General features: G+C 35.3%; 2 protein-coding genes and 3 long non-coding RNA genes across 9 annotated transcripts; 4 read left to right on the top strand and 1 right to left on the bottom strand.

Annotated features, from left to right (window-relative positions):
• Window positions 1-15,564: 15,564 nt before the first annotated feature.
• On the top strand, window positions 15,565-23,107 carry LOC131004404 (lysine-specific demethylase JMJ25-like). Of its 2 annotated transcripts, XM_057931084.1 has the most exons (13): window positions 15,565-16,828; window positions 16,958-17,070; window positions 17,393-17,492; window positions 17,583-17,736; window positions 18,002-18,065; window positions 18,146-18,881; window positions 19,193-19,537; window positions 19,878-20,453; window positions 21,363-21,435; window positions 21,531-21,616; window positions 22,103-22,222; window positions 22,498-22,628; window positions 22,893-23,107. In XM_057931084.1, the coding sequence occupies exons 1-13, from the start codon at window positions 15,956-15,958 to the stop codon at window positions 22,894-22,896; spliced, it is 3,375 nt and encodes a 1,124-aa protein (XP_057787067.1). In that variant the 5' UTR covers window positions 15,565-15,955; the 3' UTR covers window positions 22,897-23,107. The 2 variants fall into 2 exon arrangements, with proteins under 2 accessions (XP_057787067.1, XP_057787068.1); XM_057931085.1 differs by lacking the exons at window positions 21,363-21,435; window positions 21,531-21,616.
• Window positions 23,108-23,949: 842 nt separating this feature from the next.
• On the top strand, window positions 23,950-26,909 carry LOC131004403 (uncharacterized). Its single transcript, XR_009094997.1, has 2 exons — window positions 23,950-26,441; window positions 26,562-26,909. It is a non-coding gene; the product is annotated as an uncharacterized LOC131004403 (long non-coding RNA).
• Window positions 26,910-28,480: 1,571 nt separating this feature from the next.
• LOC131004402 (uncharacterized) lies at window positions 28,481-31,973 on the top strand. Its single transcript, XR_009094996.1, has 2 exons — window positions 28,481-31,255; window positions 31,770-31,973. It is a non-coding gene; the product is annotated as an uncharacterized LOC131004402 (long non-coding RNA).
• Window positions 31,974-39,564: 7,591 nt separating this feature from the next.
• Window positions 39,565-42,685, top strand: LOC131004400 (uncharacterized). 2 transcript variants are annotated; one of them, XR_009094994.1, is made up of 3 exons: window positions 39,565-39,781; window positions 41,883-41,942; window positions 42,457-42,685. It is a non-coding gene; the product is annotated as an uncharacterized LOC131004400 (long non-coding RNA). The 2 variants fall into 2 exon arrangements; XR_009094995.1 differs by having other exon boundaries at window positions 39,565-41,942.
• An 11,821-nt stretch (window positions 42,686-54,506) lies between these two features.
• On the bottom strand, window positions 54,507-60,870 carry LOC131004399 (protein arginine N-methyltransferase 1.6). Of its 3 annotated transcripts, none has more exons than XM_057931081.1 (14): window positions 60,440-60,870; window positions 59,753-59,987; window positions 59,006-59,131; window positions 58,605-58,769; window positions 58,386-58,504; window positions 58,174-58,277; window positions 57,688-57,959; window positions 57,030-57,266; window positions 56,805-56,878; window positions 55,643-55,736; window positions 55,412-55,561; window positions 55,268-55,342; window positions 55,081-55,177; window positions 54,507-54,961 (listed from the first exon to the last, which is right to left on the bottom strand). In XM_057931081.1, exons 1-14 carry the CDS (start codon window positions 60,757-60,759, stop codon window positions 54,810-54,812), a joined length of 2,220 nt encoding a protein of 739 aa, XP_057787064.1. In that variant the 5' UTR covers window positions 60,760-60,870; the 3' UTR covers window positions 54,507-54,809. The 3 variants fall into 3 exon arrangements, with proteins under 3 accessions (XP_057787064.1, XP_057787065.1, XP_057787066.1); XM_057931082.1 differs by having other exon boundaries at window positions 59,753-59,982; window positions 60,440-60,697; XM_057931083.1 differs by lacking the exon at window positions 54,507-54,961 and having other exon boundaries at window positions 55,423-55,561.
• Between the last annotated feature and the right edge of the window lie 2,902 nt (window positions 60,871-63,772).

Below are 63,772 nucleotides of genomic sequence, written 5' to 3'. Positions count from 1 at the left end.
TTTAGAAACTAGTATAAATATGGGATCTATTTTCAAACCCTAAAAGAGACGGACACACTAATTAATTAGGGTTTTAGAGAGCAGAGAGGGCCAGAAACGTGTGGAGTCAGATTTTCGCAGGAAATCAAGTTCTGACAGTTTCAGGAGAACGGCCATAACTTCCTCTACAGAACTCCGATTCAAGCGAAACAGGCGGCCACGGAAATCTCTCTCGAAGACGAAGAAGTCGTATTTCTGGGCAAAATACGATTTGAGGACGTTTGAGGCTTCAAACGAAAGCTTGAAGCTGACTGGTCTGTTCAGCTGCGATTTTGACGAATTCTTCTGGTGTGGCGCTATTAAGACCTTCATTCCGGATTTGATTTATTTAGCTTCAACTTTAAGGTGAGGGATTATATGCTTGTTGTTATATTCATGTATGTTTGAATATGCTTTTAGTTCATGTTTGATTATACTTGTTCAGCCATGTAGAAATACATGTTCAGAATATCATGTTCAAGTACATGATCAGAAACGCAGAATATCATGTTCAAGTACATGATCAGAAATTCAGAATATCATGTTCAAGTACATGATCATAAATTCTTTCAGAATATGTGTATGACAATGTGAATTATTTGCATGTTTATGTGTACGTGAATATTTGCATGGTTTCTCATTGAGTATATTTTCAATATGCTCACCCCTTATCTTTTCAGTTTTGCAGTTTCAGAGTCGAAATGGCCATGGAAGTGGAGAATGACTAGTGATAAGGATTTTACATTGAACAGTTTAGTAGGATTTGTTAAGTTTTAGTTTATCGTTTTTTTTTTTTTAAAAAATTTTATGATACTACTTTAGTTTTGGCAAGTTGATTTAAATTGGTTTAAACTTTTATAATTCAAGAAATTTTATTTTATCTATTAATTTTTCAAAGATTTTATATTAAAAAGTTTATGAAAATTGGGGTGTTACATTAAAATTAGCTTTGTCCTTGACGATGATTGGAGATTGATCGATCATAATATATGGGGGTTGCTGGGGTTTATGTTCAACCAAAGCCTAATTATTTATGACAGAATCATGATCCAGTGGAACAAGAAACGGATATACCCAGCTCTAAATATTAATAATCTATAGATAATTCAACAACTCAGCTCTTTTCTTGCATGATAAAACCTAAATTAATTTCAGCAACTTAATTAAAGGGTAAATATCATATTAAACCTTAAATTATACCCGCTTTATCAAAAATAACCTGAAACTTTCAAAATGCTCTCAAAACCCTCAAAGTATCAGGAGTTTATCAAATATATCCCGCATCTATTTTCCGGTCATCAGAAATATGACGTGGCTCGTCTGATGCCACAGTGTAATTTAAATTCTATTTTTTTTAAATCCATGTCATTTTTTTATTCTATTTTTTTAATCCATGTCATTCTTTTATTCTCATTTTTTTATTCTCTTTTTTACGGTTTTACCAAACTCACCCACACACCCAGTACGGAGCTCATCTCCTTCCCTTCTCTCGGTTCTGCCGCCGCCGCCTAAGGCCGGCGAATGCTCGGCGCGAACCGGCGCCGTCCGCCTCCACGCCGGCGTCTCTCTGCTTGAGCCGACGCCCCTTCTTCTTCTCCATCGCTGAAACACACCCACACACATCTCTCGTCTCTCTCGCTCTCGATCGCTGTCACGCCGCGCTACCACGCCTGGAACCACCGTCACCCCGACGTCGCCGCTGCTGAAGCAACGCCGCCGCCCGGATCTGCTGCTGCTTTGCCCGGATCTGCTGCTGCTTCGCCCGGAGTCGAGGTCGCCGCTGCTGAAGCAACGCCGCGCCGCCTGGATCTGCTGCTGCTTCGCCCGGAGTCGAGGTCGCCGCTGCTGAAGCAACGCCGCGCCGCCCGGATCTGCTGCTGCTTCGCTCGGAGTCGAGGTCGCCGCTGCTGAAGCAACGCCGCGCCGCCCGGATCTGCTGCTGCTTCGCCCGGATCTGCTGCTACTTCGCCCGGAGTCGAGGTCGCCGCTGCTGAAGCAACGCCGCCGCCCGGATCTGCTGCTGCTTCGCCCGGAGTCGAGGTCGCCGCTGCTGAAGCAACGCCGCCGCCCGGATCTGCTGCTGCTTCGCCCGGAGTCGAGGTCGCCGCTGCTGAAGCAACGCCGTCGCCCGGATCTGCTGCTGCTTCGCCCGGAGTCGAGGTGGCCGCTGCTGAAGCAACGCCGCCGCCCGGATCTGCTGCTGCTTCGCCCGGAGTCGAGGTCGCCGCCCCCTGAAACCCCGCGTGGGGCTGCTACCGTTTCGCCATTTCGATTGATTAGAATAAAAGAGAATATAAAAGAATGACATGGATTAAGAAAAGAGAATAAAAAAATGACATGGATTTAAAAAAATAGAATTTAAATTACACTGTGGCATCCGGCGAGCCACGTCATATTTCTGGTGACCGGAAAAGAGATGCAGGATATATTTGATAAAATCCTGATACTTTGAGGGTTTTGAGAGCATTTCGAAAGTTTCAGGGTATTTTTGATAAAGCGGGTATAGTTTAAGGTTTAATATGATATTTACCCTTAATTAAAAATGCGTTGTACAATGTGCATGCATATTGTCTTTCTTTTTCTTTTCTTTTTTATTTTTTCCTTTTTGAGCGATGTACAACTTGCATCTATTTATGGACACTAGTGTATTATAGCAACCTGCCCATAGATTGGTCTATTAATTAACGTGTTAATTGACGCTATGTGTTTTGCCACTTGTTTATAATTGCGTGAATAAGAATATCACATAGATATTAATATATATTATATACATGCCCCCAAACTCACAAGTCATATGTTCAGAGATAAATATAGTTCTTAATATATATATAGGGGAAGACTAAAATAAAAACGCTTCTTAAAATATAAATTAGGAACCATTTTCAGCCCTTAGATCATCAAGATCTACGGTTGATTCATCACCTTGTTGGATAAATTCATGGTCCTGAGTTCGAATCCTAAAGGTAGCAAAAAATTAATTTTCGCAATTCATGCCTTTATACAGTTTATTCATGCGCGTTATACATAAAATTCATGCATTTTTGCTGGTTCGTAATTCTTAAAATAAGGGTGGTTTATTGAATAACCGCCCCTATATATATAGTTCTTATATTTATAGACGAGCATTCAATATCTCTATTTTGGTGTCTTTGCATACCTCAGCGTGGGAAGGTTACGCTTAGTTCTTGAATAATTTAATAATTTAAGAATTATTTGTTAGATTAAATTCAATAATTATATGAATAAATGTATAATTAATATATATGATATATATATATAGGGAAAAGTTCTATTGAGAAGTCTAAATATATTGAGAAGTGAGAATAAATCTGGAGCATTGATTTATCAAATCCAACGGATGTTGATGCATCTCAATTTATGCATGTGTTTAAAGTCAAAAGGATGTAATAGTAATATACTAATTTTTTGTAACCGATGGCTTCTATAATTACGGTAATCACATATATTCATTTGGATTTGGAAAGATATATGCATATCTATATTTTCATTATTTCTGACTATTTTTTTCTTTTTTGTAATTATACTTTCACATACTAGTTTTTCATCAGTTTCAACGATTTTTTATTTTTATTTTTTGCTTCACAACAGTGGACTCAACACCAAGCCACAACACTAAATAATTTTTTTGAAATATTGGATTGAACGTAATGCATAATTTAGCTGAACATAATGCCTAATTTGTTGAACATAATAGACAATATTCATTTTATCTTTCATTTTTCTTTTTTGTTTTCTCTTTCTTTTTATTATCAAATGCAAATCATATGTAAGTATTAATTCTATTGTTGTTGTCGATCCTTTCATTAGTATGGATTCTACATGTTTCTTTTTCGTTTTTTGTTTTTTTGTTTTTTTTTATTTAATGTTTTAGGGTTTAAGGTGGATTCTAGTTGAATAATGTGCTTAATAATGTTGAATATTGATTAATTGTAGGTTTCACTGACATATTAAATATTTTTCAAAATTTAGAATCATTGATCACATTAATAATTTTGATGAACAAATCAATAATATTGTTGAACAAACTATTTTGTAAAATTTAGAATTATTGAACATATCAATAATTTTTAATATAAATTTGACATTATTTAAATGAACTTGCCCTGATTCTGCTCAAAATTAGTACAAATTATAAGACCATTGATGTTAAGTTTAGAAATTTATTTTTTGCCCGCTATAATGTACTTCACACTTAATTTATTGAACTTTTCGCCCTCTGTAATGAACACCTTACAAAAAATAATTAACATCTTCAAAATTGTAATGAACTTACAGGAATTACTAACTGAACATTAGGTTCATAAGAACAATTACTTAACAAACAATTATTAAAACTAAAGATCTCCTTCGTCTCACCCATTTTTCTGCTGCTGCTTGAAACTACAGATCGTCTCAAAAATCTTTAAACATCCTACTGGAACAGCAATTTTCAGATCTCTAAAACCAATTATTTTCAAGGCTTTTACTAGCTAATAATTTGTAGCGACAATAGAAAACTCTGAATATCATCTTCAGGGGAACCGAAAGTTCATTTTGGAGGAGAAAATTTGAAGAGAGATGCAGGAACAATACCATTAACTAATGAGAAAATCCTTCAGATCTGCGTTGGCAAGATATGTTATTTCACCCTTTATTTACTAGAAAGCCTATCTTTCAAGATATGCACAGACTTGTGTTGGCAAGAAGAGCACTATGACAGCGAAACACACACCTCGCCCACTGGTACATCATGTGTTCTTTCCATTCATTCTTTATTTTCTAAGGCAAAAAATAGGTAGATTAGAACGAAAAACTGTTCTTATAAGTATCAAAATCGGAGGGTCAAAAAAATATGACAAGAAAAGGGAAGTGAAATCGGTAAATTAATAATTCAACAATCCATTAAAGATAAATTATACATTGAATAGACCCATCCCCTTCTCAACTTTGGCCTGCATTTCACGAAGCGTAGCCGCTTCCTCTGCAATCTCCTCCAATCGTTTCTTTCTTAAACAAATTCAGAAGATTAGATAACAATGAAAAGAAAAATGGTGTAGGCAAAATACTCAAATATTTTCTCGTTCGAATCGCCATTTCAATGGAAAGAGAGAAATTTGTGGGATTTGATTTTACTCCAGCTTATCACAGCAAACAAAATGACGAACCGACCCTTATCGCACTTAAACTAAAAATTAATTCTTAATATGATAATTAATAAATCAGTATCATGAATTGATCTGGGCCGTTCGAAATGTTCAAATCAAAGGAGGTGATTTATTCTTTCTTCTCTATATAAGGGGGCTTCTCTATTGAAGCTAACCCTATATATATATATATATATATATATATATATATATATATATATATGGTAAATGTTTATTTATTGTTTGATGAGGAGTCAAATAGTAATAAATAGTAGTAATAGTTGATTGGTTATTTCCTAACTATTTGTGTTTGTTTGAAAGCACCCCTTTATGAACGGACACGATCAACTATAGATAGGAGTCTAGTCTCCAAGAAACAGACATCGATCATTATCAGAATTTACTATTCACCATCAAAATTATGCGTGATAGATAAATCTACATTCTCGGAAGGTCAAATACGTGGACAAAACTTCACATGTGATTTAATTCTTACATTGTTCTTAAGTTTCTTAGTTTTTGTTTTTAATTTTATTTTGTTTAGTCATAATTAATAGATTTAATGAAATAATTAATTAGGTGGTCATATTTTATGAAGTCTTATATTTTTATATTATAGTAAAAACAATTTATTAGCCACTTTTTTTTATATATAAATTACATTAGTAAATAAAGAAATTTTAAAAATCGCGTGATGGAGGACTCAAACCCAGGACCTCAGGTCTTGATCATTAACCTCCTAGAGTTAGGTCAACACACGCACACAATCACTTTTTTTTTTGATAAAATTAGATTAGTAAATAAAGAAATTTTAAAGATCGCGCTACAGAGACTTGAACCCAGGATCTCAAGTTTTGAATATTAACCTCCTACCGTAGACCAACACACGCACACAACCGCTCTTTTTTTTTGATAAATTAACAATTTAAATAAAGAAATTTAAAGGTCGCACCACAGAAAACTCAAATTCAAGACCTTTGGCCTTAGACATTAACATCTTACCGCGCGCTTTGTCAACACACGCACACTAACACACAACCACTCTTGTTATTGATAGTGATTGAATAGAGCCAAATAGAGTGTGTGCGTGTGTACAAAATATAATACATACAGGACTAGGTACATGATTTATTATTATTATTATTGGTTATTATTTAATTTTATCTTCATACTTCATAGCAAACTATGTTTGTACGTTTCATTGTGTCGTTAAACTATACACTTTGGACAAATCTTGGTCTTTAGAATTGATCATATGATCGGCCACCCACTAAATTAATTGAAATTTTACACATCTGCATTTAATAATTTGCTGCAAAAACTTTCAAACAAATCCAACCTTATTCAATATGTTTCTGTAACAGAAGTATATATGTTTTGGAAGTTCCCCCTTCCCCGTGCGGTAAGATTTGAGCAGTCAAATTTATTCTTTGTAAAAAACCAGGTTTAGAGTAAAAACTTCAATTCTCATCCTTAATTACCCAAGTCTTCAAAAATTATGAGCTTTAATTATACAATAAAATAATTATTGTTCATGAAGGGGATATTTTTTAAGGGGGCTAACCCCATATATATATATATATATATATATATATATATATATATATATAAAGCTAGTTCCTTGCTTAGTAAGATGGATTGAAACTTAGAATGTGCCTTTAATAATTACTCCCTCCATCCATGAAAAAACTTCATAGGAGGGAGTGGCATGTTAAGTGTATTGAGAGTGAGAAAAAAGTTGTTGAGTGTATTGAAAGTGGTGAAAAAATGTTATAATTAATATTGAGAGTTGTAAAAAAGTGAAAGTAAGAGTAATTATAAGTGGTGGGGTATAGTCCAAAAATAGGTAGGAAATTTTTTTGTGGACGTCCCAAAAAAGAAGATAAGAAGTTCTTTCATGGATGAAGGAAGTAATTTATATTGTTTTTAAACTAATTTTGCTTTATTCATATCCCATAAAATGGTAAGATTGAAGAAATTCTAATAATAATGATCAATCATATATTTTAATAGCATAACACTAAAATAGATTAATTGAAAACTTAGGTTTCGTAGAACATTAACATAGTTGAAAATAACATGTTAAGAAAAAATGTGAGAAGCATGTCGGTACATATATAGTATGGGGTTGTATAAATATAAATAAATACTCTATATAAGAGAGAGAGAGAGAGAGGTGAGGGCACGTAGTTGCACCCAAGTAAGAGTGGGCAAGGGATAATCAGACGCTAGTTTTGTTGACTCGGCACCATTACCACAACTTGCTCTTTACATGTAATACACACAACACAACATTACACATACTATATAGTATTATTCATGAGGTTGAAAATTAAAAGTTATATTATTATTATGTTGCTCCATGTGGATTGGCCATCAACCACCGATTTTCTGATTAAATTTGGAGTTTGGAGTTTCTCTGTGGTGTCAATATAGGTGGAATTTTTTTGAACAAGTCTCATTTCAGTCTCTAGCTTCTGTTGAAAGATTTTATGTGTTACGAGTCGTCTCTAATTTTTTGGAAAAATGATGAAATACACACCTCTAAATTGTTTCCCTTAAGGATTAAGTCAAATTTTCAAATGTTTTTAAGTACAAATAGGTTCTTAGTTAGAGTTATGATTGTTGACATACATGCCACTCCATTTATTTTGAATTTGATAAATTCCATCTTAAATAGTCTAAATTCATACTATTCATATTGACATTTAAAATCTAATAATTTAGTCACTTTAAGCTACGATATCAAGGTAGAGTTTTTGGATGTAAGATTATTGTTTAATTTAATCCATAATAAAAATAAAAACTCTATAGTGTTGACAATAAATAATTTAATATGAACAAAATGTATAAAATTATTATAAAAAAATAAAGATATTCAATTTACTAATAATAATTGAGTTCGATTCTTTTATGTGAAACAAAATTAATATAGAGCATGCAAATGGAGAAAGTACTAATACAAATAAATCGATCGATGAAAAATCATAGCTAGCTAGTTCTTACCGTTAATGCTTCAAGATGAAATTTTCAAAAGAAAAATTAGCGTAACATTTATTTGGAGTGATAATAGCAGGGAGGGATATGTATGTCATTGTCAACACTTGCAACAGTAATGCGCACGCAAACTTTTTTTTATATACATGACTAGGGCTGTCAAAATGGGCCGAAAATGGCCCGGCCCGCCCGTAGTTTTGGCCGGGCTGGGCTAGGATTTTCAAGGCCCAAAAAAAATCGGGCCTCCCTGGCCCGGCCCATGCGGCCCGCGGGCTAAAAAGCCCGCCGGGCTTTCGGGCCTAAATCGGCCAGTCAATATAGAAGGTGAAAATTTTGAAAATTTATATCTCCTCCCAAATTCCAATGGACCCAACCCAATCTAAAACCATTTCTTCAATTGACGACAATGACGAGTTGTTATTTGATTCCAGTTGATTTGATTACTGTATTAATTAATTTGTGAATAAATCGTTTTCAGTTTTTGTTGTTTTTGCAATTAGTTTTTGTTTTTTACTTGTATTCATATTGTTTACATTTAGTTTTAGTCATATTTGTTTACATTTAATTTTAGTCAATTACGTAATTTAGATGTAGATTGTTTAAGGCCCTTTTTGTTTCATCGAATTTGTCTTCAATTTTTTTCTTTAAATTTGATTTAATTTATTAATTTTTGGAACTATATATATATATATATATATATATTAATTTATCAATTTTTGGCCCGTTTTGGCCCGGCGGCCCGTGTAGGGCCGGGCTGGGCTTCAATGTTCAAGGCCCGCTGAAATTTTGGGCCGGCCCGACCCGGCCCAAAAAATTGCTTAGGCCCGCTGGGTTGGGCTGGGCCGGCCCGGCCCACAAGGTTTGACAGCTCTATACATGACTTGCTTCTAATTTAATAAATTTATCAGTTAATATTGTTTGGTTAAAAAACCCTACAAACTTCCAAAATAATACTCCCTCTGTCCACGAAATGAGTACCCATATTTCCTTTTTCGTCCGTCCACGAAATGAGTACCCATTTCCCTTTTTGGCAAGTGTACCCCACACATCTCTTTAATTAATACACTCAAAAAGTAGGACCCTTAAACTATTTACACTACACTCCATACATTTCTTAAAATCCGTGCCGTCCACAAATGGGTACTCATTTCGTGGACGGAGGGAGTATATATATAGGGTTGAGTTCAATAGAGAATTATCTTTTTATTCATTACGAACAAATCTATTCATTTTACCAACAGATCAACATAAGTAATGAACAGTCGTATTTGGTAAAAATAAAGAAAAACTTGCCACCAGCAGGATTCGAACCCTTGGCAAATTGTTGTTCATGTGGTACATTGATCTGTTCATTAAAATTATAGATCTATTCGTTTTTATTTTACAAATTCTCTATTCTCCACAATATTTAGCTTCTCTGTTGAACCTCTCTCTCTCTCTCTATATATATATATATGTGTGTGTGTGTGTGTGTGTGTGTGTGTATTTTTAATATTTTAATTTGTAGAAAGAAAAACGCCGATACTAAAAAGGATTAATTGCATATAAATTACCGAACTTTCAACAAATTCTCATTTTGCACATGAACTTTAAAATATTTATTAAAATTACTCAATTATTAATTTCTTGTCATTTTACATATTTGTCCATTTTCCGACCAAACTTGAGCCTAAAATGACATCGTTTTCATCCAACTATACATTACAACGTCAGTTCTATTTTTTCACACGGTCATATTTATGCCGCGCAAGCATATTCATGTTAATTGAGTATATTTATGTCATGTCACCAGAATGAAAATTTGATAAATATGCAGAATGAGAGAAAATTGAGTAATTTTAATAAAAATTTTAAAGTTCGTATGTAAAATAAGAATTTGTTGAAAGTTAAGTGACTAAGATGAGGGTAAAAAGGAGAAAGAAATAATTGGTGAATAATGATGAGTAAAGAATGAAAGGTCCAACGGCACTACCAGGGGCGGAGCCAGGGGGGCTAGAGCCCCCCCCCCCCCCAAATTTTGAAAAAAAAATAAAAAAATTATTTTTTATAATATGTCTGAAAATATTGTTATTATTATTATATTTGTACTTTAGTAAAAAAATGTCTAAAATGTATTGAATGCCCCCAAAATTTTTTTAGTAAATGTTGAACTATATTATCTATGAAAATGTTGTTATTATTATTATTATTATTATATTTGTATTTAAGTAAAAACTGTCTAAATGTATTGAATGCCCCCAAAAAAAATTTAGCTAATGTTTTGAACTATATTATCTATGAAAATGTTGTTATTATTATTATTATTATTATTATTATTATATTTGTATTTTAGTAAAAAATGTCTAAATGTATTGAATGCCCCCAAAATTTTTTTTAGTAAATGTTTTGAACTATATTATCTATGAAAATGTTGTTATTATTATTATTATTATATTTGTATTTTAGTAAAAAATGTCTAAAATGTATTGAATGCCCCAAAAAAAAATTTTAGTAAATGTTTTGAACTATATTATCTATAAAAATGTTGTTATTATTATGATTATATTTTTATTTTAGTAAAAAATGTCTAAAATGTATTAAATGCCCCCAAAAAAAAAATTCGGGGGCAGTTCAGCCCCCCCAAAAAAAATCCTGGCTCCGCCCCTGGGCACTACCACTTGTCAATTTTCATACATTAAATGGGTTGGTATATTGCACTTACATACTTAGATTTTGTCCTTAAAATTTTTCCGTTCTTTGGTCACGAGATGTTATATACTCGGTCCTTTTTTTTGGCCATTTTTCTTTATTGCGAGATAGGAACATTTATATTAACTAGAGTTGTCAATATGGATGTGTAGGGCCAACACAAATACATATATTTTTTAATCTTTTTATTTCCCCAACCTTTTATTTTATCTTACTATTTCCCTAATCTTTTATCTATATATGACAAATGACTTGACGTCCCTTGATTTCTTAAATTTTTCGGCGTGCATGTCTCATGAATATAAATATATGATCATTAACTTGTATCACACATTTAGAAATATATGTGAGTATAAAAGTATTCAGTGAAAATATGCCAAAACCTATATATACATACTTATCATTTTTTTTATCAAGTCAAATCATTTTGTAAAACATGAGAGTTTTCCTTCGAACCCGTACTTATTAAACATTTCTCGTTTTCATAGATAGTTTGCATACATTTATATTATTAATAATCGTATTAGTGGCATCACGTGATGAAGAAGGTCTCCCTCAACGAAAATGTGGTTGACTAACTCGCTTGATAACTCATGATCATGAGGTTTAATTCCGACGAAAATTAATTATAGCATCACATTTTAGGGATGACAGACGTATTTCTATTTATCTGCTTTGAGAGAACCACTATGCTGCCTATTTGCTCATCAGAAAAATTGAGGTGACTCAATAAATAGCTAACTATGAAAAAAATTAAGAAGAGTTTCTATGGTTACTTGCGTTTATGTATGGTTGGAGGATATACAGAAATAGCGATTTAATATGGCTATAAAAATAAATCACAACTAATTTGGGTCTACGAATTATAGTGTAAAATAATAAATTTATAATTATTTTATTTTTATTTTTTTTATATGGAGGGCAACACTAAATAAAATAGGAGACATGAATGTAATTACCCTCTAATTAAAGGCTCTACCTATTGAATTGATTGAACTCAGCCCATCTCCTATTTAATTGGGTCCATTTTTAAATTTAACTAGGTGACCCAACTATCAGCCCTCATCTATTAAATTAATTGGGCTCATCAACTTAAAACCCAACCCATCTTTTAAATTAGTTGTGTGCTTAATTTGTAAAGAAAGTCTCCATATGTTGTCAATAAATAAAAGCTGTATATCCATTAGATTAGGAAGGAGCGGCTAATGAAGATGAAATTGGACACTACTAGGAAGACATAAAAGTAAGATGAAACGCAAATTTGAAATCACATAAAAGATCAAAATAAAAAGTCATATATGAAGTTAGAAGTCAAAATTCAAAGACATTTAGCAGACTTGAAGGTTGACCGGATCTGATTAGTGTTGAAAGATGAAAGCACATATAATTTAAATTGTATTTTTACTATTATTCGAGCTTTCAAAATCGAACTAAATGGGCATCTCAGTAATATGCTATGCTTTTTTTTTTTCCTCCGAGGACTGCTGTTCCCCAAACTTTGTACTACAATTCTGCACGTAATTGATTTTGGTTTCTGTGCACATAGGAATATGACAGTCATCGTATCGTATATACATAAAAACTAAATTGCTAAAGCAAAATCGCATTTGATGCTTTTTAAGTTATCTGAAACTCACTCTACGCTTCCCATTTGATGCTTTTTAAATTAAATTATGATAATATATACTCCGCAAAAATTAATTTATTTTTATAATTTCAAGGGTGTTTATAGCTTGAACTTTCAACAAATTTGAGTTTATAGCTTCAACTTTAATTTATATTTTGTATAACATGATCTTTAGGAAATTATTTAATTATAGTCACAATTGCACCAAAATTATGTTCGTAACTTATTATTTATAATAACTACAACTAAAATGATGATCAATTACCACGAAACTAGAGCCTAATGTATTCTACACGAAAAGAGGTTTCCAACGATATGTAGCACATCTTCATCGAACCATCGGTGTAATTAGAATCACACCTAAAAATTAGTGCAAGATGCGATTCCGACTTCACCGATGGTTGTATGGGGTGAATCCGACAATTACGGAAGTGACGTCAGTCACGTCAGGATCGGCGAGCACTAGCAACCTGAGACCACAAGTAACGTTAGAGCCCTCCGAAGAGCACCGGTGGGGGTGTCGATGGAAGGGCCTCCGACGCTCAAGTCAGTGAACGGATATAAGTAATAAATGTAAATAACGTAACTGAAATAAATAAATGATAAAGAGAAGACAGTAGTAAGCAATGTATCCGGAAGACCGGGGTGTCCAGGAGGTTGAATTATAGCTAGTGAGCGATGTGGAATGAAGGGCGACGGACGTCCGGGCTAGCGGGGCGATCGGAACCCTAGAGTGTTGTGAGCGTGGAGGCGGAACAGAAAAGCGGAGATAGCGTGAATAACAGAAAGTGTGCGGGTGCTAGAGTGGATACGAGTGATCTCCCCTCTTCAATTTCATTAGTGAGTTAGGATATATAGGTGACGGACCTACGGGGAGGCGGCTAGGGTTAGGGTTTTGCTAGAATACCCGTTGCAACCCTAGCAGTTCCGACTTCTTAGGAAACGATCTCCCGCGACTCTCGTCCGACTTGATCGCCAAGCAACTGCCGCCTTTAGGATTTTCTTGGGCGAATTTATGTATCTCCCGCATATAGGCTTGACTTTGGGCTTTGTGCTATGAGTGTCGTATGGACCGTTTTATCGGACTAGCCCGTTGGGCCGCATAGTTATTGTTAATTAGGCTTATACGAATTTTGGCCATTACAATGGTCAGAAACGATGGGCGACCTATCGTTGAAAATCTTCTTTAGTGTATACATTAGAATTTGATTTCGTGGCAATCGATTATCGTTTCATTTGTAATTTCGATAAAGAAAAGCTATTGTCATAATTTTGATGTGATTTTGGGTATAATTAAACAATTTCTCAAAGTTCGGCTATATAAAAAGTAGAGTTATTGCCAAAAAATACCTAAAATTTGCAAATTTTTTTTGTTTATATCACGATCTTTATTTTTTGCAAAAAAATACATGACTTCAAAATTGATTATGAATCGTCCCACAACGGACAATTTTGCCCAAATCTAATATGACGTCGCAATGAGAAATAGCAAGTTGTGGGACTATTCAAATTGGATTTGGGCAAAATTGACCTATTCCACCCTATAATTGACATGCAGCTTTGGGCTAAATTACCCGCCGCAGGATGATTTAGAATTAATCTTAAATTTAATGTATTTTTTGACAAAAAAATAAAGGTCATGATATAAACCTGAAAGTTGGCAAACTTTGAGTATTTTCCGGCAATAACCCTAAAAAATAAATCAAAGTTTAGGCTATAAATTGAAACTTGTTGAAAGTTAAAGCTATAAACTATAATTAACCCTAATTTAGAATGGTCATAAAAATTAATTTCTTTTATTTTTGGACATTTTTTACTATATGATGAGTCCCTTTATTCACTTACAATATAGTAATTAATTATTATTGTTAACACTACCTTTACTCACACAATACTAGATTATTTTTATTTAAATTTTTACAATATCTTTCTAGGAATATTTTTTATGAACGAAAAGAGTATATTTTATGTAATCATCCTTATCATAATACTATGTCTACCTTGTTACAAATGTCTCATTTTTCATAATAGATGTCACATTACAAATGTCTCATTCATTTTTTGATAATATATTCTCACTTTATATATAATATTTAAATAATTTTCATCAATCCACTTTATCTACTTTTTACACATTTCTTAGGGGGGGGGTATTCGTTCATGATTTTAATAGATTTCTGCAGACTTTAAAATATGGGTGTATTCGTTTAAGACTTTTAAAAGTCTATGAAAATCTATAGGTATTCGTTCAAGACTTTTAAAATTCTATAAAAATCCCGAGCTATTCGTTTCAGACTTTTAAAAATCTATGAAAATTTAGAGGTATTTAAAAATTTATGAATTTTAAAATTGGACTAATTTTCATTGATTTCATTAAAAAAATACACATGAGCAAATTCTACCTCAGACCACGAGATTTCGGAAATCTTCATATTTCAGCGCTGGCTGGGTTCCAGCGACCGTGACTCAAAGAAGCCAGCGGTCGCTGGGCCCGTTTAAAGCTTTATAAATTGTTAGCACCATATTCAATTTTTTTCACCACACAAATTTTTATACCGCACAGCGGCCGCTGGAACCTAGCGATCACTGGGTTCTGTCCCAGCGCTCAATTAATTCCAACGAGTGCTAGGATGGTAGATTTCAAATCCATAAAAATCACGTCAAATTCTCGTTAAAATTCCTACAAAATTCGTTCAAAATCTATTTAGAATTCCAAAATATATGAACAATCTGTGTGAAATCTGTAGATTTTTAAAATCTCTAAATTTTAAAAATCTATTAAAATTCTAAACGAATACACTCCCCCTTAATCTCGGTACCTAAAAATAATGGGACATTTGTAGTACAATGTAAGATAACATGCATGCAAGCTACTATGCGCTTCATTGGTTTTCATTGTGTTTCAACAATTATATCTCTCAAATGCAGTGATACATCAGATCAGAATCATCGACAATGGAAGCAGCAGAAGATTGTATGGTCTTCTATAAACAGTGGCTTCATTTATTAAAATTAAGGATCCAATTTATTTATGGTAAAAGAATTTATTCCGAATAAAGAATATTGCACGATCTGTGAAGAGCTCATGAAACTGGGATTGCTTGTATTTGTAGAAGCACAATTAATTGAGTGTAGACTTATAGCATTTGATTTGAATTTGAATGGAGAGAGAGAGAGGTGCCCTAGGCCCCTAACTTTCCGAATCCACAGAGCATAGAAACCCACCCTACGCATCTGTGTGCTCGTACGAACCCAAAAATGGCGGGACTTTTCAAGACTTTTGGGAGCTTTTTTATCTTAATTTAGTAAATTATTATAATTGCGCACTATCGCTGTCCTCTCCCGCCCGTTCAACTTCTATTTAGGTCTCTGTATCTCCCCTAATTTCACTTTTATTTAGGAGGGAAAGCTTACTACTCGTTGGTTTCTGTGAAATCTCGTGTGATCGTCTCTTGATAGGTCTTTTTGCTGATATTGTAATATGGAAAGTGGGGAAGTGAAAGCTGAGCCTCTGGTTTTAATGTCGATAGATGAAGAAATTCTGGTCCAAAATAACTGTGAAATCGATGTGCCAAAAGAGGAGAAATCGGTGCTTGAGGGTTCAGTTACAAAAAAATTGAAGCGCGACGAAAATAACAATCAAGGTTGTGGTGAAAGTAATGGTCTCGGCACGAAAACTGCAGAATCAGAGGGAAAGAAGGGAACTCTCCGGATATACGGTAGGATTAAGAGAGAGAAAGGGTCGGAGAATGGGCAAGTGGATGTGGATATGAGAGAGAATGGGGGAGACGGCGAAGGATCGAAAGATTCGGTGCAAGAAAGTGGTGGGGCTGCAACGGCAGTTGAGGAAGGGAAGGTGATGGAAGAAGGTACAAATAGTTTGGGGGTTGTGTTGAAAGAAAACGGCGTTTCTTCTGATGCTGAGTGCAGTAGAGGGAAAGAAGTGGGAGAAGAGGACAATATTAGAGGTGAAAAAGAAGAGGGGAATGCTTTAGAGAAGGGAAAGAGCAAGGTAGAGACGGAAGAGCGGCGCTCTAGGGTTAGACAGTCCAGGATAATGGCTATTGAGAGAATGAGCACGTTGTTGAATAACTTAGACGATGAAGATGAGGGGGTACCGGATATACGAAAGAAGAAGCCTCGCAAAAGGATGAATAACAATGGAACTTCACTTAAAGATAATGAACTCGGAGTTGAAATAGTCAAAGTGGAGGCTGAAATAGCCAAAGTGGAGGTTGAGAAGGCTAATCAAAGAAGGAGGAGTTCACGTAATAAAGGCGCAGTGGAGGGTAAAGGAAAAGAGCTAAATGAGACTGTAATAAAGACCAGAGTTGGACTGAAAAGGGATGATAATGTAGGCAGAATTTGGGAAGTTCTTAAGTTGATTTCCCTTCAGTTGTGATTAATCTGTGTATAACTTGTTTTAGTTACAAGATTACATTTTGAACAGTCATTTCATGTTAACTTGTTGCATTTTTTACAGGGATTTTTGGAATCAAATATGTGTCACCAATGCCAGAGAAATGACAAAGGAGAGGTTGTCCGGTGCACTAAATGCAAGACTAAGCGGTATTGTGAACCATGTATAAAGACCTGGTATGCTAATGTTAATCTTATACAAGCACATACTGGTCCTTGCTGTTATTATTTTCCACTTAAGATTGCATCATTACAAAACAAGTTTACACCTATCGTTCTTTTTCAGTGTCAAAACTTGTTAATAAGCTGTATGAGTGTCAAATTGGAAAGCAAAGTCTTGTGTTATGTCGCACTACTATAGCTATATGACACAATTCTTTCGGAATATTAGCTTTTTGGCAGGCCATTTGGGGAAGATGGACAGCAGACTAAATTGGTTTGCTAAGAGGACTTAAACTTGCATTCTGCAATCTTCATTTGCCTTTGTTTCTGATGATAGGTACCCTGACATGTCTGCAGAAGCTTTTGCAGAGGCTTGTCCTGTTTGTCAACTGAACTGCAATTGCAAATCATGTTTACGCATGGAAGTTCCTGTGGAAGTTTGTTTCTAACTTGCTGTCTGCTTTTTGCCTCTTTTATTCATTCTTTTGTTATCTTTCTTATGCTTCAAATGCGCTTTCTGCTTGTAGACTGCTGCCAAGATTAAGGAGAAGTCAAACTTCAAAATTGGAGAGGATCAGAAGATTCAGTACTCTAAGTACATGATAAAAGTTCTCCTACCTTTTCTTGAACAGATTAACAAAGAACAAGTGATAGAGAGGGAACTTGAGGCTAAGATTCAAGGTTTTCCATTTTATATCTTTTTCTTCCTTGAGTTGTTTTAGATAATGCTGCTACTTTTTGTGGAAGAAAATTCCCTTTCCTGATGTATGTTGCATGCTTGTTGTATGAGCACTTAGAGATATTTGATGCTCTTTTAGAAGATTGGTGAGTTTTGTAAATTATATTGACAGGATATGCTCCAATTTGATATTGCTTCATTACATCATAGAGAGTTAAATCAAGCTTGTAGTGGCTTATACTAGATTTAACATTATTGGGTTTGCAGGAAAGTCAGTTTCAGACACTGAAATCATTGGAGCAGCGATGGATGCAGCTGAGCGCATTTATTGGTATGTTTTGGGAAGAACTTTTAATCATCTTATAGTTTCTGATAATTTCTAATGGGTTCAATTTGTCCATGATGGTGCAGTGACAACTGTCGAACTTCTATCGTTGACTACCATAGAAGCTGTCCTCAGTGTTCCTATGATCTTTGCCTTAACTGTTGTCGAGAACTTAGGAATGGGCACTTGCAGGGAGGTGAAAAAGGACCATCTTTTAAATATGTTGACTATGGGTTTGATTATCTGCATGGTGGTACAAAGAAGAATTCTTTGAAGAATGTTAAAAAGGAGAATACTTCGAAGAATGTTGGGGAGGATAAGTTGGAGGATAATCCGTATTCTCCATCTCAATGGAAATCTAAGGAAAATGGTGTTATTTCGTGTCCCCCGCAAACCAAGGGAGGTTGTGGTGAAAAAAATTTGGAATTAAAATGCTTGTTACCAGATGACTATGTTTCAAAATTGCTTGTGGAAGCAATAGAAATATGTGATGGACACAAAATTGAATATGCGCCTGAATGTCTTGAGAAAAGTTGTTCCTGTTTCATGAGCCAAAAGATATGTAAAGCGGCCTCTCGAGAAGATTCTAGTGACAACTCCTTGTACTGTCCATCAGCTGTAGACATTGAGCATGGGGATCTGAAACATTTCCAGTGGCATTGGTCAAAGGGTGAGCCAGTAATAGTTAGTAATGTACTTGAAACTACCCTTGGCTTGAGTTGGGAACCTATGGTTATGTGGCGTGCCTTCCGACAGGTTAAAAACCTTGACCACGATGCACGTTACGATGTGGCTGCTATTACTTGCCTCGATTGGTGTGAGGTATGTTTATGTCTGCTGCTGCAATTTAATCTTTTGGAACAATATGTGCTGTTGTTTGATATTAATGCAGTGTTTGGTTTGTAAACTATTACATCAACCAGCATGTGCTACTTCTATCAGTTCCCTAGTCTATCTTGATTTCATTTCAGTTTTAGCATGCTATGTAATTTTCTAATGAACCTTGTCTATCTGTTTGGTGAGCTGGTAGTCCTCAGCATTGCTTCTGAATGAGATAAAAAGTTATAAACTTTGTGCTTTCTTGATATCTAATCGTGTAACTTGTGATTTTTCTCATTATTGGTGATTTGTAGGTGGATGTGAATGCTAAACAATTTTTCAACTGGTATTCCGAAGCATATTCTACTGAAGCACAATTTGACAAAATGGGGTGGCCTCAAATACTAAAATTGAAAGACTGGCCTCCATCCACTTTATTTGAGCAGCTGTTGCCTCGCCATGGCTTTGAATTTATCAGCTGCTTGCCCTTTAAAGAGTATACACATCCTCAAGATGGACACTTAAATCTTGAAACTAAGCTTCCTCCAGGCTCTATAAAACCTGATATGGGGCCAAAAACCTATATAGCTTATGGATTCAACGAGGAGCTAGGCCGTGGAGATTCTGTAACAAAGCTTCATTGTGATATGTCTGATGCGGTATGTGGTCACTTTTCTAATTTCAGTTGCTTGCATTTTCAGATTATATATGTGATCTTAGGCCTGTAGCTTATTCTCCATTCTCCATTTTGCCTACTTGAGCAATGGTATATCTGAGGAAATAGTTTTCTTTCCATTTGCCTGCTACTCTTGTGATTGACATTAAAGGCATGAATTAATGTTATTATGAGTTACAGTGATAGCAAAACAGATTAAATACTGGGTCTGCTCAAGAAGTTTGTTGTTATGTCAAATACTTGATATCTGAATGAATACCTAATTTCATATTGTGCTAAGCTGTGGCCTACACCTGTGCTTATTCTAGTTCCATTCACATTAGGTTAATGTCTTGACACATATAAAAGGAGTTACAATTGAACCTGATGATCTCAAGAATATTGAAGAAGTCAAAGTTAAGCATGCTGCCCAAGATGAATTAGAGATTTATGGAGCTGTTCGGATGGAAACTGGGGAAGAAGTGAAAGCCTTGATAGAGTCTGATCTTGCCCATATGAACAATGCTGACTTGGATGTTGAGCTAGGAGTTTCAAACATTGTCGAAAACAGCACCAATGATGACAAAGAGAAAAACCCTAAGGAGGTATTAGAGACTAAAGTTTTGAATGCTGACAACGACTGCAAGGAAAGCAAAAATAAAGAGAAATGTGAAGAGAGAGTGTTGCTGACAAAGGATCCTCATGTTGTACGACAAGTTCACATCTATGAAAATGATCAAATACAACTCTCTGGAGGAAAAGTGGATGTTGGCCTCAATATGTGTAATGGCAGTCTTGATGATGCAGATAGTGGAGCCCTTTGGGACATCTTTAGGCAACAAGATGTTCCTAAATTAGAGGAGTATCTCAAAAGGCACTTCAATGAGTTCAGGCATATCTATGGTAATCTGCTTCCAGAGGTAATTTCAAAAAATCACCTTCTTTCCTCATTTTCTGTGATAAAAGTTTGAGGTGATAGAAATAATTATACCCTTTTCATAAATGTACTGATTTAGTTCTGTTTGATGTTACTCGACAAGTTTGATAATTTTGAAAATATTTGTGAGGGCAATATTTAACGGTTGTTGATGTTACAAAAATGAAAGAAGTTAAGTTCATTGAGGGTGACTGTTATTTTGGATGGATGAAAGAAGTCAATGCAACTCATTGTTGTCTTGACAACATTCTCTTCTTTCCCATGTACTAAGAAGCAGTATGTAACACGTTCTGATTGGCAGTATGTAACACGTTCTGAGTGTTTTCAGGATGCAGTTCCCTCCACAGTTCAAATACCATCATTCAGTAGTGATGCCTTTTATTTATGTAACTTGTTTATGCTCTTATGTATCTAGTTCTCCACTTTATCCTCTCTCTTGCATTTTTATCTGATATTTCGAGTATATTCAATGGAGGAATTTGTGCTTTCTGTTGTTTTCTGGCATTATGTCTTAAGAACATCATTATGGGACCTAATTCTGTTGTCATTGCTTGTGTGAGATCCTTTCTTCTTTGGAAGAAGCTATGCTATCGTTTTTGTTTTATCAGTTGAATACTTTGGCAAATTGTTGCTTCATTGCTTGTCGCCTGAGTATGCCACTACAATTATGTTAAAAATCTCATGAATTCAGCATGTTAATTACTTGAGGTGGTAAGATCAAACAATTGCATGTATATCGTGTGGCAAGTGGACTCCAAATTCATGGTAATGTATAATGTGATAGGTTTCTCTTTAATAGTATATCGTGTGACAAGTGGACTCCAATTAATCTCTTTTAAGAATCGTATGGACCTCTACACAAAATTCAGTTGTGATTGTTTCTTACTTTCAGGTTATTCATCCAATTCATGACCAAACTATTTACTTGACTTCGGAGCACAAAAATCGACTTAAGGAGGAATATGGTTTACCTTTTTTATTTTTCAACTTCTTTGCCTCTCTGTGGTAAATCACCTTAAATTGAGGTTTCCTTTGTGTGTTTTGTTTGTGTGCTTGGTAGGAATTGAGCCATGGACATTTGTACAGAGGTTAGGAGATGCAGTCGTTATACCAGCGGGCTGCCCGCATCAAGTTCGAAATTTGAAGGTACTGTAGTTATCTTTGGTATATTATTTCTTCTGTTGTTGCAGTCTGTATGGTAGTTGAGAAGTCATTAAATGTTTTTTTGTGACTTTTAAGAAGATAGTTGCAGGTCACTTTTGTTTGGCCAATGCGATTGACTATAGTGTCTTGTTATTATTGTAGCTGCCATATCTTTCCTTTTACTGATGAGCTGTCCAGGTTGGAGGTTGTCTATATTATGGCACATCTTTACTCCGGTGCTCATAAAATTATAGTTTTCTACTTGGGTTGAAAGTTGAAACACTCGTTGCATGATTGCTTCTCGTAATCTTTTTTAATATATGTGATGCTTTCTTAGTTTCTTATGTCAATATTAAGTTTGTGCATAGGATTTTTTGGTGTAATTCTTATAGTGTGTGCCTGTGCAGAAGTGTACTTGAATGTTTGGTGAAATGTTCCTATTCTGGAACTTCCTAACATGAAGTCTGTTTCATGTTTTATCTTGTGCAGTCTTGCACTAAAGTCGCACTTGATTTTGTGTCGCCTGAAAATATTCCTTCGTGCTTCCAACTGACAGAGGAGTTTCGTCTGCTGCCCTTGGATCATAGGGCTAAAGAAGACAAGCTTGAGGTTTGATTTTTCTTTTATTTCCTGAATTTGTTTAGCTACCTATTTCAGGTTATCCTGTTTTCGGATGTCACTACATGCAAACTAAAATTTTAATACATGCACATCTGCTGCAAGATAATTCGTTGAAGTAATCGCATACATCTGTTATGATCATAGTTGTATGCTGATTGGTTTTCAAGTTATTGATGAAAAGCTACTCTCTCTTGTTCGTTCTCCTTAAATTTAGATTTAAATCCTCATCTGATGCCTTCTTGCAATGGTATTTCTTTGGGAAGGTGAAGAAAATGTTAATTCATGCAATGAGGAGTGCTGTGAATGATGTAAAGGAAGTCAATTCCCCACAACCCCCAAAGGGAAACAAGAAATCCAGTACTGGAAAGGGAACAAAACGTCGCAAAGTAAATTCGTAATAGTTTTTCTCCTTCACCATGTTTATTTTTTCAATTTCAATTTCAAAGAATTTTTGGACTACTTAGAAGTGATTTTTGGCAGATGCTTTGCTTTATACTCTGTTTTGGTTATGTCTCATCTTTTTGTTTCTAGTTTAGACCAATCAAAGGTAGAAGTCCTGTCACTAAATTAGTAAATTTTAAGTAAAAAGTTTTTTTTAAAGAATTCTGTAACGGTTGATATTATGTTGCTTTTGTTGATTTTCATATTGTTGTTTTAGGTGATTAAAGCTCTTAGTTGGACAAGTTACAGTTGAACATCCTTTTGTGTGGCGGAGGAAGACCCTTTTTTGGACTCAACGGTCATCTAATATATGCTAAGTTTCACTATTAACTTGGTATCTTCTATGTTAGATTTTCTGATGGAGTCTTCTGTACTTAAAATGATTGGTGGCGTTTTGGTAATTACTCGTTTGGTTTAGTAATTTTTTTTGTATATCGGTGGCTATGCTCTTTTGCTCTACTCGTATATCGGCTACAAGTGTCAAACAGGTTTTCATTGACCTAATTTTGGGCTGGGCATGGCCATTACATTTCGGGCCCAACTTGATTTTGGGCTGGGCTTGGCCTGACCTTGCCTGAAATGCCATTTGGCCTGCCAAAAATATACCCGAAAAACCTTGATGGGATTTTGGCATGTTTGACACTTTGACATCTCTAGTTTAAGTGTTTATCAAACTATGCTTTATCCATTTGTGCATAAACATGTAGATGTGAACTATTCAATCTTGTGTAAAAGATTGAAACCATTGTGTATATTACCTAGGTGTATTATATGATGTAATAAATGTTTTTTTATTTTTTAAATGAACTTGTTTCCTATTGTGTATATATAGAGAGAGAAATGATCAAGTGAGAATGTCATCTTTCGTGAAAATGAAAATTGATATGAATAAGTTTTTTGTAATACAATATATTTATATGAATAACTTGATCTTATCTAATTTAATGGACATGATTTATTCATGCCATGTTTAATGGATTTTTTTGTTGAACATATGGAGGGTCGAAACCCAGAATCCCCAAAAATATTGTATATGTTCATGAATGTTCAACAACAAAATTCGGTGAACATGATGTGAATAAATCATGTCTGTTAGATTAGATAAGATCAACAGATGAGATTACTTCTCTCTTCTTTCTTACATTTAGGCATTTTTCATTGAACCTAACCATATATATATATATATATATATATATATATATATATATATATATATATAATACATGAACAAGAAAGAATTAGGTTGTCAACAATTATAATATATAATAATATGTGTTAAATTTAGCTGTTCAAGACCTGATTATCTTTTGTTTATGTATTTTATGTGTTTGTTCATGATTTTTAGTTCTCACAAGATGTGGCTCTTTTTTTTGGTATAATGAAGATGTGGCTCTTAGGTAAAAGGTTGGGTGAGAACAAGGGCGGACGTAGGTGGAGTCGAGGGAAGGCAATTGCCACCCCTTAATTTTGAATGTGAAATATCTATTATACCCCCGCTAATGATTTATTTACAAACATATCTTTATATTATTAAACAAGTAATTCCTATTCTTCTCCAAGACTCCAACCGTTCCCTACACTCTTCCTCCTCAAATTCAATTTTCGGCAATTCCTCCTCATTGTCCTCAAATTCAATTTTCGGCCACTGCTATACTATTGTCTTGAAGTTCAAATTCCATCTATCCTTGCAATTTGCAATCACAATTCACAATACAGGTAAATCATTAAATCTGTCATTCTCTTTGTCTTTTGATTGTTTGAAGTTCATATATTTATATAATCATATTGATTTGTTAATTGTTATTACTTTGAATTTTTATGGATAGCTGTATCGATGTTGAAGTATTATCAAAAAAGTCAATAAAAATTCGTCTTTGCCTAACGTGAGTTCCAACGAGAGTGTACCAATCTCGCCTCAAACGATCAGGAACTCAACTCCATGTGGACCTTCTCTGAGTTTGAAAGATAAACCACAGATTATTGATGAAAATTCTGACTTGCCAGAACTTCTTTCGAACCCAGGAAAGCGATCAAAAATCACAACTTATCATCCTAATATTCTTTAGAGAGTTCGGAGGAAGTACTATCTAGATGGTGCTTGTCAACCAATTGTGAGAACTTTCCTCAACGTGATTTTGATGGCATAATGCGTAGGTTTAACCGCTCATGGTATGATGAATTTAGTTGGTTGGAATATAGTATAGAGAAGGATGCATCATTCTGTCTTTATTGTTATATCTTCAAGAATGAATTGGGTCAGGGAAGCGGTGATGCTTTTACAGTTACAGGTTTTAGGGATTGGAAGAATAAACAGAAGCTTCGAAAGCACGAAGGGGGTATTAATAGTGCTCATAGACAAGCTTTTAGTAAATGTGAAGATTTGTTGAATTAGAAGCAACACATTGAGCCAACATTGCTTAAGATGACGGATGAAGCAAAACTGAATTATAGAACGCGACCAAATGCTTCGATTGATTGTGTTAGGTGGCTTTTGAAGCAAGGACTTGCCTTTCGTGGTCATGATGAATCTGAGGAGTCAAGCAATCAAGGTAATTTTCTGGAGCTTCTAAAATTTCTTGCTAGCCATAATGATGATGTAAGGAGAATTGCTCTACATAATGCCCCTGCAAATCTTAAGTTAATAGCCCCTCGTATTCAGAAAGACATTATTAGAGCTTGTGCATCTGAAACAACCAGATCTATACTTGAAGAACTTGGTGATGGAGTTTTTTGTGTTCTTCTAGATGAGTCCCGTTATGTGTCGATAAAAGAACAAATGTCTGTTGCTTTGAGGTTTGTAGATAACAATGGTTAAGTTCTCGAGAGAATTTTGGGATTTAAGCATGTTGAGTGCACAAGTGCTATTTCACTCAAAGTAGCACTTGAAGACCTGTTAAATGCACATGGATTAACCATATCCATGTTGTGTGGCCAAGGCTATGACGGAGACAGCAATATGCAAGGTGAATTCAATGGATTAAAGTCTCTTATCTTGAAAGAAAATTTTACAGCATATTTTGTCCATTGTTTTGCACATCAACTTCAGCTTGCTTTGGTAGCAGTTGCAAAAAGCCACATTCGTATTTGTGAACTTTTTCTTTTGATGAGTAATGTGGTCAATGTGGTTGGAGGTTCGTGCAAACGAAAAGACAACTTATGAGAACAAGCTGCACAAATCATTGAAGCCTTGGAAAATGAAGAAATTACCAGTGGGCGAGGATTGAATCAAGAAAGCACTCTCCCTCGTCCATGTGATACACGTTGGAGCTCTCATTATGGTACTATTCTGGGCATTCTTGATTTATTTGGTTCTATACTTGCTGTGCTTAGGACTATCATGAAAGAAGGAGCTCTAAGTAGTCAAAGGGGATAAGCATCACGTTTGGTAAGAGACATGCTCTGTTTTGATTTCGTATTTGATTTGCACTTGATGAAATCTATTTTGGGTATAACAAATGAATTGTGCAAGGCGTTGCAAAGAAAAGATTAAGATATTGTGAATGCAATGGTGTTAGTAGGTATTTTCAAGAAACGACTTCAAGCTATGAGAGATGATGGGTTGAGCTCTTTGATAAAAGTTGTATCAGTTTTTTGTGTAAAATACAAGATTGAGGTGCCTGATATGGATGCTGTATATGTGAGTGGGAAAAGATTGAAACGAAATCAGAGAGAAGAAGAGATGACAAACTCACACTGCTACCGAGTAGAAGTATTTAATACTGTTATAGATATGCAGTTGCTTGAGTTAAATGGTCGATTTAATGAGGTAAATACTGAATTGTTGCTTTGCTTTGCGTTGCTTGTTTGAATCCATCCAACTCTTTCAAAGCTTTTGACAAAGAAAAGTTAGTTCCATTAGTTGAATTCTATCCAAATGATTTTCAAGGCATAGAGCTTTTGGCATTGCCGGACCAACTCGAGAATTTTGTGTTGGATGTGCGTTCAAGAATTGACACTTCAGATGTTAAAGGGCTCGGGGATCTAACCAAAAAATTAGTGGCAACTGGTAGACATTTGGTGTATCCGTTGGTTTACAAGCTTATGACTTTAGCATTAGTTCTACCGGCTGCAACAGCTTATGTGGAAAGAGCATTTTCAGCTATGAAGATTGTGAAGAATCGACTACGCAACAGGATGGGTGATGAATGGATGAGTGATAATTTGGTGGTCTATATTGAAAAAGATGTATTTAGTTGTGTTTCTAATGATGCTATTATACATAGGTTTCTAACTATGACGAATCGTCGCGGCCAGATATAGATTGGATTTCTATGGATAATTTATATATATTTAGCTTTGTTTGATATATTTTTTTTTGCCACTCCTTGATGGAAATCCTGCGTCCGCCACTGGGTGAGAATCACATTTTTTCTTGAGAATTGAGAACCATGAACATGTACATTAAAAAGAGATTGTCATATTATGAAAAATTAAATATACACAAATAATTAAATATAATGCATACATAAGGTCCGATCATCTGTTATTCATGTATTTTATATATTATAATTGTTCGTGATCTTATCATTTCTTGTTCATGTATTTTATGTATTTATTTATAGTGTTCAGTTCTCACAGAAAAATATGGTTTTCACTAGAATCTAATCTTAGGATTCAAAAAAGAAAAAAAATAGATTTTTTGCTCTTCATGAGATTTGAACCTAAGACCACAAATTCATTTTGTAAAGAGATGAATCATTAACAGATCTTCTCGATCTAAGAGTTGAAAATGGTTTCTAGTTTAGTTTTTAAAATAAGTTATATATATACATATTCATTAGTTGTCAATAGATGTAATTCACTTGGCATTTGATGCTTTTGGTGTTCTCTTTGCCACTCTCTGTTATACTTGTTCATAAAATTTCTTGCAATTCTAATATTTGTTTGTCTCTTGTTAAATTCCAAATTGTTTTAGATTTACTATTGTTTTGAGAACTTGTGGTTTATTTAGCTAGTCCTGGAAGGATTATTGTATTTGGACAAGACTTTTGAATATAAATTGAAAACTAGGAGAATGGTGTTGGGCAAAAATGATTCTATGATAAGGATTATTACTTGTTGAAGATTCATAGAGAATATTTGTGTTGTAGATGTCAAAGTATGCTTGAAAAAGTTATTGGAGACATTTTGGAGATCGATAGTTACAATTCTAGCAACTACTGTGAATTAGAGTTTAAAATTATGTTTGGTAATTCTAGTTGTTACATTGCTTCAATATTTTAGTTTTCCTACTTTCTTATCTAATTTAAATGTGAATTCGGGAATTTGCATTACTTGTTGCTTTTTGTGTAACTTATTTCTTTCTCCAATTGTGTCGTAAGAGTTGGGAGTAAAGTGTCACATGGAATATTGAGATCATTATCGGAGGTTGCATTATTTTGATGGATTCATCTTTGTTGGGAATCCAGGCCTTGCCTTTGCGCATCTTGCTCTTGTACTTTGCCGGAATAAATAGCAGGATGATGGGTAGTCTACGGTGCAACAACGGTAAACATTTCGGCTTAGTTGCTCCACGAGTAAAAAATAGCACAACCACACGGTCACAAAGATTTATTATTGAGGCTCGGTACAACATTGGTACACCTTCATTGACAATACTCTGGCAATTGAGACAACGCTTGGTGGTAAGCACACTCTGGCAACTCCTCACAGAGACACGTGATGAAGATGAATAATGATGTTTCTCAAACCTAAGAATAATGGTGTAGTGACCCGCTCTTTTATATATTTTAAATCTAGTAATGAGTGTTTATTTTTGTTCATCAGTGAATGAAAACGGTTTTTATCCTAATATGAATTCAGCTTATGATCCTGAATTTATATTGTTAAAGCAGTTAATGATATTATTTGAGAGTTATAACTGACTTAGCAAAGTCACGTTATTTATTTAAGCAAGATGAAATTAGATTTTATCTTTATTCAAGTCGTGATTTATTTCTGACTCGTGAGTTAATTAAATCTGCGGATTTAATTTAAATATTAGAACAACAAACGAATTAAATCTACGGATTTAATTTAGATTCATTTTATAATTTATCGATTTAAGCGAGAAATCACATGTCGAAATACGAGATTTATTTAAATAAACAGTATCAAGCATATACGAGCACACGATCCATCTTACAGTTACAGAATCACCGAGACAGAGAAAATACATCAATAATTCTCCTCTACATTTTTTTTCCTTTCTTTTTCTTCTCTTTTTCTTTCCATTAATTTTGTTCCCCACTCCATTTTACCACTAAATCTACTTTTTGACTTTCACCACCATTTTCCCCACCACTTTCACCACCAACTCAATTATGCAACAACACATATTGTTCCAGCCATCAAGTCTTTTCTTCCCTCACCAAAACGTGTAGAAGAAGTTGAGAAAGGGAGAGAGAGTTTCCTCCAACTCCAAATTGTAACTTGAAGAGGTATATACTAAGCTTCTTTATTTTGAATTCAGTTGCATATCATCCAAACGGTTCCCAAAAATTCTCAAATTAATTGTGTATCATCTTTCATACATTTTCTATATTTTGGTAAAATTTCAGAATATTTAGAGCTCGCATGATTTATTTATGAATTTGTAAACATCACTGCCCATCTGGAATACATTTTTGGTAAACAATCTTTGGGAGATCATAAGTAAAGTTTCAATCGGTGAAAACCTTTGAAACTTGAATATGTCACTCTAGACTCCCGTATCTTTCTTTTGACATCAGCCTCACCATTTTTGAGTAAGGGAAACAACCGGTATAAATTCTTGAAATCTAGTTCTTATTCCATGTACCATCCAGTAGATTTTACAAACCTACGACTTTGAGGTGGAAAAGGCCGACTTAAATATTTGATTCTCAAGCCTATCTTTCTACTGAATATTCACTGACATGTTGGGAACTTACTTGTTCAGTTTTAGAATTTTTGGTGAAGCTTAAAGTGGTTTTTCCGATTTATGTTCTGAATCTGCCAAACTTGAACTCTTTTTGTGCACTGAACTTTAGATAGTCATATCTTCTAAACCATGAAGGTTCTTAGAGTAAATCCAACTGGAGAGTGTTATGATCTCTCCCTAGTTTCCATATTGACCTTTGGGGTTCCCAGTGGAGTTTTGTAAAGGGAGATATGAATTTTTAAAGAAAGCCCACTGACTTGGTTGTAATCTGGAAATATGAAATTTACAGATTTTTGCTTGTTAAATACCCATCTTTGAGAGGGCATATCTTGCTCGTTTGAATTGTTTTTCATTCGATTCAAATTGGAGAATGATCCTTGAAATGTCTAGTTTCCAGAATGTCTTTTGGAGCCTCATTTGGAGATCCGAGGTAGATTTGGTGTCTGTTGTAAAACAACCCCTTAAGAGCTCAAGTTGTTGAATTATTTTCTATGTATCAAAGTTTATTTTAAAGGATGTTTCGTGAAAGATTTAGTATATGTGCGTAACAAGTTTGGGACTATTTATTTTAAATGAGGTCCGTTCTTTATTTAAATTAGGATGGACTTTTAATGGATATTTTTGGGATTAAACTATTATTTCTTGATTTATATAAATTATTTTTAAGGACTTATAAATATGAATTTCGTAGGCCTACTGACCTACTGTGATCGACGGTTTGTCGATGTCTAACAGCTTTGAAAATTTTATAGCAAGTCCCTACATGAGTCTTGAGTACCCTGGTAAAATTTCAAGCCATTCCAACTTCGTATGATACTTCTTTAAAATGCAAAACCTAAACTGCACATTACTACTGAGAATTTCAGAGAACAGAGAAAAGAGTCATTTATTTCAGTAGCTTCCTGGGTGATCTAGCTTTCCAAATTTTTATGGTATTAACCTTATTGTGTTATTTAGATATCCACCAAAGTTGAGCCCAGTTTGACAACGTTTACTATTTTTCAAAAATACAAGTTTTCGATTGTTCAAAACTGCCGAACATGGCAGATCGTGGTAAAAACGTCATATCTCTCAAACCACTTGGAGTTTTCGACTCTATTTTTTTTTATATGAAACTAGACTCGAAGATCTTTCTTTCGGTATGAGTCTCGAGTCCAGGAGATGTCGGAGTCAGAACAGATTAAATTTTGAAGTTGAGTCAGTGTAAAAGCAGAGCATGTTTTGATGATGTTTGATTGTGATTCTTATGTGCCTTATGTTGAGCCTTTTTATTTTATTTTATTTTTTTTAATTTTATAACATTACTTGTTCTTATTTATTAAGCCCGATTAATTATGAGATTATAAAGCGAATAAGTTGAAGTATTTATTTTCTATTGACTACGAGGAACGGGGTTTATTTAATTGACGGATTAGAACACCCGATGAGAACGGATTGATTATGATAATCTATCCGACCTCATGTGACGAGCCTTATTTAAATTATTTTATTTCGACAATTAGGATTTATAATAGAATTTCCCAGATTATTATCTCAGAATAATAATTATCGGAATATGAGTCATGCATAGTTAAATTACGCATTCTCATTAATTGAGGATTTTATTCGAGCAGTATCTTATTTATATTCTCGTAATAAAGGTCAAACACGAGATTAATAATCAGTCAAGGAGCTACTGTACCACAGAAAATTTCTATCAGGTCGGTTACTTTCATATATATCAAATGAGTTTAATGTTATGTTTGAACAGTTATTTCATTGCAAAATCTTTGAACTGAAAATTATTTCAACTGTTGTCTTGCCATAAATATTTCAATGTTTGGTATGATATCTATCTGATGTGGCTTTGCCAGTTATTATGAAATCGAATTCGGGTCCTGAGCAGTTGATAGCTATCCTGCCAGGGCTAGTGTACACCAGTGACCGTGAGTCATCTAGCGGGTTGGCCGGTCAAGTGTCCGTGAGAGGTGGCCACCTCTCCGGCACACAGTTCCAGATATGATAGATTACAAGAGAACTTAGTCTGCAGACGAACTTTAAGAATCACAAATGAATTTAGTAAGCTTGGGCCTTTTAGCGAAAAACTCCCTTGCTGTACTGTTTATGATGGCATGACAATTTACAACTTTACGAAGCATGTTATATTTCATAGTAGGCATATGTGCCCACTGAGTACTTTTGTACTCAGCCCTGCATATATTTCTAAATGTGCAGGTTGAGCAGCTGCCGATGGTGATGAAGTGACGAGCGGGACTCTTTTGTCTTATTATGTATTAATGAACTCTAGGGTTACATGTCTTCATACATGTAATCAGAACCTTATTCCGCTGCGTACTCAGAAGTTGTATACTATTTTGGATAAGTCGGAGTTATCCGAACTTATTAGTTATTTGAATCTATACGACTAAAACTTCGTTATATTATAAATATTCATTTTGTTAAATGATGAAATGTGATTCTTCTTTGTTTAATTATCCCCTTTCTACCCCGCTTCTAATATCCCTCCATTAGTCACGGTTTCCCGGCTTAATTATCCTTAATTAGGTTCGGTCGTGACAGAGTGGTATCAGAGCAGTTCATTTGCTCTGAACCCTAGAGTTAGCCCATTTTTCTAGTATGATCACTAGTATATATGAGTCAGTCAGCCAAAGCTCATCACTTCATCACATCGTCATGCTCAGCAAGAAAGAAGGTGGTAATGATTTTAAAACATTGAGAAGTTCACGTTTTATATGAATGTACTGATGCTTACATTCAAGTTTTATGCTTTATTGATTGATTAGATATCTCAATGAACTTAGATGCGTTAAGAATGCATGATCACTGTTACGAGCAGAACAATAGAAGCTAGAAACTCAGTTATATTTCACTATAGCCATGGTGAAGAGCTAAGAAAGAGGAAGAGAATCCAATGAAAGCAGTGCAAGCAGAGTGCCACGCACGAATCACTGAAGCAGGCATAGTTCTTCATTCAGGTTGTTCACGCGTGACAGAACACCGAATCGACTATTGCCTTATTTGATGATAGATCACGTGAGTCATTGCTCGTAGCGACGAGTGTGACTTATGTAATCAGTTAGCTATCGCATAATGAGCTAAGACTCATTACTAACTCTCGATTATCACCAGTTATGGCATGAAGAGAACCTTCATGATTTATGTTCGAACTTCATAGTCAGACTCACATGCAGTTATAACACTTTGTGTATGATGTTATAGCATCGCGATTAAAACTATCAGCTTATAGTTTCAGATATTCGGAACCATTCTACTTACAGTACCTATCGCAATGGATAAGGACATGACTGAGAATCTCTATTGATTACGATCACCTGCTACAAATCGAAAGGAGGATAGGTGCCATGGGTAACTAGAAGTTACCAACCATTATGATTGACTAGAAAAATCTATACAAGTGCGTAAGACGGGAGGAGTTCCTGAAGATGGTTTGGAGTTTAACAAGAGCTAGAAATATCGACAATGGTTCGATGTTAAAGTTAAGAGATTGAGATTATGATGAGAGACTAAGCAGGTTAAGTATGCATACCTTAGTCGATCAGAGACATTCCCCAGTTAGAACATTTTAGACCAAACATTCAGTTTAGTAGCCAGAATGCAAGCATTGACTAAGGTCATTCCATGACTTAGAATTACACATGGGGACACATACCCTATAAAGGTACTCAGATGAGCAAAAGCTATTTCCTTATTGAATGCGTGATGATTCAGAAGGTCTTTTGCAATAACACGGAAGAGTGCTTCAAATTATATGGTTGCATTTCAAGCGCTATGTGAAGGAACACTAAGTACTAGAAGTACTACATTAAGATCATATAGAGGAACATTATTGAGTAAGGTCGAGCCTACCTTATTTCGCCTATAGAAAATGTTTAAGGATTGCATTAAACTAGGAGGCAGACTCCAAGTTTGAGAAGCTCTAGAATATTCTCAAGGACATGTTCAAGATATTAAGAAGAAAGTGGTGATTTTAGACCAAATATACCTTTTGCAGCCAAGGAACAAGAATTGCCAAGTTCGGAAAAGTATTTCCGAATGACTGAGAAGTAGTTGTGTCGGACCTGGCCAGTCCACATGGCCAAAATCTCAGTAGTCGTCATATATGGGTCTTTAAACCTATATATTTTAAACCTTCATCTGAAAAGCCAAACGGGTTCAAACTATTAGGTCATTTCGTTTCGACCTTTCAGTCAATTCATTTCTACCCTATGGTTATTCATTTTCAATTGTTTGGCAAATTATTGAAACACTTTGCCTAATTGCCATTTGTTATTTGAATCATTGCGATCTACTAGTTGTTGGTAGATTTTCTGTGACCCAAGGACAAACAGATACTTATCTGATTAAATCAGTCAAACACATATGCTTCAACCCAAGGGTCAAGCACGTAATGCATACAGACAATCTCTTGTGCATTTAGTAGGACCTTATTTGTGTATTTCGAAAACGATGATCATTTCGATGCTTTTGTATGCCCCTATGTTGGCTTAGTTATTTTGACTAGTATTAGTACGGAAACGCTGGTTAATAGGGCATTTTGGAACTGAGATCTTTCATGATGAATTTGCAAGATAGCCAATTCATCATGTATAATGCTTGAATAGATCACCATATTTAGATTCAAATGTTGATGAAATAGTCCTCATTGATACTAATTTCCCATGTCTATGTAGCGACCCTATCAGTCTTTCGCGGCAAGTCGAACCGCTATGTTTTATTTATATGTTCGCTTAAGTTTTAGCAGGAGCAGAACTCGATGAGTTAAGGAGTAACTATAGAAACGATAGTATGTCCTTATTGCATTTTAATGCGCTGATAACTTGTGTTTTTACTCATTAGAATGCCACCAAGACGAGGGCGTCCGAGAGGAGGGGGAAGGATTCCCCGTAATGATGAGAGAGGCCCAGAAGCAGGGCCAGAACCTGAATTAGTTCAACCACCTGTTCAGCCAGAACGGCGGATTGAGGAATTATTCTTGCGACAGAACCCACCTACCTTCAACGGGACAGGAGACCCGGCAGAAGCTGAGACTTGGGTTCGCGCTATTGAACGCATTTTCAACTTCCTGCGTTGCACCGACCAAGAACGCCTGACTTGTATGTCCTTTCAGTTGACTGGGTCAGCTGATTTCTGGTGGGAAGCAAGGATGAAAACGATGACAGCAGAGCAGTTAGAAAACCTGACTTGGGAACAATTTAAAGCCGGTATATATGACAAGTATATACCCAAGAGCTACCGCAAGAAAAAGGAGGCTGAATTTTACAATCTGAAACAAGGAAAGATGTCGGTAACTCAATACGACAGGATGTTCTGCGATATGTCTAGATATGCGCCGGAACAAGTTGACACAGATGAGAAGATGGCTGAAAAGTTTTGTGCCGGTCTGAGGCACGAGATTAGGATGGCTTTGGCAAGCCACGGAGGATTGTCTTACACTGAGTCGCTCAGCCGAGCGTTAGACATTGAGGCAGCCATGCCAGGAGAAAGACTTGCAATTATACCTGCGCCAGCACCTCCACATGATCAAAATCATAATCAGAATTTCAAAGGAAAGAGGAGATGGGACAACAGTAACCCGAACCAAGGCGAGAAGAGGCCATGGCAGGGACGGGTCTTCCAGTCACAAGGTTATGGAAGCCAGGGCGCACCGAAACAGATGGGAAATAACCAACAAAGAGCCCCACATTGTCCCAAATGTAACAAAAGTCATATGGGAATTTGTAAGGCCGGCAGTGATAGTTGCTATATCTGCAACCAGAAGGGGCACTATGCAAATCGGTGCCCGAATAAGCAACATGGAACGAGTTTAAGGCCAAACCCACCTATCCAGGCTCCACATCTGCAAGCAATCCAAGCTTTGCCCCAACAATACCCAAGGCAGCAACCACAGTATCAGCAGCCACAGCAACACCAATAGCTACAGTACCAACCACAACCTCAACAACCGTATCAGCAACAGGCCCGCCAACAACAGCAGCGACAACAGAAACAACATGAAAAGTCTCGTCATGCTAGAGCCTAGGCTATAAGGCAGAAGTAGCCCGAGAACAACCAGGGAAACCTGGCAGGTATGGGCATGCTACTCAATACTCCTGTTGTACTTCTATTTGATACGGGCGCATCGCATACTTTCATTTCAAGTACATGTGTCGACACCTTAAAACTTAAAATGGAAAGAGCTGACCAGGAGTTGAGTATATCATCACCTATAGGAGGGATGACGACAGTAGATCATGTGTGCTTGAACCTAGAACTGAACATAGGGTCACTCAAGCTTGTAGTGAACAACTCGTATGTTATACCGATGGGAGATGTGGACATAATCCTAGGAATGGACTGGCTAGCCGAGAACTATGCCACCATCCTATGTAATGAAAGACGAATATCATTCCGATCCCCAGGAAGGGAGCCGTCACATTTCCACGGAATTAGCATGGGGAGAAGAAAGATGATCATCTCCGCTCTGCAAGTAACAAAAATGATGAATAAGGGATACCCAGCTTACCTCGTATACTTGCACGGAGAACTGGGAACTGAAAGGAGCATAGAAGATGTAGCAATTGTACGGGACTTTTCAGATGTATTTCCAGAGATTCTGCCAGGGCCACCGCCGGACAGACCAATTGAGTTTACCATTGATTTGGAGCCCGGGGCAGCTCCCATTTCGAAGGCACCGTACCGGATGGCTCCTAAAGAGTTGGAAGAACTCAAGATACAACTGCAAGAACTTTTGGAACTTGGATTCATTAGGCCAAGTGTATCACCTTGGGGTACACCCGTACTTTTCGTGAAGAAAAAGGATGGCACATTGCGAATGTGCATAGACTATAGGGAACTGAACAAAGTGACACTGAAGAACAAATATCCTTTACCAAGGATAGATGACCTTTTCGACCAGCTCAAGGGAGTAAGCGTGTTCTCGAAGATTGATTTGCGGTCTGGTTATCACCAGCTGAAGATTCGACCAGAAGACGTACCTAAGACGGCATTTCGAACTAGGTATGGCCACTATGAATTTGTAGTTGTGCCATTCGGGCTAACTAATGCGCCAGCCGTGTTCATGGACCTCATGAATCGAGTGTTCCATCCGTACTTAGACAAATTTGTCTTGGTATTCATAGATGACATCCTGATATACTCGAAGAATGAGAAAGACCATGAGGAACATCTGAGAATTGTTCTAGAAACGTTGAGGACGTAGCGCCTTTATGCCAAATTCAGCAAGTGCGAGTTTTGGCTCAACGAAGTCACGTTTTTAGGACATATTGTATCATCAGAAGGGATTAAAGTGGACCCTGAAAAAGTGCAAGCGGTGCGTGAATGGAGATCGCCTACTAACCCTAATGAGATAAGAAGTTTCTTAGGATTGGCAGGTTACTATCGGAGGTTTATGGAAGGATTTTCCAAAATTGCAAGGCCAATGACGCAACTACTCAGGAAGGGAATAAAATTTTCTTGGACAGAGGAGTGCGAGAAGAGCTTCCAAGAACTCAAGGAAAAGTTGACTACGGCACCAGTGTTAGCCGTCCCAACAGCTGATAAGGAATACGTGATCTACACAGACGAGTCCAAAAATGGACTTGGTTGCGTGCTGATGCAAGAAGGAAGAGTGATAGCATATGCGTCACGATAGCTTAGGCCACATGAACTGAATTACCCGACTCATGATCTGGAGTTAGCTGCAGTGGTGCATGCGCTGAAGATTTGGAGACACCACCTATATGGAGTTAGGTGTGAAATATTCACAGACCACAAAAGTCTGAAATACTTTTTCGAGCAAAAGGACCTTAATATGAGACAAAGGAGATGGCTCGAACTAGTGAAAGATTATGACTGTGGTATTAACTACCACCCAGGCAAGGCCAACGTAGTGGCTGATGCATTGAGTCGTAAGACTCAATCTAAATTGGAAGCTCTCATCACTCGAGAGACGGTGCTCATAAGGAAATTTAGCAAAATGAGCATAGAAGTGGTTAAACCACCAGGGACGATAGCAAGCGTTGTGGCAACGGTACCTAACTTGAGGAAGACGATCGTAGAAGCACAAAGAAAAGACGGGAAGATGGAAAAACTACGGGAAACAGTAAGGAAAGGAGGCGCCAAGAATTATCAAGAAGCATCAGATAATGCTATCCTCTTTGAGGGAAGGATATGCATCCCCCACGATGATGAGCTTAAGGATAAAATCATGAGTGAGGCTCACGATACCCTTATACTGCCCACCCAGGGAGTACTAAGATGTATCAGGACCTAAAGAAACACTTTTAGTGGGAAGGCATGAAGAGAGACATAGCGTCATTTGTGGAGAAATGCCTGGCATGCCAACAGGTGAAGGCCTTACACCAAAGGCCATATGGAAAACTACAATCGTTGGAAATTCCAGAATGGAAGTGGGAGCACATCGCAATGGATTTTGTGACCAGTTTGCCCAAAACAAAGAGAGGAAACACTGCCATTTGGGTAATAGTGGATCGACTCACAAAATGTGCTCATTTTATACCAATACCGATCACACACGGGTCAGACAAGCTAGCTCAGTTGTATGTTCGAGAGATTGTACGCTTACACGGTGTACCCGTGTCAATCACATCAGATCGAGACTCGAAGTTCACATCTAGATTTTGGATGAGCTTACAGAAGGAGTTAGGCACGAGGCTAAATTTCAGCACCGCCTTCCACCCGCAGACAGATGGGCAGTCTGAAAGGACAATTCAGACCCTTGAAGATATGTTGAGAACAGTGGTGTTAGACAGAGGTGGAAGTTGGGAAGCAGTGCTGCCGTTGATTGAATTTGCCTATAATAACAGTTACCAGGCAACTATCGATATGGCACCATATGAGGCATTATATGGAAGAAAATGTAGATCACCGCTTTATTGGGATGAAGTGGGTGAGAGAAAAGTTTTAGGACCAGACATGGTCAATGAGATGGTTGAGATAGTCCGCCAGATCAGAGGGCGAATAAAAGAGGCACAAGATAGACAGAAATCTTACGCTGATGCACGTCGAACTGAGTTATGTTTTGAAATAGGAGACAAGGTCTTCCTAAAGGTATCTCCTACCAAGGGGATAACTAGGTTTGGTGTCAAGGGAAAACTTAGGCCCCGATTCGTAGGACCTTATGAGATTTTGGAGAGAATAGGCCCAGTAGCCTATAGGTTGGCGTTACCGCCAAGCTTTGGAAACGTTCACAATGTTTTCCACGTATCACAACTCAGGAAATACGTTTTCGATCCAAAGCACATAATCCACCAAGAAGAGATGATCCTTTGTCCAGACTTGAGCTATGAAGAAAGACCAGAGGCCATTCTAGATCGAAAAGTACAACAACTCAGGAATAAGGCAATCACATCAGTGAAAGTCTTATGGAGACACCACGGACAAGAGGAAGCCACGTGGGAGCTTGAAGACAAAATGAAGGAGAAATACCCCGAACTGTTTTAGAAGAAATATGCAAATTTCGGGACGAAATTTTTGTTAAGAGGGGTAGTATGTAGTGACCCGCTCTTTTATATATTTTAAATCTAGTAATGAGTGTTTATTTTTGTTCATCAGTGAATGAAAACGGTTTTTATCCTAATATGAATTCAGCTTATGATCCTGAATTTATATTGTTAAAGCAGTTAATGATATTATTTGAGAGTTATAACTGACTTAGCAAAGTCACGTTATTTATTTAAGCAAGATGAAATTAGATTTTATCTTTATTCAAGTCGTGATTTATTTCTGACTCGTGAGTTAATTAAATCTGCGGATTTAATTTAAATATTAGAACAACAAACGAATTAAATCTACGGATTTAATTTAGATTCATTTTATAATTTATCGATTTAAGCGAGAAATCACATGTCGAAATACGAGATTTATTTAAATAAACAGTATCAAGCATATACGAGCACACGATCCATCTTACAGTTACAGAATCACCGAGACAGAGAAAATACATCAATAATTCTCCTCTACATTTTTTTTCCTTTCTTTTTTTTCTCTTTTTCTTTCCATTAATTTTGTTCCCCACTCCATTTTACCACTAAATCTACTTTTTGACTTTCACCACCATTTTCCCCACCACTTTCACCACCAACTCAATTATGCAACAACACATATTGTTCCAGCCATCAAGTCTTTTCTTCCCTCACCAAAACGTGTAGAAGAAGTTGAGAAAGGGAGAGAGAGTTTCCTCCAACTCCAAATTGTAACTTGAAGAGGTATATACTAAGCTTCTTTATTTTGAATTCAGTTGCATATCATCCAAACGGTTCCCAAAAATTCTCAAATTAATTGTGTATCATCTTTCATACATTTTCTATATTTTGGTAAAATTTCAGAATATTTAGAGCTCGCATGATTTATTTATGAATTTGTAAACATCACTGCCCATCTGGAATACATTTTTGGTAAACAATCTTTGGGAGATCATAAGTAAAGTTTCAATCGGTGAAAACCTTTGAAACTTGAATATGTCACTCTAGACTCCCGTATCTTTCTTTTGACATCAGCCTCACCATTTTTGAGTAAGGGAAACAACCGGTATAAATTCTTGAAATCTAGTTCTTATTCCATGTACCATCCAGTAGATTTTACAAACCTACGACTTTGAGGTGGAAAAGGCCGACTTAAATATTTGATTCTCAAGCCTATCTTTCTACTGAATATTCACTGACATGTTGGGAACTTACTTGTTCAGTTTTAGAATTTTTGGTGAAGCTTAAAGTGGTTTTTCCGATTTATGTTCTGAATCTGCCAAACTTGAACTCTTTTTGTGCACTGAACTTTAGATAGTCATATCTTCTAAACCATGAAGGTTCTTAGAGTAAATCCAACTGGAGAGTGTTATGATCTCTCCCTAGTTTCCATATTGACCTTTGGGGTTCCCAGTGGAGTTTTGTAAAGGGAGATATGAATTTTTAAAGAAAGCCCACTGACTTGGTTGTAATCTGGAAATATGAAATTTACAGATTTTTGCTTGTTAAATACCCATCTTTGAGAGGGCATATCTTGCTCGTTTGAATTGTTTTTCATTCGATTCAAATTGGAGAATGATCCTTGAAATGTCTAGTTTCCAGAATGTCTTTTGGAGCCTCATTTGGAGATCCGAGGTAGATTTGGTGTCTGTTGTAAAACAACCCCTTAAGAGCTCAAGTTGTTGAATTATTTTCTATGTATCAAAGTTTATTTTAAAGGATGTTTCGTGAAAGATTTAGTATATGTGCGTAACAAGTTTGGGACTATTTATTTTAAATGAGGTCCGTTCTTTATTTAAATTAGGATGGACTTTTAATGGATATTTTTGGGATTAAACTATTATTTCTTGATTTATATAAATTATTTTTAAGGACTTATAAATATGAATTTCGTAGGCCTACTGACCTACTGTGATCGACGGTTTGTCGATGTCTAACAGCTTTGAAAATTTTATAGCAAGTCCCTACATGAGTCTTGAGTACCCTGGTAAAATTTCAAGCCATTCCAACTTCGTATGATACTTCTTTAAAATGCAAAACCTAAACTGCACATTACTACTGAGAATTTCAGAGAACAGAGAAAAGAGTCATTTATTTCAGTAGCTTCCTGGGTGATCTAGCTTTCCAAATTTTTATGGTATTAACCTTATTGTGTTATTTAGATATCCACCAAAGTTGAGCCCAGTTTGACAACGTTTACTATTTTTCAAAAATACAAGTTTTCGATTGTTCAAAACTGCCGAACATGGTAGATCGTGGTAAAAACGTCATATCTCTCAAACCACTTGGAGTTTTCGACTCTATTTTTTTTTATATGAAACTAGACTCGAAGATCTTTCTTTCGGTATGAGTCTCGAGTCCAGGAGATGTCGGAGTCAGAACAGATTAAATTTTGAAGTTGAGTCAGTGTAAAAGCAGAGCATGTTTTGATGATGTTTGATTGTGATTCTTATGTGCCTTATGTTGAGCCTTTTTATTTTATTTTATTTTTTTTAATTTTATAACATTACTTGTTCTTATTTATTAAGCCCGATTAATTATGAGATTATAAAGCGAATAAGTTGAAGTATTTATTTTCTATTGACTACGAGGAACGGGGTTTATTTAATTGACGGATTAGAACACCCGATGAGAACGGATTGATTATGATAATCTATCCGACCTCATGTGACGAGCCTTATTTAAATTATTTTATTTCGACAATTAGGATTTATAATAGAATTTCCCAGATTATTATCTCAGAATAATAATTATCGGAATATGAGTCATGCATAGTTAAATTACGCATTCTCATTAATTGAGGATTTTATTCGAGCAGTATCTTATTTATATTCTCGTAATAAAGGTCAAACACGAGATTAATAATCAGTCAAGGAGCTACTGTACCACAGAAAATTTCTATCAGGTCGGTTACTTTCATATATATCAAATGAGTTTAATGTTATGTTTGAACAGTTATTTCATTGCAAAATCTTTGAACTGAAAATTATTTCAACTGTTGTCTTGCCATAAATATTTCAATGTTTGGTATGATATCTATCTGATGTGGCTTTGCCAGTTATTATGAAATCGAATTCGGGTCCTGAGCAGTTGATAGCTATCCTGCCAGGGCTAGTGTACACCAGTGACCGTGAGTCATCTAGCGGGTTGGCCGGTCAAGTGTCCGTGAGAGGTGGCCACCTCTCCGGCACACAGTTCCAGATATGATAGATTACAAGAGAACTTAGTCTGCAGACGAACTTTAAGAATCACAAATGAATTTAGTAAGCTTGGGCCTTTTAGCGAAAAACTCCCTTGTTGTACTGTTTATGATGGCATGACAATTTACAACTTTACGAAGCATGTTATATTTCATAGTAGGCATATGTGCCCACTGAGTACTTTTGTACTCAGCCCTGCATATATTTCTAAATGTGCAGGTTGAGCAGCTGCCGATGGTGATGAAGTGACGAGCGGGACTCTTTTGTCTTATTATGTATTAATGAACTCTAGGGTTACATGTCTTCATACATGTAATCAGAACCTTATTCCGCTGCGTACTCAGAAGTTGTATACTATTTTGGATAAGTCGGAGTTATCCGAACTTATTAGTTATTTGAATCTATACGACTAAAACTTCGTTATATTATAAATATTCCTTTTGTTAAATGATGAAATGTGATTCTTCTTTGTTTAATTATCCCCTTTCTACCCCGCTTCTAATATCCCTCCATTAGTCACGGTTTCCCGGCTTAATTATCCTTAATTAGGTTCGGTCGTGACAAATGGAGACCCTTTCTTAATAAAAGAGAAGACCAAGGAACAAGGGTGACTTCAGAGTGGTTTGCATCCAAAGGAAGTGGGCCACCAAGATTGGGTGTAATTAACAATCTTTACCTTTGTCCAGAGATAATGTGCAAATACACAATTTGTAATTTATCATGAATATCAAACATGATAAACTAATTGAAGTCGATTGATTCCCCATAAAATCACAAAGAAAGTAATGGGGAACAAACTTCAAACACACATGCTAACCTTCTAGGTGGCTTAAATCTGCGATCTATTAATTGGATCGGAAACATCTTACTTGTGTTTTATCGTCTAAGTATGTACAATACTACATACACCAATTTAATTCGAGGTAGCTAATTGTTTCGCCTCAAAGTAAGTGTGGCAAAGTAATAGTGGCATAAGAACCATGATTTGTAAGGTGTCACGCTCACTACTCAGTGATTTAAATTTCCTCAGGTATGAAGAGGTTTCGATCAAGAAACCTCGCACTTGTAAATTGGTTGAACTTTTATCGTTTTCATTTTAATAGGAAACTGCCAACTAGTGCAGTCTAAGTTTGGATTTCTTTGTTGTTTACCATTGTGTTGTTGCTCTTTTTTTTTTTTCAATAAATTGGTTAGTTAAATTTGAATATTTATTTCCTAGTGATTATGCTCTAATGTGATATAAATTTTGCTGCATTTTTCTAATATTTTAAGGTTAATATTATTTTTAGTGATTTACCATTGTGCATCTTAGCTCTTGTTGCTCAAGTTGTGAAATTTACCATTGTGCATCTTTCTTGCTACTCAAGTTGTTTGGGTATTAACCCGATGAATGTGACTATTGTCTTCTTACACGATGATTCAGATAAGAATAATTACCTAAATAACTTGTGGGTTTGTTGACCTTGTAAGATAAGGAACAACTAGTTTTTGAAGTTTAAATGTAGTGTTTATGATCATTGCCGGTACTTTAAAGAGCTTGATAATGTGCTTATGCTATTGCTCATTTATATGAATGACATAACATGTTGATTGTTAGTCATTTTGTAGAGCTTGACAATGTGCTTATGTTCTTACTTACCCAAATGAAAGACATGATATGTTGCTTGTTAGTCATTTTGTTAAGTCCATGAAGTATTTTGCACAAGTGATAATTTTTAACGAAAAACCCAGTAGATGTTAGAAAGATCCTTGCAGGCACGAACATTATTAGGGATATAAAATATTCTACTTTTATATTAAATCAGGTTTTTTTTTTTTTATGTGGAATAGGTTTGGAGCAAGTTTTGTATACCTAATAAAAGCTTTTGAATTCATCTCTTGCATATCACTTTATGCTAAGTAAGGACCAACCTCCCAAGACTACTTGTAATGTGAATGATATGAGAAAAATGTCTTACTCTAATTCCAATTGTTCTATGGTGTATCTCATTAAGAGTACTATTATTCTGTTAGGACATGTTTGGTATGATGGAATGAATGAGAGAATGGAAGTGTGATTCCTATCTCTATTTCTTTACTTGGTACATTTTTTCTTAGGATTTGTCATTCCTAAGGTTTTTCATTCTTTTTCTCCTTCCGTTTCAGTCCCCATTTTTTCTTAGGATTTGTCATGCCTATCGGGAAAAGCTTTTATGTAGCTTCTTAGATATTTGAATCTTTTGTGGATGTGAGCTTTAACTTTTTAAGTGTTTTTGATGGTGTTAATTTGTTGGTTATGTGGCCTAAATCATGCTAATAATAAATTTGAATGGATAATATTATACATCATTGAAGTGAAAATAAGGAAGGAAAATGGTAAGCATCTCTCTTGTGTCAAATGTTGGAAAAGAAAGGAGACATTTTAATGCATAAATTTTTGTTATCCATCTTTTTTCATGGATAAATTTATCCATCAAAGTAAACGCATCTTTATTTGCAAATGAAACCAAGTATGTTAATGTATATGAAGCTTTAAAAGGAAGTTATTTGGCTAAAGTGACTTTTATCTAGTTTTTTATTTTATTGTATATTTTTGCAAATATTGTCGTAATTTTTTTTGCCAATATGTTATTTAATTATGCAAGAGTCCTAATTTTCATGATAGAACTAAGCATGTTGTTGTTAGGGTTTTACGTCATACTCCCTCCGTCCATGAAAAAGTGCCCCATTTGGGTGCCGGCACGGGTACTAAGAAAGGTGATAAAGTTGTTTTGAGTGGGGCAAAAATTACAATAGGGGTAGTTATAATGATATTGATTAGTTTGTTAATATTTTCTTGTCTTTTAGTTGTTGAGAGTTTAAACAATCCTACTCTTTATTGAGTTCGATTTTAATGTTAAAGACTAGTATTTAATTTTATGCCTATTTTAATTCTTGTGTTTTTTTTAACATATTCATTCTTGTTTTTTTTATGCCTATTTTAATATTAAAGACTATTTAATTTTTATTTTATTGTATAATTGTAGAGAAATCAATTGATTAGTTGACACTAATATATAAAAATAAAATTAAATTTACTTAATTTGTCAAAATATAAATATAAAAATTATTATCCACACATATATTATGTGTGGTTTAAAAAAATTAATAGAGGTGCACACCAAATATAAAAATAAACTTCATTAAATAAAATAAAACTTAAAAAAGAATTACCGCTATATAATAAATGTTACAAATAAATTTTCTGCTACACAATTTAAATGTCAATAACTAATTGAAAGTTTCAAATTGTTTCACCTACTCATTTTTCAAAATATGTGTGGGTAATGGGTAAAACATCAATTAAGATTTGCATAAATAATTAATTAAAGCCAAAATATAATTGTAGCTAAAAATATTTTCCCCCGTTTCTTACATGTCAAGAATAAATAATGATAAAAATTCATTACCCACACATAGATAATTTAGAATTATGTGTGGTTAATAAATTTTACTTCCTCCGTCCCATTAAAGTTGACAACATTTCTATTTTGGGTGTCCCACTAAAGTTGGCCACTTTCTAAAAATGGCAAAAGTTTACTTTAATTAAGTCAACAATTACTCACTAATTTGGTCAACAATTATATGCCACTTTCTAAAAATGTCAAAATTACTTTAATTAAGTCAACAATTACTCACTAATTTGGTCAATAATTGTAGGCCACACTTTATTAAAACATATAACACTCAATTTCTTAATCTTCGTGCTGAAATGAATGTTGTCAACTTTAGCGGGACGGAGGGAGTATTAGTTTGCCACGTTGTCACAACAAATTTAAAAATAAATTTTATTATACACAAATAAAATTTAAAAATAACCGTAAAATAATAAATGTCACGAAAATATTTTTGCCACACATTTTAAATGTCAATAACTAATGAAATTTTTTTGTGTGAATTACCTACACATTTTGAAATTATGTGTGGCTAAACTACCACACATTATATTATGTGTGGGTAAAAACTCAATTTCTTGTAGTGCGGAATTCACACGTGAAGTGGAGTTAATTTTCAGAACATATTTATTATTCCATTGAGCTAATCAACAAACACACATAGCCCAAAAGCCATTAAATCGAGTTGTAGATACAATTGGAGATACAATTGGAGATACAATTTGGAGGGTTTGTGTGTATTTCTTCCACTTGTTTGAGTTCAGAGAAAGAGTAATTTAATTTTGGGGGAAATGAGATTGATTAGGCGTGGGGGAGTTGATTTCGTAGTTTTAATTAGTGAGTTAATTGTGTGGGTTAATTGCATAGATTAAATAAAAGTGTGGATTTATTAATGATATAAGTTGTAAATAAATTGAAAAGTGAAGGGTATGAATGTACAAAAAGGTAAACAGGGCATTTTTTCGTGGACAAAAAAAAAGGGGTAAGTAGGGCACTTTTTCGCGGACAGAGGGAGTACGTGATATATATATTTAAAATTATTGTTATCTAAAGAAATGAAAAACACACTCACACTCTAGCCCTCTAGGTGACTCAAACCCCCGACCTATTGATTGGAGGAGAAACTTCTTATCAACAGATTACGCTTCATTGTCACTTTATTGAGGATAAAGACATTAAACTTGACCAAATTTATATTGATTTTAATCTCGCCGATGTGTGGAAAAATATGTTTCATGTCAAAGACCCTAGAATTTATATTGATTTACAATAAGAGCATCTTTAACCGTGAGCCTCTCAAGGGGGGCTCTTAGATGGTCCTCATCATTTCTGCACTTAAATTTTTTCATTGTATCTTTATTTCTAATGTACTTTTCAATTGATTTGAATATTAAATTTAACAACATAAATTTCGTTTAAATTAAAATTTAGATGGTCTCTACATCCGGGCTCTTAATTTTTTTTTCATTGTATCTTTATTTCTAATGTACTTTTCAATTAATTTAAATATTAGATTTAACAGCATAAATTTTGTTTAAATTTAAATTTAACACTATATTAATTAAAAATTAAAATAACATTAAAATAAAAATAAAATCCTACAATACTAAAATTTAAAGTCCTTGGCGACGTTTGATATTTGCAACCACGTTCACGTGAAACAATAATTCTTTGGGCTTCATTTGTGTCGTATCTTTGCCAATGGGAATGGAGTCGGTGAGGTCCCGTTGAGTTTGGAAGAAATTATCCATGACTTTTGTCATGTTTTTCATGGTTGTGACTACTCTCTTTTACTCATTAGACGACTCTTTCTTCTCATTTCCTTTTCCCTCGTCTCTTTTTGTCGCCTTTTGGCCTTGAGGTCTCGTTGAGAAGTCTCTAGAAGTCATCATGTGGAGACCGTTCGATTCCTTCGAACGTTTGGCGGAGTGAGCATCCTCGTCGATAGAAGCGAATCTCTGCGGAGCACATGCCAAGCGTGGGGATATTTGAATTGACCCCATGCTACGAGACATACAAATTTTGTTGATCATCGCTCATGTCGGAGCACCAATTCACTCGGCATTTGTCGTAGATGGATACCTTCACGTCCTTTTTGACGCATTGGAAGTGCGATTTGATTTCCTTTACGTCGTGTTGAATAGTATCGGGAGGCCATTGCTCGTTGTGCTTCGTGACGATGCCTTTCCAATAGACGAGAGCCTTTTGGTCAGCTTCCTTCACGGCGTTGAGCGTAGCCACGGCCCACAAGGTGCATATGAGCGTTGTCTCTGTCGAAGTGTAGCCGCTCTTTTACTTCATCATCGTCAGCATGGTGGGTATCTCCGCCACATCATTGTCTTGAGAAAAATTGGTGTTCAAGATAATTCTCTCAAGACCCGCCGTAGACAAGGCGTTTGATTCTTGAGAGAACGGCGAAAAAGCTCTGCCGGACAAACTTGGATTGCCAGGCGATGAGGCCGGATTTTGGGGGTGGTTGCTCCACTAATTTCCTCAACCACCCTCCATTTTTACTAACACAATAAATGAAAGAAAAAAAAATTTTAAAATAGATTGAAGAAGATGAAGAGGAATAGAAATTAGTGTGAAAATAAAAGTTAGGATTGTAGTATTTATAGAGGTGAAGAGTAAGAGTGGCGTTGCATGGCGGCCACGTGTCGCGTCCCTAACAAACATGTAGACAGCAGTTAGCATGATATACCGGATCGCCTCCTTCAATTCACAATCCCATTAATTATTCTGCAATTTTGCATTATCAATATGGAGAAGAAGAAGAAGAAGAAACATCTTTCATCCATTGCTAACCACGTTATTGGAACATGCGCCAAGTAACGCTTCATCTCTCTCTCTCTCTCTCTTCTTCAACCATTATCTCCGAAATGCACAATTAGTTGCTTATCATTGATGCCAATATTCATACGCGTATCAAAATGCTCCACTATTTCATGTTCATATCCATATATTTTTCTCTTCTCATGATTCCTGCATTATTAAGCAAAATTAGATGTTCATTTGCAGATAACTAGTGAATGATTAGAATGTACATTAGCTAGGGTTCAATTGAATGGTTAGAGAGGATTTCTCACTAATTAAGATCAGAAATCGTAATGAAGGCCTTAATTTCCCATTAACAACTAGTGTCCTCCATAAAAATAGAGTTAAACTTATAATTCTCATAAGCATGTTGGGATAATTATCACCTCTCTTCTTTAAAATTATCAACTTGTTCATAGAGAAATTCACCTTTCGACATCTGCCTAAGTGCAATGTAAGTTAAGTTTAAGCCCTTAGTTACTACTTAATCAGCCTTCACTTTCACAATCAAGACGAGTATCAAGTCTGCTAGCGATCTAGTATATATATATAATTTCACTTTGATTTCCAAATACATAGACTTCTTTCAGCAAAAATATAAACAAAATACTTAATTCTAGTGATTGGAGTATAGAATAAGCTTCAAATTAATGCCTTGATGATGACTTCCGAAATCTTCTCCATTGTTACCATATATCTTGATTGTGCCAAATGTGGAGACTTTTGTTGTGCTGTCTCAAAGCTTTTATCCTTTTACTCCTTGTCTCTTTTTATTCATATATGAACTGACGCCCCCTTTCATAGTTCGCTCTTTGCCACTTTCACAATGGTTCCATTTGTAAGTTTATTCTATTCGATAAGAGAAGCATCGTTCTGAGATTGAGCCTTGGCTTTTGTAAATTGAGACATATATTGTTCTTATTATTCTTTTCATATTACTCGTGTTTTAGTTATGTTAACGTCTATTAGAAGATCCAATATTGCATGAAGTTTGAATTAAGTAGATGATAGTTTTGTTGCTTATTTGCATGATTAAAGAAGTAAATGATCTATTATGTTGAAGATGATGATGAGTATGAGCATCATTTGCTTAATTGGTATTTAACATTAAAAATTCAGTAGGAAAATTTTAAGCAACAATTCGGCCCCGCTCAAGGTTCTTGTGCTGGATCCAAGGTCTCTTATCTATCATTTTGATTTAGGATTATGGGATAAAATAGTATATTTAATTTATTTAGGGTAAATATCATGAAAATCTCTGAACTATACCCGTTTTATCAAAATACCCTAAAATTTTCGAAATGTTCTCTAAACCTTCAAACTATTAGGTTTTTATCAAATATATCCCGCATCTATTTTCCGATCACCAGAAATGTGAAGTGGCTCGTCGGATGCCACGATATAATTAATTTATATTCTATTTTTTTAAATGACATGGCAAAAACGACGTCGTTTCGTATCATATCATTGAAAAAAAATACACTCTGGAATTTAATACCATAAGAAAAATAATATCATTAAAGATTTATTAATACACAATATTTACATAAAAAATAATGCAAATATATATATATAGGGTGTGGTTCTAGAGAGAACTACATTATTTGTGAGAACGGGAGAACCATCAAATCTAATGCATTCACTGTAAAAATTAATGCATCCGCTGTTAAAATTAATGCACTCAACAAAATAAAAAAAAATGCTCCCTTCAGGATTCGAACCCAAGATCTGCATTCATCCAACAAGATGATGCATCCACCGTAGATCTTGATGATCGAATGGCTGAAAATGGTTCTCCGGTCTTCTTTTATTTATGGTTCTTTCCTGAACCTCTCCCTATATATATATACCATAAGAAACACATTTCCAGTATCGGTGTGCAACAAACCAAGGCCTGAGCTCACTCTTCTTCCACATGGCCTTTCTTCGTTTGAAGTACTTCCTCTTGGTCTCCCTCTCGGTCTTTCTGTTGCCTTCGTGGTGCCTTCTTCGGCTATATTAACATGTAGTGAAGAAGACCTGAGATAGACACATCTTTCCTCGGTCTTCCCGGTCCCTTCTTCCGTTCTTCGGTTGTGTTATCTAATAATACAACAATGTATTAAAAGAGTTTATTCTTAATTCTAAGTTATTAGCGCAAATTTCAAGCACGATGGAAGAGTTTTTATATAAATTCTAGAGTGGATTTTTATTTTTAAAATGATATGGTTTGAAACTACGTCGTTTTTCCCATGTCATTTAAAAAAAATAGAATATAAATTACATTGTGGCATCCGGTGAGCCACATCACGATTTTGGTGACCGAAAAATAGATGTAGGATATATTCGATAAAAGCCTAATAGTTTAAGGGTTTAAATATTTCAAAACTTTCAACGTATTTTTTAATAAAACGGATATAGTTAAGGGGTTTTGATGATATTTACCCATTTATTTATTAAATAGGAGGATAATAATAGAACCATCCTTAAATGTATGAATAAATTTTGTCATCAAAAAGAAATTTCAACGGTGGTGGAGCATTGAGAATTTTGCATTGGGACGATTGAGATCTTCAGAGATTCATTCACTCATTTTGAGAGTTTTTCATATGAATATAGTTTTTCATTCACTCATTCACTCATTTGCGTTGGAATAGGAACAAGAACTGCTACAGAGATGAGGACTTGTATTGAGAGTTTTTCATATGAATATAGTGTCAATAGGACAACTCATTTTGTCGTATTATGTCGTGCATACTAGTACGCTTATTCGTGCGATGTACAATAAAATCGAAATTAAATAATGTTTTTTAAATAAATAAATATTAAACAGTTAAAATATAAATAAATGCAAAATATGGTTTAAAAATAAAATATTAATTACTCAATAAATTACGAATTTAAAAACGTAATTTTAACAATGTATAAAGTGTAATGATAATTATAGTTATTTAATAATTTTAAATTATTTGATACGGGAAATTAATATATACATTATTATTATTATAGAGTATTCCACATAATGATTAATGAATAAATATTTTCATACACATAGATAAATAAAAATGTTGTAAAATTTTAATAGAGAGAAAGAAAATAAAATATTTTAAAATTCTAATAATCTATTCGTTTCAAATTCATTTTAGAGGATTTTTATATCATATTAAAGATCTTTTTACGAACTTAAACTTAAAATGCATATTGCATATTTCTTCATAAATCAAATTTGACGATATTTAGAAAAGAATTAAAATTATATAAAAAAAAATTGATGGGAGAAGAGAGTGAAAAAATGGAGGGAGAAAACTCATCTTTTATATATTATATAGATTTATGATCCAATTGAGGATTTTAGTGGAGATTGTTTCGTCTGATTTCACTTCGGATGCATTTACTTTGATGGAAAATGAGAGAATACATATATTTTCACAATTTTCACATGTTTACTATGACAGAAAATTTTCTTCATGCATGATGAAATATTTCCTCAGGTAGCTCTTTTTCACTTATTGTCTCTACAATATTAGATAATACTTATTATTTTTGGGTAGTGGTATGAAAATATTTTATAATATTTTATAGAGTAAATATATAAAACTGTCCACTTTCATATTGTAAAGATAAAAAATGTCCACTAAGATAAAAATAATAAAAACTGTCCACTTTATGGTTGAAAGGATGGAAATGCCCCTTAGCCTAAAATAGCTCATTTCATCTCCTCCCCCCTCTCTCTGTTCGCCTCCTCCGCTCACACTTCCCACGCCAGCTTCCCCATCATCGCCGTCGCCGTCATCGGCATTCTCGCCACTGCGATCCTCCTCGTCAGCTACTACATATTCGTCATCAAATGCTGCCTCAACTGGCACCGCATCGACCTGCTGCGCCGCTTCTCCTTCTCGCGGTGGCGCGCGGCGGAGGAACACCCGCTTCTCTTGCTGCTGTCTATTTCCCGTCGCTCGAGAACAGCGGCCTCAACGAGGCCGCCATCAGATCCATCCCGATCTTCAAGTTTGGGAGCGAAGCCTCCTCCTCCGACGACGACGCTGCGAAATCTTAATCTCAATCTCGCGATTGCGCGGTTTGCTTGAACGAATTCCAGCGGGGAGAGAAGCTGCCCACGATTCCGAATTGCAGCCACATCTTCCACATCGATTGCCAGACTGCTAAATTAATTCCGAATCAATAGCTGTCGTGATGTCGATCGACCGTCTGAAACCCTAATTTCTGAGGAGGAGACGCCGCAAATCTGGTTCTCTCTCTCTCTCATGCTCGATCTCCGGTAGCCCCTCCACGCAGATCTGGCTCTCTCTCTCTCTCTCTCTCTCTCTCTCTCTCTCTCTTTCAGATCTAAGCTTCGGTAGCCTCTCCACGCAGCTACAGAGCTGGTCCGCCACCGGGTCACGCCGCCCTCCACTACCTTCGCCCATTTCCGCCCCCACGAGCAGAGCTCTGATACAAGCTTCAACGCCGACTTCTTCTCCGGAAAGAATGGATCCTCTCTTACATACTGAGATTTGGGCGAAATAGAAGTTGATCTAATGTGATTTGGGCGAATTGGGTGAATTGGTGATTTTAGTGAGGAGTTTTGTTGATTTGATGGATCCTCTTAGTGAGAAGCCGAATTGGGCGAATTGTTTGAAGCTGAACTATAAGTGAAATTGTTTAGTTAATTTGTTTAATTTTTTAAATGATTTTTTCATACTGTGAAGGAAGCGTATTTACATTGATATGCTGATGTTAATGTGTTGGTTTTCTGAATAACTCTGATTTATTGGCAATTTCTTGAATTCACGACTAAATGTATGAATTCACATCTTGATGTTTTTGAATTCACAACTTGATGTTCTTAAATTCACAATCAGATCTATAAATTCATAACTTAATGTTCTTGAATTCACGATCACATCTATGAATTCACAACTTAATATTCTTGAATTCACAACTAAAACTCGAATTCACAACCAAAATAAATTCTAATTTTAGTTGTGAATTCAAACTTTAAAAACTCAAATTCACAACTACTTGAATTCACAACTAAAATAAATTCTGGTTGTTAATTCACAACCAAAAAATTCTGATTGTGAATTAAATTTTAGGGTTTAGGGTTCACAACTAGAGTTTACGGTTTCAGTTCAGTTCAATTGTGAATTTACTATTTCAGTTCAGTTGTGAATTCACAACTAGGGTTTACGGTTTCAGTTCAGTTCAGTTGTGAATTTACTGTTTCAGTTCAGTTGTGAATTCACTATCATAATAATTCACAACTAGGGTTTAGGTTTAGGGTTTAGTGTTTCAGTTCAGTTCAGTTGTGAATTCACAATCGTAATAATTCACAACTAGGGTTTAGGTTTAGGGTTTAGGGTTTCAGTTCAGTTCAGTTGTGAATTCAAAACCAAAAAAATCTGGTTGTGAATTAAATTTTGATTGTGAATTCACACTGGTTGTGAATTGCGGAATTTTTTAAAGGGGTGATGTAAAGTGGATATTTTTTAAATTTTTAATGTGAAGGGTATTTTGGTAACACTGGCCATTTTTTAATATTTTTATTTTAGTGGACAATTTTTAATTTTACAATATGAAAGTGGCCATTTTAAAAATCCACTCTATTTTATAATCTTTTCATGTCTAGTCTAGTAAACATATGATAAAAAACCAAGAAATAATAATATTTTCTCATATTTTTTTATCCATCATTTTTCAATGAGAATTTTACAACCAAAATAAACACACACCCCCTTAATGGAATGAATGACTTTCCGTTCTAAAAGAAAAGAAAAAAAATATATAGTGTGCTCTCATCGTGTGTTGGTGCTGCAATATGATCCATAACATAATTTTTATTGTACCAACAAAAAACAAATCAATGTTGTAAGCCACACAAACTGTAAAAATCATATTTTTGGTGCCAAATTTTAACCTGTAAACTGAAAAGTGATTATATGCAATACTGCTAGATATATGACGAGTACACACACCAAAACATCAAACTATGCAAAATTGTGCAGAAGAAGTTTAATTACAAAAGTACTCAACCAAAGCAGTTATTAATAGTATCAAAATTCATTACAAAATGATTCGTCATTAAATTTCAAACTATTCAATCAAATCCAGCAATCCGACATGTCTTGTACAGACAAAGTTGACTCTTTCAGTTAATAGTGTTGCATGCTCAAAGGAGAGATAAGGATCGTATCAAGGATTGAAACTCTTACAAGAACCAGCGGTCACGCTACCTTTTTTTTTTGATAAATTACACAAGTAAATAAAGAAAATTTAAAGACCGCACAACGAAGGACTCGAACCCAGAACCTCAGGTCTTGGACATTAACCTCCTACCACTAAGCCAACACATGCAGACAGCGCAGGCTACCTTTGATTCATGAGAAAGTCGTGTTTTAGAATGAGTTCACCATTTGAAGGATCAAAGAAAGCTTCGATTTCTGTTGAGGATAAGTCGCCATTCCCAACCTCTACTGGCTCATTCAAAAGCTTCACAGCTTGTTTCCAATGTCTTTTATCTGAAAAGTTCAGACAAGAACAACACAATTTAGTCATTTAATCAATTGATTAGAATTTGCACACTTTGAAGAAACAATAAGATGTATTTTTATCGATAGATTCTTTGAAAGAAACGAACCAGGTCCCGTTGATAGAACAGTGTTGTTCTCTGTATCCATGACCCAATCAATCCAAAGGGCGAAGCCATGGCACGTCCCAGATTCTCCAAATTGAAGCTGTAAGCAAGTCGATTATAATAAACCCCCGAAAACAGCCATGATAATAAATTTTGTTGGTATTTTGATGCGTTGGGAGAAATATTCTACCTTAGTTTTTTCAGAACAGGGGCTCATTGGTTTTGAGAAATCAAACTCCAAAACAGTGGTCGTTTTGCTGAGAATCTGGGGTAAAAATTACAAATAAATCAGGATGTTACGATCAAACTTCCGAAATAACAAACGCAAGAATACCTTGGTCTCACCACACTGCCAAATAAAATAGGGCAGAAAAGGACTGTCTTCTGTAGCCGGTAGACCTCCACATGCCCCCAGTGTGGTATTTACTACTGAATTATCAAACCCTTCAATCTTTTTCAGGCAACAACGGCTTTTCCAAAGATCCTACAGAACAAGTTGAGATCTACTATTAGTATTCTCTGTTACTGAAATCATTCAAGTAAAGCACATCTGTTGTCAACTTACAGGAAGGTAAACTGCGCAAGCTTTCAACAACCCTCTACAAGGCATTATGAGCACATCTTTAGATAGAACCGGATCGAGTAAAGTTCTTTCCTTCCTAGAAAAGATGAACACAAAGGTAAGTTATTAGCTCCAAATTTTTGCAGCACAGAAAGGCAATAACAAAAGAAAGTATTTCCACAATCTGATTCAAACACTTGTGCTCGAGCTACAGTCATCAGCATAAAGCAAAATAAATACTACTACTATTTAGAGATTCAGAAAAAGAAATAGAAGAAAATTTATATTTGTACCAAAATTAACAGTTGATCGTATTCTCCAGCTTGGTTTATAAAATGGCTTAAAACTGAAATCAAGCTTGGTTTCTGTACATCTTTAAAATCTATTACTATTATAGAAGTGTCTATTCTTACAATTTTTGACATACCTATAATATCAAAGATTGTTCGTATTTTAATATATATTTAGGTTTAATTCATTTGGGGTTATTGCATAATAAATCACAAACTTATTCCAATTTTGCAATTCCGACCTCATTTCAAACCTTAACAAATGAAAATCAAATCTTTTTAATTTCAGGGAAGCCCCAATTGCAAAAGTTAAAAAGATTAGGTATTTATTTGCAAAGATTTGAAAGTGAAGTCGAAATTGCAAAATGGGTATAAATCCGTGATTTATTATGCCATTTGTGATACAAAATTATCTATTTTTGTATATACATTATTTAACTTCATGACTTTTACGGGCAGAGCACGTGCCATTTAGCTAGTGTAATTGGCAAGGACAGAAGTGCACGAATTAGTTACTATTGACAACTAAAAGGTTGAAAATCTTAAACAACAATTCAAGATTAGGGAAATTCACTTACTATATTTATACACTAGAATTCCTTTCAGTGCCTGATTATAGAAGAAAAGGACAGGATTCACAGCTAGGCTTTTACTTCTACTAAGATTATGAAAATTATCATTAAGACTGAAAATTGGTCAAGGATTTAGCATCTAGAAAATGGAAAGCATTGTCTGTCAGTGTCCGTGCCGTGGTAATTTAGATCATGACTTGCAACAGTATAGGGAATAAAATAACTGGAATAGAGACAAGAGCAACAATGAGATTAGAGTTTAGGGAGATGAAATCTACCATTTGAGTCAGAGGCAACACCTACCAAAATCGCAGATTTTGCCAGGGAAGGACATTGTCATTTCCATAATAGAATGGCTCCGCAATGAATAAGTCAATCTGCAGATGTTCAAGGTGAATAGTTACAGCATTGTATCAAGAAAGCGATATAGCTTAGTTAATGGTCAATATGAAATTGCAGGCACCATAATTAGCTCAAGCAATTCTTAACCACAAAAAGTTGTGCAAATTTATACAGAAATAAGTTTACCTTTCGCTGAAGGGAACCTTGCAGACTCGATAGCAAATCCTTCTTTTTGAGGAACTCTATACGGTCCATGGTGTAGCTGTTAGATACAGAAGCTTTTTGCAGATACTGCATGCCCTTCTTTCCAAGACCAGGGAACAGTGGCATCACTTGTGAAGTCTTGGAAAGATGGGCAACAGCAACTGCCAAGAAGATGCTATCATCTGCAACTAAACATAAGGGACCTACTTTCTGATGGAGCTGAAAATGAAAAGGGCAAAACAAATGAAAGATGAAAAATATAAAGGAAAATTGAGGTACGAAAAATGAAATAATAACCAAACAGCCTATATACTTCGAGATCGAAGCAAGCCATGTACGAAAATTTGTTTTACCCCTTCTAACACACTCCAAGCCATTACTTCAGAAACTTAACAGGGCAAAAGCAAAATCAAAAAATTGAGCCATTGCAAGGAAAACTGGAAACTAGAAAATGAATTCTTAAGGGCAGAAGAAGTGGCCTGGTAACTTAATGGATAGTTTTTTCTTGGTAGCAATGCCAATAACCTTCGACATCAAATAACGTTCACAAAGTAAGCTATGTATTCACTTTTAGAGGTCAGATTAGTAAAAAACAATGTCTTAAATGATTTTACTTCATTAGGAAACAAAAAATTCTTACAGCTTTCTTAACAACATTGAGCATCAAATCTCTCCAGACACAATCTCCATACAAAGAAATTCTTTCCGGCAACAGAACAATCTGACAATCTCGAGTATGGAGGTCAACATTTGCATCTTCTTTCTTATCGCATGAAGTCTTGAAATTATATGAGATGCTGGTTTCAGTATGAGCAGCATGTACCCGGACCTCTTTGTCTTTCAATACAGGCAGACCTGACCTCGGGATGAACCAAACACTTTGTTTCCAATGATCACACCAACCTCCAGAATCTAGGACAGCACAATATACAAAAATTGGTTCATACTAGACTTTTTCATTGCCTAAAAACTAACGCCAAATGAATGACATGAAAATAAACCCCTCTACTTCCTAAACTGGTTTTCCAAGGTTGAGCAAAGCTGCATATTAAATCAATGAAAACAGTAATAGCAGATGTGTTGTGTCTTGCATGACAGACAAACTAAACAAATAGCATTCACTTACTAAGGAAGGATGTTTTCAACTGTTTCACATCAGAAGGAGATGGTACCCAGTTCGGCGCCGTAGAATAGAATATTGTTCCTTCACTATCAAGCTGAAGCAACCACCTGAAGGAGGACGAATTATATATAATTGGACCTAGATGATTTTATAATGAAATAGAAAGAACCTGGATAATACATCAACAGCAATGACCTATGAGCTCAATCATGTACCATGAGATGATAGCATGAACTGTACCATCACTCGTAGCCTTTATGTGCAGGTCAGCTTCACGAAAACTATCTGGCCTCCTCCAAAAGTCAAAATCAAAAACTTTGAACGGCTCCGAAAGCTGGATCAGTGTACAAGATTCAGTAGGATGCTTGTCAACTTCAATTTGACAGAATAACTGACACTTTATCAAAGAATAATCTTTACCATAGAATAATTACCAGTTTGATTTCATCTTTAATTGCATTACAATGCATTGCAAACTGTTGCTTTTTGACCACTAAAAGGTCGGCCATACCACTTGGAAGAAGATGAATGCCATCTGATGCTTCTGCCTCTCTTTGAACTAAATCATGCATCTCCCGTAAATATGTGCACTCAACCAGCTGAAACAAATAGAGATACTCACATAAAGAAGGACTTCATCCAAATGGTTACATGCAGCACACCATTAAAATAGTAAGACACACAGCATACGAAATAAATAGAAGACACTGATTTGAAGACATCTTAGAAGAGTGAAACAAAGTCTAAATTAGAAAAGACTGATGATACTCAACCAACCAGGGTAAGTTAAGAAACATGTAAAAAATGTTGGGACCATGGTACTTTAATCAACTACCTGGCCGTAAGTAGTTGCTCGGTAAGGCACAGTTTGTGGATTTTCTACCAATAACTTGTCATGTGCATGTTGCAAAGTAGGAATTAGCCCTTCACCCAATAATTCGGAATCTAGGATCTCGCTGACCTGCATTTTTTATGTTAAGGTATAATCAAAGCAACAGATTAGTGTTAAAACTTTACTCACAAAATGCACTAAAAGTTCTGACTATAAAGGCCTTCTTCCCAACTGATACTCTATGGGTGTATACCCAGGCATTGTCAAAAAGCATTTGAGCTAACAGCATCATGGAAGACACTTAGACATTATTCCAGATATGCAGTTCAGAAACGTGGAAGAAATGCATGCAGGTCCCGATAATAGACAGCAAACACTACCAAAGTAAGTACAGATGCTGAACACTTTTTTTTCTCTCTTTTGTTTGTTTCAGTCAAGAGGGTGATTGTGCCATGTGTGACAAAGCTAAAGAAAAGGCAGCCAATTCATTGTAACTAAAAATGAAAATGAAAATTTTCACATAAGAGATGATAAAATGCTTCTTGTACTTTTGTTTATGAAGCAATTGCATCACAAACTAGATATGACATTCTTCCTGCAAACACCATTTTCTTCTTTAAGTGTTTGGATATCCTTCGAGAAGGAAATAGCAAAGAAACTAATCCATAATTTTTACTCCAAAGGAAATAGCAATCTAACAAGATTATCACCATCCAATTATGGCAAAAGTATCATGGAAGTGGCACTCACAAGAATATCAGCACGTGATGGGATATCCAAGCCAACTTCCAACTCATCCGACCTCTTATTTATGAGACGAATTTTCCCATCCATGCCGTTGGCTCGGAGAACCTTTCTCATTAACTTAACCATGGGAAGGTATGACTCGCAAGCTGTCACCATCCCTTTAGAGCTAGAGCTCCCATTTGAATCAGAAAGTCCCATAGCTCGAGCTGCCATCATCGACAGCAATCCTGTCCCTGCTCTGTTCAAAGCACACAAATACTTCACTCTCAAATACTCAATAACTAGCATGGGTGTTTACTTAGAAGATTAGCCCCCAAATAGATAAAAATAATAAAGTTAATCCCTTGTTACTAAGATGAAAATGGATATCCAATTTCTATCTTTTGAGCTAATTTTGCTCGATTTATATCTCATTGAAATGGTGAGATTGGAGAAATCCTAGTAACGAGGATAAAAATACTCAATCATATATCTTATTAATCATACTTAAAAGGACCCTAAAAATCACATGAATATGACCCCATGTAGACATTATTAGCATCTCTACAAGTTAGATAAGGGGCACATTCACAAGCTTATGTTAGCTAAAATTACTTGATGTATTCTTAGCTACTAGGCAATACTGATATATTAATGCGCTGAGCGCAAGAATTGTGTGTGTAATGCAGTTGTGAGTTCTTAAAGGAGTACCCAATGTCAAGAACGTGGCAGGGTGTATTGACGGTCTTATCGATGGCGAGACGGTAGGCGGCATTGCGGCGGGAATCGTTGAGCATGTCGAGATACGACGTCGTAGCAAGAAGTGCTTTTGGGGTTGTTTGGAGTCCATTGTCTTCTTCGTCTTCCTCCTCGATAACTACCCACTCCGATTTTCCGGTGAGTGGGTCGGTTTTGAGCTGAAAGATTCGCTGGGCCAAGCCGCAGGCGGCGGCGGAGGAGCTCATGCCTCTGGATGCGGCGGAGCTGCGGGGAAATGTAAAGATTAGGGGTTTAAGGACGACGGATAGCATCACATACCATAATTGGGATTTTACAAAGTTTGTGTGAAAATTATTAATTACGAGTATTTTTGAAGGGGATTAATGTTTTTTTTTTTTGAAAGAAAGATGAAATATATATTGCTCAAGGCTGTCAAGCATTTAAGGGGATGAATGTTCTTAGGGGTGAGCAGAAATCGAACCGACACTGAAAACCGAACCGAACCGAACTGGATTGGTGCGGTTCGGTTCCAATTCCATTGGTTCGATTTTCGGTTCGGTTTTAAAAAGTAAAAAGCGAAAATTTTCGGTTTGGTGTCGGTTTCCATTTTTTGGTTCGGTTTTAAACCGAACCGAACCGATACATATTAATATTTTATTATATATAATTATTTTATAATATATAATTATTTTTCTAATCTTTTAACCTAAAACTAAAACCCTAATTCACAATTATTACATAATTATTTATCATGTTCATGTTGTGGGGATTTGACATTTGAAATTTGTGTATTTTACATTATTTTATAATTTTTAATTGGTATTTTCAAAAAAAATAAAATAAAATAAAATAAATTGCATTATTGAACCGAACTGAAACCGATGGTTTTATCGGTTCGGTTCCGGACCCCCAATTGGTGCGGTTTGGTTCCAATTTTTACCATCGGTTCGGTTTTTGATTATGAGTTTTTGGTTCGGTTTTGCACCGAACCGAACCGATGCTCACCCCTAAATGTTCTTTCTTTTCTTTTTCTCTCTATTTCCCTCTCTCTCTCTCTCTCAAAAAAATTAATCAACCAATATATATGCACTGCTTTAGCATTGAACAAGCTACCACATGTATAACTACAATTAATTATAAATGGTTGCGTGTACAATGTGAAGACCGTAATAATACGGTGTAAATAATGAGTTATTCGATTATATTATATATTAACTTTTTATTTAAAAATTAAAATTAAGGGTTAATTGCGCCAAATATCACTAACTTTGCCCGAATTTTATTTTTTCCATAATTTTAAAAAATTTCATTTTCTATCACAGATTGAATTAGTTGTTCATTTTTCCCACGATTTTTTGCTTCCCTCAGATCGGAGATGACGTGATGCTGACGTGGCTAGCCAGCACATGCCACACACGTACCACTCCGGCGATTGAAAAAGTTGCATTTTTTTATTACACCAAATATCACAAACTTTGACCGAATTTCATTTTTCTCATATTTTTTTTTCATTCTTCCCAGAATTCCTCTCTGCCTTACTAAGTGTTTTTCTTCATTCTTCACCCATTCAACCACCTAGAATACCATAAATCCACTTTTCAAAGTAAAATTATAGAGGAGCAATGTGTTTGGAACTGAAATCATACACTAGAATATATGCAGAAACAATACGTATATATGCGCAATAGCATAGCCGACATTTGAATTCGGGAAACCTGTGTTGCTACTACTTAGAGAACCAAAAAGAAGCCATACAATTTTCCAATATTAACCACCAAGACTCTTGGTACATACTCAACATACGTAAATGTTCAAGATTCCATATGCTTCAAGATATTTTACAACTACCTCAGTTTCAAGTCAAAAATTTGTAAAGGCATTACAAGATTTTCGGTTAGTGCAGCCCCCATTACAAAAAGTTGAAAAAAAGAGGCGTTTACAAACAGCTACAAACAGTTAAAATCAAAAAGTTGAATAAGCCTATGTCGAAATCAAAATTCTAACTTTTATCCATTAAAATTAAGCAAAACTAAATAGCTACAAACAATCAATAACCACATACTAAGCAGAAAAAGTTAGCAGAATCAATCACTATGGGGGTGCTCGACGACAGTTACAGCTCCGCCACTATGGGGTGGCAGCGCTCCGGCGACGGCGGACTGGAGGTCTCAGGTGGCGGAGTTCGCGAGAGGACCGGCGGAGATGAGCGGTGGCATGGAGAAGAGGGGTGGCGTTGAGAAAAAGGGTGTCGTTTTTTGGTGAAGAAGAAGACAACAATCTTTTTCTAATTCAAGTGATATTAGGGCTTTTTTGTGTGATTTTGCTATTTGATTAATTTTAAATTAATATATATATATATATATATATATATATTCCACATCAATATTATGTGTAAATTTAAATCCACATCAGCGCCACATCAAATTTTCAGTCACCGGAACAAAAATTTGTGGGAAAAATGAACAACTAATTCAATTTGTGATAAAAAAATGGAATTTTTTAAAATCATGGGGAAAATGGAATTCGGATAAAATTGGTGATATTTGGTGCAATTAATCCTAAAATTACATATTTAAATAAAAAATATGATCTATTAAATTAACACGGAGAATATGGAGTATTAAATTATTAATTTAAACGGGGGCTGTGGGAGAAAGAGATATTGGGCTCGATGGTTGGGTTTGTTTTAGTGGACTTAAGGAGTTTTGGTGTTGGGCTTGGCCTTTTAATTTACTCGTTTAACATATTGAGAGTTAGTTTTGGAATTTTGGTTATTGAGTTTTTAACGTCAATTACATATTTACAAATTAGACTCTTGTAATTTAAATATTTTGATTCGGATCGCCTTAAAAAAATAAAAAATGATTCGGATTTTCAAATGGGCTACTGACACCGATTAATTGGATTGTTAATCTTATTTTGAGAATAATTGTTGGCTACTGGATTTAGTTGTTAATTGTTGAGAGTAGTGGGTTTTAATATTGTTTTGGAGTAGATTTATTGTATATAGGTAGTAGTTGAAGTAAGGCTCATTGAATAAAATAGGAATGAGGAATCATTTACAATCATTCGATCATCAAGATCACATTCTCACAGAAATATATATAGAGAGAGAAAGAGAAAATGATTCTAATGAGAGCTCTCATATATGATGAGATTTCAGATTGATTTGTATGTGTTGATTTAGTGTATTTTATGACTGATATATATTAGAAACATGTGATTATTATTGGGATAACCCAATAAAGAAACATGTCATTACTATTGAAACAAATGAAGTAGTTTTTAAGGTATCTATAATAAATAATAATTAAAAAAATATTA

This window comes from Salvia miltiorrhiza, unplaced genomic scaffold (genome assembly GCF_028751815.1).
Source record: "Salvia miltiorrhiza cultivar Shanhuang (shh) unplaced genomic scaffold, IMPLAD_Smil_shh original_scaffold_386, whole genome shotgun sequence".
Lineage (NCBI taxonomy): Eukaryota > Viridiplantae > Streptophyta > Magnoliopsida > Lamiales > Lamiaceae > Salvia > Salvia miltiorrhiza.
This window is presented reverse-complemented; position numbering and strand designations above follow the sequence as displayed.

What these genes read in the sequence shown, in the direction of transcription:
- LOC131004404 (XM_057931084.1), top strand. Translation starts at nt 15,956, where the DNA reads ATGGAAAGTGGGGAAGTGAAAGCTGAGCCTCTGGTTTTAATGTCGATA. An exon ending in ATTGTGATATGTCTGATGCG is followed by an intron (nt 19,538 to 19,877) that starts GTATGTGGTCAC and finishes CATTCACATTAG; the next exon opens with GTTAATGTCTTGACACATAT. An exon ending in CTAAAGAAGACAAGCTTGAG is followed by an intron (nt 22,223 to 22,497) that starts GTTTGATTTTTC and finishes TTCTTTGGGAAG; the next exon opens with GTGAAGAAAATGTTAATTCA.
- LOC131004399 (XM_057931081.1), bottom strand. Translation starts at nt 60,759, where the DNA reads ATGCTATCCGTCGTCCTTAAACCCCTAATCTTTACATTTCCCCGCAGC. An exon ending in GAGCAACTACTTACGGCCAG is followed by an intron (nt 58,770 to 59,005) that starts GTAGTTGATTAA and finishes TATTTGTTTCAG; the next exon opens with CTGGTTGAGTGCACATATTT. An exon ending in TTAAAGATGAAATCAAACTG is followed by an intron (nt 58,505 to 58,604) that starts GTAATTATTCTA and finishes ACACTGATCCAG; the next exon opens with CTTTCGGAGCCGTTCAAAGT.